Source organism: Scyliorhinus torazame, chromosome 7, assembly GCF_047496885.1.
Source record: "Scyliorhinus torazame isolate Kashiwa2021f chromosome 7, sScyTor2.1, whole genome shotgun sequence".
NCBI classification, from domain to species: domain Eukaryota; kingdom Metazoa; phylum Chordata; class Chondrichthyes; order Carcharhiniformes; family Scyliorhinidae; genus Scyliorhinus; species Scyliorhinus torazame.
This window is the reverse complement of record NC_092713.1, coordinates 293,438,914-293,511,002: the sequence shown is the minus strand read 5'-3', so window position 1 is coordinate 293,511,002 and position 72,089 is coordinate 293,438,914. Positions and strand designations below refer to the sequence as shown.

Here is a 72,089-nt window from a genome sequence, read left to right as displayed (position 1 = left end):
GTTCAGATTGGATGGTGTTAATTCCTGGATATCCTCTGGTATTTTATCCAACTGAATTGGTGAACCTTGACAGTGATGTCTGAGTGCAGGAGCCCTTATAGTTGAGCCTTATCCTGTCCTTAAACAATGGTCAGGCAAACACATGTCCAGCACAGGCCATTTGAGTGGAAAAGATTTTCATCAACACCAAATGCCAAAGTGCCTGACCAGAGGAACTCACTGCACCATCCCAGCTAACATCAGCTAACTTAGAAAGAGTTACATTTCTGTAGTGACGTTTGGGACCAAAGGACACCTCAACGAGCTTTACAGCCAATTAAGTAATTTTACACTGTTGTAAAATAAGACCTACAGCAGACAATTTAGCACAACAGGGTCCCGCATCATGATGATAAGGTGATGATCCACTCTGAGGTGTTAGGTTGAGAGATAAACATTGGTCAGGACACAATGAAGAACTTCCCAGCATTCTTTGAAATAGTGCCATGGATGTTTTAATGTGCACCTGAGAGAGCGGACAGAGATCTTGGGTTAACATGTCACCCGAAAGGCGCTAACTGGCAATGCAACACAGACAGGGGATTAAAGTGGGATCCTTCCTGGGCTGTGAATCTTAGTTACTCACTGGCTCTATCAGCCCGGCTTTTAGGAGAAGAACCACAAGAGCTTATTAATCATTGTTTAATATTTATAATTAAAGGGAAGATTATGAAAACCACTGATTCGTGTTTTGGTGTGTGGTTTTTTAAAAAAAATCTTTGAATCCTGACACTCGTCTTTTGAATTATATTTTAAAGATGCTTTTTCTTACTTTGCAGCATTACCCATCGGGAAAGGTATAGCCAGCTGGTAGTAGCGAACAGCACAGGAGCAGATACTGGTGAATATAGTTGCTGGGCGTTGTATTGTGACACTGAGACCTGCAGGAAGGATGATTCCAAGACTGGCAGCACCTACGTTTTCTTCACCGGTGAGGGCTGCATTCTGACGCTAGATTTAATGAGGGTGCCGGAACAGTCTGGCCAACTGAATACTGGAGTTTTGATGGAAGAATGGCTCAAATTTAACAAATATGGGAACAGTTTTTCCTTGTCTATCTTATCTAAAAATATAATAATCTTGTTGGGGTGGGGTGGCGGTGGGGGCGGTGGAGGGGTTGGCACAGTGTGATGCAGAGTGATGCCAACAGCAGGGGTTTAATCCCTGCACGAACCTGCTTCTTCCCTTTGCCCCACCTTTGATGTGGAGTGGTGCTCTTCATGCTAGATAACCACTTATTTTTCTCTCTGATGGGCAGATGCTTATGATCCTTTGTGCACTGCAGCTAATTACCTTACCATACAATAATCTTCACAGATCTCCAAAGAAAATAACCCGAGCTTCTCCGACCTTCCATGTAGCTATATTCCCTCATAGAACATAGAACATACAGTGCAGAAGGAGGCCATTCGGCCCATCGAGTCTGCACCAACCCACTTAAGCCGTCACGTCTACCCTATCCCCGTAACCCAATAACCCCGTCTAACCTTTTTTGGTCACTAAGGGCAATTTATCATGGCCAATCCACCTAACCTGCATGTCTTTAGACTGTGGGAGGAAGCCGGAGCACCCGGAGGAAACCCACGCAGACACGGGGAGAACGTGCAGACTCCGCACAGACAGTGACCCAGCGGGGAATCAAACCTGAGACCCATGCTTGGAACCATTCTGGGAAATTGCCTCTGCACCCTTGCAGCATGGACGATTGATCTTCAATATGATACAGTTATTTATATTATCTGTGACTGGTCAATGGCAGGTTGTTTCCTGATAAATAAATGTCACCAAAAACACCAATTAGTAGTTTTCATAATCTTCCCTTTAATTATAAATATTAAACAATGATTAATAAGCTCTTGTGGTTCTTCTCCTAAAAGCCGGGCTGATAGAGCCAGTGAGTAACTAAGATTCACAGCCCAGGAAGGATCCCACTTTAATCCCCTGTCTGTGTTGCATTGCCAGTTAGCGCCTTTCGGGTGACATGTTAACCCAAGATCTCTGTCGGCTCTCTCAGTTGCATTTAATTGTCAGATTTTGGTCCCACGAGGGAGTATTGGAATGTTAAGATGTACAGTATTCTTCCTCCTATGTGCAAGGCGTAGGCGCAACTACAAAAGGCACATTTTCAGTTCAAATTGGACAATACATGGAACTCCCTTTGAGGTGCACAGGATATTGTAGTTGATGCAGTCTTCAGCCTGAAGCGAATAATCCTTTTCAGTCTTTATTGAGTTCCACACCATTGGAGATTTCAGTTTTTGGCTGATTTGGTTAATGACACATGCCATTAGGAAGAGGCTGAATACACCAGAGCAAAAAATATAGTCCCAGATAACATCCTAGCTGTAGCGCTGAAGACCTGTTTACCAGAACAAGCTGTCTTTTGAGTTTTTCAAGTGCAATTGGTTGGTTACGGTCTGTATCTTGCCTATGCAAACAGCCAAAGGGACAAACTGTTTGATATGATCTGCCAGTCTTTGGAACATGTGGTCCACGTACTGAGCATCACGCTGACATTCATATATCACATTACTTACTTGTGTGATAGGCAATACTTATTTTTGGCTTGAAGGCAACCAACACCCTGTTGGCGAACACCACTTGTGTTGCGACTGTATAGTCGCACCATCACCTGGTGCTCAAACCTTATGAGATACCTTACCCCTCAGGGTGATCTGATGTAGACTGGGCACTTTTCAGGATGAAAGTGGTGGCATTGGTGGACTCATTGAGTGCACGATATGCAGCGAGCAATGATCTGATCAGGGTTATTATTCATTTGCAGGATGGCTTTGACATGCACTATTTCACCGTAGGGTGGCAGGAGAATTCTGCACATTGTTTTTTCAGCAAGTTGACGTGGTTGTCTAGGGCATGCTATCACTTCAGCCGCAGAGTTATATGGTAGGAGGTCCTCAAGGCAGCATCTTTGGTCTGATCACCTTGAACTTTTTTTAATGACAGCACTTGATAGCTGACTGACCTCTAGCACTGGGAATGATAAGCGGTAAGATCACCGGAAGCACCATCACTTGCACATTCCCTCAAAATCACACATCATCCAGATTTGAACATGCTGCCTCTCCACCATTGCTGGGTCGGAATCCTGGAATCCCCGACCTAACATCACCCTGGAAATATCATCATCAAAAAGATTTTAGTTCAACTGGAAGACCCAACCACTTCTTCAGGGCAACAAGAGATGGGCAATAAGTGACAGTGTTGCTCACATTTTGAGAAATATTTTTGAAGAAGAATGGAGGATAATAGAGCTGCGAAGCCAGATCTTTCCTTCGATGTGTTAGATGTGCTTCATGTGGGAAGCAATTGCACAACCGCCAAATCCTCCCTAATGTTTAAAATATTGAAAATTTAAAATGACGGATTTCGATGAAATCCAGTGTGTTTCCCTCCTTTTAAAATCAGAAAAATGCTGAGAAATCCTGATTTCTATGGGACATAAATAATTGAACGAGCATGAAAGTTGTGAGGGTTGTGGTTTTGATGCACAAAGCCAATAATTTGATTTCTCTCCGCAGATCCACGTGAGCTGTTTGTCCCGACAAATGATTACTACGAAGCCGTCCAGCTTCGCACCGACAGGCACACGAGGTTGCCGTGCCAAGTGACAAATCCTCTCGCCAAAGTATCTCTGCACCGGGAATTTCCACCAGAGGTGATTCCGGTGGATGGGAAATTAATCACATTTGATGTGAAGAAGGGGTTTGTTATCCACAAGGCCTTACCACTCTTTGCTGGCACAGTGTACTGTGTGGCAAGTTATCAGGGATTAAGGCAGAGCTCCACAAAATACCTCCTCATATTTACCAATTGTGAGTAAATTGTAAGCATGCAATGGTACAGTTTCATTAAGCAATTATATCTCATGCTATCTAACGTGCACAGACTAAGACATTAGAACAGACACTGCCAGCAATGTGGGTGTACCTGCACCACATGGACTGCAGTGATTGAAAAAGACACTAAAATTAGTGACAATATTTATAACTGAGCAGCGTCAGGGAATCATCATCCACAAATTATTTCACTATAGTTTAAGAACTATAGTGTTTATGGATCTCCCCTAATTATTACATGCACCCCCCCCCCACCCCCCCCAACCCCCGAAAAGAAATTAAAAAAATATATATATTCATTCACGGGGTGTGGGCATCGCTGGCTAGACCAGCATTTATTGCTCTTGTGAAGGTGGTGGTGAGCTGTCTTCTTGAACCGATGCAGTCCATGTGGTGTAGGTACACCCACAATGCTGTTAGGGAGGAAGTTCCAAAATTTTGACCCAGCAACAGTGAAGGAACGGCGATATATTTCTGAGTCAGGATGGTGTGTGACTTGGAGGGGGCTTGCAGACGGTGGTGTTCCCATGTATCTGCTTCCCTTGGTCTTCTAAATGGTAGGGTCATGGGTTTGGACGGTGCTGTCTAGGGAGCCTTTTTGAGTTCCCACAATGTATCTTATAGATGATAACACATTTCTGCCTCTGTGAGTTGGTGGTGGAGGAAGTGAATGTTTGTGAATGGGGCGCCACTCAAGCAGGCTGATTTGCCCTGGATAGTGTTGAGGTTCTTGAGTATCGTTGATGCTGCAGTCATCCAGACAAGTGGAAAGTATTCCATCACATTCCTGACTTGTGCCATGTAGATGGTGGACAGGCCTTTTGGGAGTCAGGAGGTGAGTTACTTGCAGCATAATTCCTAGCGTCTGACCTGCTGTTGTAGCCGCAGTACTAATATGGCTGGTCCAGTTCTGTTCTGGACAATGGTAACCCCCGCCAGGATGTTGGTGGTGAGGGATTTATGGATGGTGATGCCATTGAATGTCAAGGGGCGATGGCTAGATTCTCTCTTGTTCGAGATAACGATTGTCTGACACTTGCATTTATGGAGCACCTTTCATTACCAGAAGATGTTCCAAAGTGCCAATTATTATTTTTTGGAGTATTATCGCTCCTGTAATATAGGAAACGCAGTAGCCAATTTGAATCATGTCAGACTGTAACACTTTGGCAAGATGTTCGTAGGTCCACACAATTATGCCTGGTTCACCCAATGGAAGATGCATAGATAACAAGGTCAAACAGGTTGATCTTCAGCCTGTACATCTTTCCAATGTTTCTGATGGCAGGTTGTAACAGTGGGAGTGTTTCCTTGTTAGCCAAACTGCAGAAGGCAATGGCAAACCATTGTAGTACTTTGCCAAGCATAATCACGGACCAATCCAATGGAAGTCCATTGTTACTAGTGCCCTTTTATGGCATAGTAACTGGAGGAGGAGGATGTATGTGTTACCCTATTATTCACAAAGGTTTACCTTAATTGTATACAGAAGCAAGAGTTGATTCCTAAAGACGTGTGAATTGTAGACAGTAAGTAAACTCTGAAAGTAAACTATGCATTTTTCTCTCTCAGATCCATCTGCCCCTCCATCAGCTACAATCACAGCCTCATCCAGCTCAGTATCTTTAGGTGTAAACTTTAATGTAACATGCACAGCTCTTGGAGAAATTGACATAGAGGTGGACTTCACTTGGGAGTTCCCAGGCCAACAGGTAAGCGTGTCCTTCCATATAGAAATTCATGCTGGTTAGCTGGTCTAAACGTCAGGCAGGAAGTGACCACTGCACCCAACTGGATTGGCCCAAGGCATACCAATATTCAACTTGGCATCTCATTTGAATTAGATCTGGGGGCTGTGGGACACCTTTTGAGCATCCCCAGACAGCTTGCTGGAAAGGATGCTTCGAACCTTGTTGCATTGTATTTTTGGCAAAAATCCTCATTTAAGTGCTTAAAAGGAAAGATGATTGTGTGAGGATTGTGGCCAGCGGGGCAGGTGAACTGGTTGGGAGGATGCAATGGAGACATCAGGAGAGCTTGCTCGACAGTGGGATAGGGGAGGAGATTGAAATATTGATGGGGCGGGGTGGGGGATGGTGGTGTTGGGAGGTTGGCACAGTAGGATGGAGATCAAGGAAGATGTTGGGTGGGGTGAGGAGTTATTAACATCCAACAGTGCCATATCGATAAACGTGAAATAATAGGCATGCACAGCTCTCACCTGAACTAGCAATTAGCTCCTTTGCATTTGCAAATAAAGGGTCTAATGCTTAGTTAAGATCCCTAGAACTAAAATTGGGTTTTCAGACTGGACTGTGTTCAGACAAGCTAATCATTATTTTTTAAAGGAACCACTGCAGGCTGCCATCAGAAAGATAAATTTATAAAAAGGATCTGACTGAATATGGAGCCAGGAGGAGCAGCATTTCTCCTCCCAACCTCACCTGAAAACTAGTCTTATTTACTGGACTACGCCTCAATGAAATGATCTGGGACATTTCTCTATACAGTTCTTGTCATTCTTTAGCACCTTGATTCATATATTTTCCCAAACCAGCAGCTGGCTACACAGACTTGCTACAAATCTTGGCTTTCCATATTCTGAGAGTCAAGAAGCATTGTGCCTGAGAAAACTCATTAATTTCGATTACTGTTTTTCAAGATAAGTGTTTCAGATTGGTATCCAGAACTGAAAGTGTAGTTCTCCATATTAATACCAATTGGTGCTGCAACATACCCATTCCTACAAATTCATTGGTCCCTGCGGTCTCGGGAGACTGAGAACAAGCAGTATTTGTGGGAAGAAATTTGAAGCGTTTCTTTCAAGGTTAGTAGCTTTGCAAACACATTTCTTATTCACACTTGTAGAGTGCACTGTTTCATTGATACAGTAATGAAAAGTGCAAAGGGCAGCACGGTAGCACAAGTGGATAGCACTGTGGCTTGGCAGCACCAGGGTCCCAGGTTCGATTCCCCACTGGGTCACTGTCTGTGCGGAGTCTGCACGTTCTCCCCGTGTCTGCGTGGGTTTCCTCCAGGTGCTCCGGTGTCCTCCCACAGTCCAAAAATGTGCAGATTAGGTGGATTGGACATCCTAAATTGCCCTTAGTGACCAAAAAGGTTAGGAGGGGTTATTGGGTTACGGGGATAGGGTGGAAGTGAGGGCTTGAGTGGGACGGTGCAGACTCGATGGGCCGAATGGCCTCCTTCTGCACTGTACTATGAATAACGCTTGAAGCGACTCTGTTCATACAATCAAGAATCCCTACAGTGCAGAGGGAGGCCATTTGGCCCATCGAGTCAGCAACTGAACCCCCCTCAAAAGAGTACCCTACCTAGGCCCATTACGCCCCCCCCCCTCCCCTATTCCTGTAACACCACCTAACTTGAACATCTTTGGACACTAAGGGGCAATGTAGCATGGCCAGTGTACCTAACCTGCACATCTTTGGACTGTGGGTGGAATCTGGAGCACCCGGAGGAATCCAGGCAGATACGGAGAGAACGTGCAAGCTCCACACAGTCATCCAAGGCCGAAATCAAACCGGGGTCCATAGCGTTGTGCAAATGCAGTGCTAACCACTGTACCACCGTGCCGTCTGTGATCAAAGTGATTTTTAAAAATTCATAATTGACTCCTATTGTTATTTTCTTCTTTATTTCCTTATACTGTGACCAGCTGGGGAGACCGACCTATACCAGGGAAATCCAAGAACCTGTATACGTGGATAGTCAGATGCGGCAGTTGTCTCGAAGTGTTCTCCTGGTGGATGAGGCACGTCCTGTTGACGATGGGCTGTATAAGTGTGTCGCTCAGAACCTACAGGGGAAAACCACCGTATCCACTCATGTGAATGTTCTTCCACGTACAACCCCTGGCCAAAAGTAGCACAGGAGAAGGCCAGATGTATCTCTCAAGTTACTGATAATAACTCTGAAAAACAAAGAAATATTTTGTTCTTAAATCTGTGCGAAGTATAGAGTTGTATATTTGTCCTTTCTATTTTATTATTATTTCCTGTTTGAAGTCTCTTTTATATTTCACAGTGTAACTTTTACTCTTGCATCAGAAGCCCGGATCTTTTGTTAAATGTCCTGAGTGTTCAAATCTCAAAAGGTCAGTGATCGTTCAAGACACTTCAATTTATTTGGGCAGGGAGCTGTGATTGGCAAGACAGTGTATAATTTGTGTCCTCAACTACAATTCTGAGTTTACCTTTTTATTAAATTGGGAATATTTTTAAAAAGCTACATTTTAAGACTGTAGTGGTGGCTAATATGGCAGGATTGGCACTGAGTTTCAGTTTGATTTAGTTTGGTTGTGGCTCAGTTTGCAGCACTCTTGCCTGTGAGTCAGAAGGTTGCAGGTTTAAGCCCCACTCCAGAAATCTGGAGTGTGAAAATCTAAGCTTAATGCATTACTGAGGGAGTACTATGTGGTGACTGAATGTGACCAAGGTCATGCCTACTCTCAGTGGATGTAATGCATTGCTCTGAAGAAGGTTAGGGGAGCTTTGTCCAGCACCTTGGACCTTATTTATCCTTCAATCCACATCACAAAAACAGATCATTTGGTCCTAATCATAGCCCTGTTAGAGGGAGCTCTCGGTACACAAACTGGCTGCCACATTTCCTACATTACATCTGTGCCGATACTCCAGAAAGCTTTTCGGTGGCTGTGAAACATATCCTGAGATTGTGAAAGGTGCTGGAGAAATCGGAATCTTCCTGGCTTTCCTGATAAGCTTCCCGGGGAAACAGAAATGTCCTTTAAGAACATTTCCCAGTTTGATGCACTTAGGAGCATGAAGCCAAATCTGAATTCCATGCTCAGCAATGTATTTTACACATGATGCAGAGATGGGAGGCAGCATGTTGCCACATTGTTATGTTAGCTTTGAGGACATTGGGGGAGTTGTGTGGATTGAGTGCTGTGTAAAATAGATGACAGCAGAGGGAGCCAATAGACTGAGTTCTTTCATGCTATACATACATGCAGGTTGCTACATGATTTGAGCGTAGTTACTGCATGGATTGAGCTGCTTGCTATAACCAGGGAGCAGCAGAGGAAGCTGTTTATATCGAACATCTTACTATCGTGAGGCAACGATTGGATGGGTGAAGCTGTGCATGGATATTGCTGTTTTACATGGATGCACAACAGAACTATATACTTTGAGGATTGTATTTGTACAGGACAACAGAACAAACTATATATTAATTGAATTACATATTACTATATTTGGAAGCTGTATGGTCTAAGAGAGAGAGATGGAAAAAATGTGAAGTTCTAGAAATGGCAGGAAAATCAGGAGATATACAAACTCAAAGAACGTTAATGGTGAGGGGTTTTGAGAGAGGCCGGGGGGGTGGGGGTTATGAATGCGTGAATAGCTGAGGATGAATCGCACCTGGCTGAGGAGTTTTATTAATCACAACACAAAACATATCCCAACCAATTCTGGTTCCCATAGCTTAGAAATGATCATATTTTAAACTCAAAAAGCTGAATATAATTCCCTTCTGCTCTCCCAGGTGGGTGCTATACTGAACAGACTGATACATTGTTACTCGACACATGACTGCAGTGCGACAGTAAATGTGGTACCCCAGGATATATATTCACATAACAATTAATTCCTAGCTCTTTATGGATAACATACGTGTGAACATACGAATTAGGAGCAGAGGTAGGCCACTCGGCCCCTCGAGCCTGCTCCGCCAATCAATAAGATCATGGCTGTTCTGATGATAACCTCAACTCCATAATCCTGCCTAACCCCAATAACCTTTCACCCCCTTGTTGATCAAGAATCTATCTGGCTCTGCCTTAAAAATATTCAAAGACTCTGATTCCCCCGCTCTTTGAGTGAGTGAGTGCCAGAGACTCACGGCCCTCGGGGAGAAGAGATTTTCCCTCATCTCCTTCATAAATGAGTGACCCCTTATTTTTAAACAGTGACCCCTGGTTCTAGATTTTCCCACGAGGAAACACCCTCCCCACATCCCTGTCAATACCCCTCAGAATCGTAAAGGTTTGATCAAGTCCTCTTCAAACCTCCAGTAAATACAAGCCTAACTGTCCGACCTTTCCTCACAAGACAACCCCCCTCCCCCCATTCCTGTCTGCTAAACAGTCGCTGAACTGCTTCTAACACATTTACATGCTTCCTTAAATCAGGAGATCAATATTGTACTCCAGATGTTGTCTCACCAATGCTCCGTACATCTTAAGCACAACCTCCCTACTTTTGTAATCAGTTCCCCTCACAATAAATTATAACATTCTATTAGCTTTCCTAATTGTTGTGGGAAAATCAACCACTTCGGGAGTCAGACTTGCTGTATTCAATCAGTGCAGTTTATTGTTATACAAAGCTTCGGGAGAAAGCGTACGCACCCCGCGGTACGGTAGCCAACCTTTCTCGTGGTTTGAATGGCAGTCATTCATTTTATACTTTGGGTTCACAATGAGCCCAGATACAAAACAATTATCACCTTGTTATCTTTAAACAGCCACTTCGGGTTCACAATGAGCCCAGATACAAAACAATTATCACCATTTTCTAGATTGTACATCGCTATTTGTAAGCGTTTTGCCATTTACACATGGTTATAGTTAAAGAGGTTTTACAGGTTACAGGTAGCAGCAGGAAAGCAGTATCGATTGTCCCTTTGTTTTAGGAAATGGCCCAAGACATTCGTATTAGCATATCATTGTGTACACCTTGGCTGAAGTCAGCTTTATTCAAGTGATGTCCCGCATTTATGTATTTCTTAATCTTCTTGTCTGGCTCCCTTTGTCCTGGATCTGTTCCTATCATAATAAAGTTATGTCTGCTTTATTCTCTGTGTCTCCATCTTGTGTGTCAGGCAGCCCTCTTCTGTGCCAAGTGCCCTTCTGAACCATTTCCCACTTCACTAATTACTTGCTGTACCTGGGCACCAGACTTTTTAAATCATTCACTAGGACACACAGAACCCTCCACACCTCAGAGCTCTGCAATCTCTCACCATTTCGCAAATAAACTTTTTTATTCTTTCTGCCAGAATGGGCAGTTTCACATTTGCTCACGTTATACTCCACTTCTCACCTGACAGCCGGATAGCCTTCAATCTAGCTGGTAGGAAAAGGAATAACACAATTAAATTGATCCCCTCTGTCTTCCCAGTATTTCCAAGTTTCTGCAGGCACCTTGCTCCCTCCCCATCCTTGTAATATCAGGGCCAAATTATCTCAGAGCCAACCTTACTGAGGTATATAAGATTGTTAAAGATATAGAAAAAGTTAATAACCATTTACATGAAACGGCAGGAGTAATAGTCAAGAGATGCAGATTCAAGGGGCTGGATTCTCTGCCCCGCCCCGCCACATTTCTGCCCCGACCCGCAGGCAGGATTCTCCGTTACACCGACTGGTCAATGGGGTTTCCCATTATGGGGCAGCCCCACGCCGTCGGGAAACCCCCGGGCTGCCGGCAAAACGGAGCATCCTGCCAGCGGAGAATCCCGCCCATGGTAGGGAAGGCACTTTTTGAACAACAACATCCTGCAATTAAACAGGGGGAAGATTTTCCACACGCACCCATCCAGAGACCGTACATTCCTGTCCAAGGTCAACGGATCTTTCAAATATCCGTCAAATGTTCTGTCCCTCCGACAATGATTCCTGCGGCGGGTGGACCTGGAAAATGTACCCCAGTATCCTTAATGCCGTAAAATGTCCTAAGGTTATTTGTAGGAAAGCTATTGCTCATTCGGAGCAAATACGATTGGCTGAACGGTCTGTGTTGTAACAATTCAGTGATTCGGGGTGTGATCAGATAATGAACCAAAAGTACATATCAGAGCTTGTGACAAAATGCTTGGTCAAGCTCGGAAAAAAACGTAAAACGGGGATCTAGGAATACTGGTCAAACTGGTCTTGTATACTTGAAACTGGAACACCAGTAAAACAGGGAAATAAGAATGATGGTCCGAACTGTTTTTTTTCTCTTGGAGTTAGATTTTAAGGAGTGTCTTAAAGGAGGGGAGAGAGCCATTAAATGTACGTGGGTGATGGATTTATGATACAATAGCAGGTTAACAGTTTTAGCTCACTTTAATGTGTCACCGTAATGCAAATTTACAATCAATGCCTTCCTTGCAGTTAAAAGAAAAATGTGCATTTATGTAATGCTTTATCATATCTCTTTTAGCAATGTCGGAAAGTGCATCAAGATTAGTTTGAAGTCCAGTGACTGTAATTGGATCAGCCATTTTGCACATACCAAGACTACAAGGAACATGTGATGAATGACCAGTTAATTTCTTTTTGGTGGTGTTGTTTAACAGAGACATGTTGATCAGGGCCCTGGGAGAACTCTTTTGCATTTCTTTCAACTGTGATATCCTTAAAGTCCGTCTGAACCAATACACATGAACTCGGTTAATGTGGGATTATAAGGATGGTATATGTGGCAATCCAGCTCTGCTTGGTGACTGCACTCATCTCAGCCCAGGTTATGTGCTCAGGTGGGGCTTGAATACATGACCTTCTAACTCACAGTTGAGGGATTTGTGCCAGGCACTGTGGTTAGTATGTTTCTAAAGGCAGAAGACGACTACAATTAGTTTTTTCATTACAACTATTGCCTTCATTGAATCAACTCCAGAATCAGAAATGCATAATTAGAGATCAGGGGCGAAATTCTCCGTTATCGGCTGAAAGTCCGCCGATCGGCGCAACAAACGGCGCAAATCCCACTTGCGTCACGTCATAAAAATGGGCCGATAGTCTCCGGCCCGAAATGGGCTAGCAGCGACGTGACGGGATCCGCGCTTGCGCAATGGTTCACGCCGTGCAGCGTCATACGCGCTGCACGGCGTGACGGCTCATAAGGCCGCGCAGCTCTCCCCCACCCGACCGGAACACCCGACCGCAACACCCGACTGGATGGCTAGCCGTCGCTCAGCCCCGAGGTTCGAGTCACGCGATGTGGAGGCGCTCCTGGACGCGGTGGAGCAGAGGAGGGACGCCCTGTATCCCGGGCACGGCCGCAGAGTTGCCCCACGCCACAGCCGGCGTCTGTGGAGGGAAGTGGCAGAGGCCGTCACCGCTGTGGCCCTAACACCACGGACAGGCACCCAGTGCCACAAGAAGGTGAACGACCTCGTCAGAGCAGGCAGGGTGAGCCTCCCCATATCCCCCCCTCCCCATATCCCCCCTCCCCATATCCCCCATTTCCCCCCTACCCCATATCCCCCCTCCCCCATATCCCCCATATCTCCCCCTCCCCCATATCCCCCCTCCCCCATATCCCCCATATCCCCCCTCCCCCATATCCCCCCTCCCCCATATCCCCCCTCCCCCATACCCCCCCTCCCCCATATCCCCCCTCCCCCATATCCTCCCTCCCCCATATCCCCCCTCCCCCATACCCCCCTCCCCCATATCCCCCCTCCCCCATACCCCCCTCCCCCATATCCCCCCTCCCCCATATCCCCCCTCCCCCATATCCCCCCTCCCCCATATCCCCCCTCCCCCATATCCCCCCTCCCCCATATCCCCCTCCCCCATATCCCGCCTCCCCCATATCCCCCCTCACCCATATCCCCCCCTCCCCCATATCCCCCATATCCCCCCTCCCCCATATCCCCCCTCCCCCATATCCCCCCTCCCCCATACCCCCCTCCCCCATATCCCCCCTCCCCATATCCCCCATATCCCTCCTCCCCCATATCCCCCCTCCCCATATCCCCCCTCCCCCATACCCCCCCTCCCCATATCCCCCTCCCCATATCCCCCCTCCCCCATACCCCCCTCCCCCATATCCCGCATATCCCCCCTCCCCCATATCCCCCCCCATATCCCCCCCTCCCCCATATCCCCCTCCCCCATATCCCCCATATCCCCCCTCCCCCATATACCCCATATCCCCCCCTCCCCCATATCCCCAAGTGAATCCAGCCCTAACCTTAACCTCTGCAATGCACGCGCAACCGATGGCGTGCATTCATATACCTGCCTAACACTGTTGCCTTTTACCCCTGACACCACCCCCCCCCCCCACAGGAGAAGCGCGCACACAACAATAGGGAGCATGTGAGGACTGGAGGAGGGCCCGCTGATGAGAGGCCACTGACAGTACACGAGGAAAGGGCCCTGGAACTGGTTGGCGGACCTGAGGACCGGGAGGTTGCTGATGCAGAGGTCGGGGCCCCACGAGCAAGTGAGCCACCAACAGCCCGTCCCCATATCCCCCCTCCCCTATATCCCCCTCCCCCGTATCACCTGATCACTGCCTGATGTCTAACCATGCATGCTTCATTGTGTATCGCAGGACCAAACGTCCAGGCACCCATCCCCGCAGATGCAGACCGCCCGCAGGATTCCCCTCGGAGACCACAGGAGACGGAGAGACCCGCACCCTCCAGCATGCGACGCCCGCAGGATGCCCCTCGGAGACCAGAGGAGACGGAGAGACCCGCACCCTCCAGCATGCGACGCCCGCAGGATGCCCCTCGGAGACCACGGGAGACGGAGAGACCCGGACCCTCCAGCATGCGACGCCCGCAGGATGCCCCTCGGAGACCACGGGAGACGGAGAGACCCGGACCCTCCAGCATGCGGCGCCCGCAGGATGCCCCTCGGAGACCACGGGAGACGGAGAGACCCGGACCCTCCAGCATGCGACGCCCGCAGGATGCCCCTCGCACACCACGGGAGACGGAGAGACCCGGACCCTCCAGCATGCGACGCCCGCAGGATGCCCCTCGCACACCACGGGAGACGGAGAGACCTGGAGCAACAGGGAGACGACACCCCCGTCACGTGCGGGAGCGACCACCCAGCGATGAGGGGGGCAGCCACAGGCCCCCGTCACATCCGAGCCAGGACACCACTACCCAGGACACCACTATCCAGGACACCCCTACTCGGGACACCACTACCCAGGACACCCCTACCCGGGACACCACTACCCAGGACACCCCTACCCGGGACACCACTACCCAGGACACCCCTACCCGGGACAGCACTACCCGGGACAGCACTACCCGGGACAGCACTACCCAGGACACCCCTACCCGGAAAGACGAAATACCGGACAGTGACTCAGAGTGGATGGGTGGAGACGAACCCCCACCCCAAAGTGCCATGGACTCAGAGTGGGACGAAGAGCACGACACAACGCCACTGCTGTCACCAACACCCTCCACCATCGCAGAAACACTCACCACGGTTGGGCACTTTAGTGATAAGGCGTCTGGTACACTCACTGGTGCGCACAACACAGCCGTCCCGGTACAGCAGGTGGAGGTAGGAGCAGCAGAGGGACCGGGCGGTCGGAGGGCAGCCCAGGCCAAGCGAACATCTGTAGCCCAGATGGATCCCGGGTTCCTGCAGTTACCACACCCACACATAGATCCGATGCAACCACCGACACGGAGACGAGCGAATAGGGTGACGGGTGGCTTGCGGCGGCTGCGGTCGCAGGTGGAAGAGTCCACCCGCGTCCAGGAGCTGGGAGTGGTCCCGGTCATGCGTGCCACCCAGGCTGACACCGCACGGGTGGCGTCCGCGGTGGAGGCAATGGGTGCGACGGTGTCAGACATGGGGAACGGTTTGCGAGGCATGGGGCCTTCCGTGCAGGCGGCGTCTGTGGCCCAGGAAATGGCTGCCCTCTCACAGGAGGCCATGAGCCAGTGCCAGCGCCAGATGGCAGAGGCGCTCAACGCCATAGCCCAGTCTCAGCAGGCCATGGCCCAGTCTCAGCAGGCCATTGCCCAGTCTCAGCAGGCCATGGCCCAGTCTCTGCAGGCCATGGCCCAGTCTCAGCAGGCCATCGCTGAGGGCATCGGCGCCAGTGGCCATGTGCGAGCCGGCGTCGCACTGTCACAGACGGGGTTCGACAACCCCCTGGGCTCCATGGCTGCAAACCTGCAGACCCCTGTCGATACCAGCACGGGCCTCCAGGACTGGCAGCGCCAGATGTCGGGGGCGCGTCGGATGGCCAGTCCGTTCGCATCCCCCACCCATGTAGAGGCCTGGGGGCCATCGGGCACCCCGAGGGAGGAGGAGGTGGTGTGGTCCGTCCCGGCTCCCTCTGTAGGGGAGGTCCCGGTACACCGCGACTCCTCAGACTCCCCCCCTTCCGTCCCAGGTGCATCGGGTGGGCAACGGGCAGGACAGGCTGGCAGCTCGCCATCCCAGTCGCCCGGGCCGCAGCCTGGCCCATCTAGGCCAGGACGCCCCAGGAAACGGCCGCCAAAGGGATCCAGTGTCAGAGGGCAGGAATCACAGGAGTCCACCTCCAGTTCTGCTGTACCGTCTGGGGAACCACGTAGACGTAGTCAAAGGGCCCGTAAGGCCAAACAATTAGACACTGAGTAAGTTGGCACGGGTGCAGGGCACAGATGAGTTTTAGGGGCTAGGGCACGTGCATGAACTCCTTTGGTTATTAAAGTCAATGTTACACCTACCGAAGCTGCCTTTGTGCTCTGTCCAAAGTGTGCGGGCGTGTCATGTACGTTGAGCGCAAGTGTGTGTGTGACGGGTGGTCTTACCTCAGCCCCAGGTGAGTCTGCCCCCTTCCCCCTGGGCCGCCATCAACATCCCCCGGGCAGAGGACGGGACCGTGCGCTGCAGTGTCACAGCCGCATGCAGGGATGGTCCGGGTGGATGGTGGTACTGTGGCCATGGGTCAGACATAGTCCAACGATGTAGAGCCAGGAGCTCATCGGAGGCGGGTTGTCATCATCCTCCATGGCCTGCGATAGACACGCGTCCACCCGCAACTGGGTGAGCCCGGCCCGTTGTGCCGCCGGTGGATCGCAATTGGGGGGGGGGGGGTGGTGTGCATGCGGGTGGGGTGTGTGGGGTTGGGGAGGGGGGTGAGGGTGCTGGGTGGGTGGATGGGTGGGGGGTGTGGGTGGTCGGCTGTTGTCATGGTGTGCGGTCTGTGGCCATACTACCCGATTCCCACGCCCATCTAGTCAGTGAAGCGGGCGTCTATCAGTCTGTCCCGTGCCCGCTGGGCCAGCCGGTAACGGTGGACAGCCACCCGCCTGTGTCTACCCCGTCTGCCCTGACCATTGCCCCCATCCCCCTCATCTGGGGAGGACTGGGCCTCTTCCTGCTGCTCCTCCACTCCGCCCTCCTCTGCCTGCGGCACATCGCCCCTCTGCTGGGCTATGTTGTGCAGGACGCAGCACACCACAATGATGCGGCCGACCCTATCTGACCGATACGCCCCCAGAGAGGTCCAGGCACCTGAAACGCATCTTCAGCACGCCAAAGCACCTCTCGATCACTCCCCTTGTCGCTACATGGGCATCATTGTAGCGGTTCTCCGCCTCATTGCGTGGCCTCCGTATAGGCGTCATCAGCCACGATCGCAATGGGTAGCCCCTGTCGCCCAGCAACCAGCCCCTCAGCCGGGGATGGCGTCCCTCGTACATGCCGGGGATGGATGACCGCGACAACATGAATGAGTCGTGTACACTGCCTGGGTGACGGGCGCAGACGTGCAGGATCATCATGCGGTGGTCGCAGACCACCTGTACGTTCATTGAATAGGTCCCCTTCCTATTAGTGAACACGGCCCTGTTCTCTGCAGGTGGCCGCACGGCGACGTGCATCCCATCGATCGCGCCCTGGACCATGGGGAACCCGGCAACGGCAGAGAAGCCCACGGCCCGGGCATCTTGGCTGGCCCGGTCCACGGGGAAGCGGATGTAGCGGTGCGCCATGGCATAAAGGGCATCTGTCACTGCCCCGATGCACCGATGTCTGCGATATGCCGGACAGGTCCCCACTCGGTGCCTGGAATGACCCCGTTGCATAAAAGTTCAGGGCCACCGTAACCTTGACGGACACGGGGAGAGGGTGTCCCCCGCCAGTGCCACGCGGTGACAGGTGTGCCAGCAGGTGGCAGATGTGTGCCACGGTTTCCCGGCTCATCCGGAGTCTCCTCCTGCATTTCCGGTCCGTGAGGTCCTGGTATGACTGCCGGGGCCGGTACACACGGGGCGCCCTCGGGTGCCTCCGTTGCCGTGGGGCCGCGACGTCCTCCTCCCCCTCCTCGTCCTGTCGGTCAGGTGTCCCTCCAGCCTGGGCGGCTGCCGCCTGGCCCTCTGCGGCAGCCTGCGCCGCCTCTCTGGCACGCTCCTCCTCATCCAGGGCAACATAGACATGAGCGGCTGCCACCACGTCGGCCAACATCGCTGGATGGTCTGAAAACATGACGGCCTGGTGGGGGGGAGGGGAACGACGACATGTCATCATTGCCCATATCCCCTCCTCCCCCCAGCCAGGTGGCATGGACCGCATGGGTCCAACTGTTGGAGGCTGGCACCTGGCCAGGTGGACCAACTCATTTGCCCTCCCATCACCCACCCCGGCACGGACCCCCTCCCCAACCTCCACCCCAGCACGGACCCCCCCCAACCTCCACCCCGGCACGGACCCCCCCCCCCAACCTCCACCCCGGCACGGACCCCCTCCCCAACCTCCACCCCAGCACGGACCCCCCCCAACCCCCAACCTCCACCCCAGCACGGACCCCCTCCCCAACCTCCACCCCAGCACGGACACCCCCCAACCCCCAACCTCCACCCCAGCACGGACCCCCCCCCCCCAACCTCCACCCCGGCACGGACCCCCTCCCCAACCCCCAACCTCCACCCCGGCACGGACCCCCCCCAACCTCCACCCCAGCACGGACCCCCTACGGCACTCCCCCGGAGCCCAGCCTACTCTAACCACCCCCCACCCCCGCCGCACACACACAAGCCGACACACCTCTCCTCACGCAATCAGTCTGCGGCCACGCCATTTCCTGCCCAGAGCCAACCCCCCAGGCCGTCACTCACCTCCTCGCTGGTCGGCGTGAGCCTGGAGCACCGGGTCACGCCGATGAAAAGGAGATTTGATTCACGTCGACGTGAACGGTCATTACGTCGACGGGACTTCGGCCCATCCGGAAGGGAGAATATCGGCAGGCCGAAAATCGGCTGCCTTGCGCAGACCCGTGACATTCTCCACGGCAGCGGCGCCATTAACGCCCCGCCGACTTTTCTCCCTTCGGAGACTTCGGCGGGAGCGGGGGCGGGATTCACGGCGGCCAACGGCCATTCTCCGACCCGGCGGGGGGTCGGAGAATGACGCCCCATAGATCCATAATTAGGAACATGGAAGTGGAGGCCTTTCATCCCCTAAAACCTGTTCCAAAATTCAGTTCGATCATGGCTGACCAAGGGTGGCACAGTGGTTAGCATTGTTGCCTCACAACACCAGGGACCTGGGTTCAATTCTGACTTCAGGTGACTGTGTGGAGTTTGCATATTCTTCCGTGTCTGCGTTAACTGAATTCTCATCAAGAAATTGCCTGATAATGAAGACGCCCTCACCCCCCACCCTACCTCCTTCCTGTCCTGTCCCAATCTTCTCACCCGCCCTCTTTCATTCTCAGTGAATTCTACAACTTTCAGAAAAGTAGCTGTCAAACTTTAATCCTCTTCTGTAGAACTTAGGTAACAAAAGCAAGTGGGAGAATTTTTTTTTAAACCGGGTGCTCCGTTTTCGTCCCACAATCCAAAGGTGACCTGATGAAGGAGCTGCGCTCCAAAAGCTAGTGATTCAAAACAAACCTGTTGGTCTTTAATCTGGTATTGTAAGGCTTCTTACTGAGTCCAGAGATTCGCAGGTTAGGTGGATTGGCTATGCCAACATTGCCCAAAGGTAGGTGGGGTCACGCGGATAGGGGCGGGGACTGGGCCGAGGTAGGGTGCTCTATCGGAGCAAGAACCGGTGTAGACTCAATGGACCGAATGGCCTCCTTCTGCACTGCAGGGATTCTATGATTCAATGATCTGTATCGTCCTTCCAACTACTCTTCTTAGAAAATAGGAATTGATGGATGAAAAATGTCCATCTAATTTGTCTTCTACCATCCTACTAATTGCATGACACAATGATAAAGAAGCAATAAATGTCTAGTCTACAACAAACACAAATATTTTTTTCTTTCGAGACCTGTATGAGTCAGTTAAAGTTCACCATTGAAAACTGGAAGCATGCTCATTTGTTCTGACACTACTCCCTTTTTCCATTTCTGGTCATCATTCGATTTCTAGCTTCAAGAATTTTAATGTATAACCTTTAAAGTGCCTGAGAAAATGAGACGCAACAACTTTTAAAATAAACAGTTTTTATTTGCGTACTGTTATCAAAACACAGATCAATTAATATTCTTACCTGTCGTATATGCTCAGTATATTCGATGGGGATGATGCTGATTGCAGCACTGATGCTGTGGGGTTGAAGGAGGAGGCTTCGATACAAAACATATACTGAATGTATTTCCCTCTTTCTGCTACTCTGCCAAGTAAACTGATCTCAGTCTCAACACCCTGAGCTTCCACAAGTAACTGCTTTGACAAGAGTGGCATTACCCATAGCTAGAAACATCAGGGTTTAAGTGTTTATGTGCTGCACAACCTAAAGGAAATACAACTGCAGCAGCCAATTCATCATTGGAGCTTTATCATTGAATCTTTTGGCTTGCATTTATTTTAAATACAAATTGCTGGCAATCAAAATCCGACACATCATTCTCTTTAAGGTAATAAAGTGCTTAATTTTATATAGTTTCCTGCATCATATAACCTTTACTAATTCCAGCTCTATATTTTTCTGATTGCCTGCCTTTTTTAACATATTGCTGTTAATTTATTTTACTGAACGATACTATCACGTTCATCATAATTCAGGGGACTGCCTGTTCTTATTCAAATCCTGTTCGAGTATTGTGTGTGTAATTTATTCAAATCCTGTTCAAGTATTGTGTGTGTAATTTATATACTATTTGCACTACCCTGAGTTTGTTTACTGTAAAACTCTTTGGAAGGTTTTATGCTACATTGTGCGACAGCCAATGGAAATTTGGACATGGAGATTACAGGCTGTTTCTATGGGGATTGGACGCTTCCCTCTAAAGTTCCCACAGAGACTGTGAGGATTTTTGTCACTTCCATGAATATCACAGGCTGTCTTCTATAGTTTCCAACGATAACACAGGCTGTCTAAAATGTTTGGGACTGTGGGCAAACTGTAACACCCATGCACAATGCAGGCTGTTTACACTTATCACGAATCTTACAAACTCCCAACAGTTTCGTTGAAGATGCTTTCCGTGAAGGCAGCATGGTGGCACAGTGGTTCGTACTGCTGCCTCACGGCGCCGAGGTCCCAGGTTCAACCCCGGCTCTGGGTCACTGTCCATGTGGAGTTTGCACATTCTCCCTGTGTTTGTGTGGGTTTCGCTCCCACAACCCAAAGAGGTGCAGGGTAAGTGGATTGGCCACGCTAAATTGCCCCATTAAAAAATGAATTGGGTACTCTACATTTAAAAAGAAGATGCTCTTCGTGGAAAATCCGAAGAATACAGATGGCATTTTGCAGTAGCAATTGGAAGCTTCTTAAGATTCTAACATGTCAAACTGTTCATGGTAAACATGAGTGTGTTGCTACAGAATGCATGTAATTGTGTTTTGAGATATAAGTAGAAGTTATAATTTGCAGCTAATGCATCTGGCTTTGTCCAGTGGCTTACTCTGTATTTTATAAGCCATGATATACTTGCAAATAAAATCTCCAGATGAACTCCTATTTTTATTTGTGCATAATGTCAGTTTCCAATTTATCATATTTAAGAATTTCCAAGTAGGGCTATCATTCTTCTGACCTTCTAGATAATTATATAACCTTCGTCCTATTAAACCAACCTGGTTTTCTAATGAGCACCATTACTTTCAGATGCTACTTGAATGAAATGCTTAACTATGGCCATGACGACTTGTTGTTGCAGGGCTCAGCTGTAACATACTTAAAGTAAACTCAGGTTTGGCTTTCCTTAAATTAAAGAAAGTTTGTGTCGAGGAAGACTAATTTCCATAAAGCCAAGAACACTTTTTACGTATCTTGAAATTGTGAAGACACAAAACAAACAGCAAATGCCCTTTAATAAAGTGTTTAAGAGCTAAACTCCGCAACTCTTTCACTTCATGATCACAGTTTCATAAATGTACAGGATGGACCATATAAAACCAAGTTCAATTATCCTTTCATCCAAATCGTTGTCAGTTCTACTGATGTTTTCATGGCAACAATGCAGCAATGCACCCTTTAAAAATGCAATACAGTTTTACTATTTTAAATCAGCTGATGTCTCGAATCAGCTCAGGACCCAAATCCACTGAGACAACCAAAACCAAGCATGCTGAGGTAGACGCTTCCAACTTGTCTTGGAGGAGGACAATGTCAAGGTTGTTGAGTTCTGACGTGAAATTCCAGTTTTTCCAATACTTTACTGTCACCTTAATGATAATTCCAATGACTCTGAGTGAAGTGGTTTCCATGACGTCTCTACAGTAGGTGACACATTGCCATTTTGCAGTTTCCAAGCAAGTTCATCTTTCTCCTGACAAAGTTTTTCTTTGACCATAGCTTCTTTCTCTAAAGTCTGTTGCAGGACATCGTGCTCCATGGATAATTGCCTGTAATAAAACGATTGGGAATAAAATTAGCACTGATACATAGTTTTAAATAATGTTTCAAATATTTAATGTGTCTGTATTTTCACAAATGAACCATTTATCTTCAGTTTATCCTCTTTTCTCCTTATCTTTCCTGAGTGTCAGCAGTTGTCCAGTACCTCAAATAACCATTCTTTACATTTGATCCTGGACACTGAGTATTGACAGACTATCAATCGAGAAGGGAAGTAAATCACAAGAAAGTTCCATCCTATCCTTATCTGATGTCTACATATTAATGGGCTCAGTTTGAACTCACTCAATACTCATTAAAACAAGTCTAATATTCACTTTGCAGCCGGAGTCAATGGAATGCAATTAAGAGACAGGAATTATTTTCCCATGTATCAATGACCTAGACTGGTGTGCAGGGCATGTTTTCAAAATTTGTAGATAATATGAAGAAAAGTTGTCAACTGTGATGCGAGTAGTCTTGAGCTTCAAAGGGACATAGACACTTGGTGGATTGGGCAGACAAAGTTCAATGCGGATAATTGTGAGATGATTCATTTTGGCAGGAGGAATATGGAGAGACGGTATAAAATAAAGTGAGAAACATTGTACGAGGTGCAAGGACAGAGGAAGCCCAATGTACATAAGTCATTGAAGATGACAGAGCATGTTGAGAGAACAGTTAATGAAGCATTATTAATAGGGTGTTGAGTACAGGAGTAAGGAGGTCACATTGAACTTATATAAGACACTAGTTAGGCATCACCTAGAATACTACATCCAGTTCTGGGCAGCATACCTGAGGAAGGAGAGAGTACAGAAGAGATTCACAAGAATGATTCCAAGGATGAAGAACTGTGGCTTTGAGGATGGACTTGGAGGTATCCAAGATCCTGAGGGATATGGACACGGTAAATAGTGAGGAAATGTCCCACTCAAGAGAGCATCAAAAACTAAACGGCACAGATACAAAATAATTGGCAAAAGGAGTAAAAGTGGTGTGAGGAAAACATTTTTCACCCAGAGGATGGATGGAGGCTGGAATGAACTTCGTGAAATGGTGGTGGAGGTAGGTCCAATTGAGGTATTCAAAAGGGAATTGGATTGGTATCTGAAAAGAAAGAATGTTCAAGGAAATGGGGATAAGGCAGGGAGTGGGACTACGTGGAATGTTCTTTCAGAGAGCCAGTCAGACTCAATGGACTGAGTGGCCTCCTTTTGTACTGTAAACATTTCTAGGATTCTGTGATATTTTTCTATTCCATTCCCCCTTACGTGCACATCCAGCTTTCTCTTAAATGCATTTATTCTAATCATCTCTCCCACTCCATGTTGGCATGTGTTCCACATTCTCACCACTCATTATATCTCCTGGGTTTCTTCTTAGATGTTTTGTGATTTCATTGGCCCAAATCATCTGGAGCTTCGGAGGCGGGATCAATCATCCAAGATGTATGTCGGGACCCCACGCTGACCTTTATGGCAATTGTTCGGGAAGTTTGAACTTCTGAATGGCAATTAATTCCCTGCTTCGAGGGATCATCTAATAAAGTCTCTATCTGAGCTAGAATCAGAGACTTCAGGCAGTTCCGATGTACCTATCTGGATAGTTACCAAGGAACGGTAAGACATAAAAAGCCTAACTGTTGGGTAACTCCATAATTGACCCTCTCATCACTCACACTGACCCCCCGACAACCCCCTTGAACCCCTGACTACTCCTCCTGATGGCCTGACTACCTCCCTGAACCCCAACAACCCTCCTGATCCCCCGACTATCTCACTGACCCCCCCCCCCCCCCCGACTACCCATCCTGAGGACCTGACAACCTCCCTGAACCCCAACTACCCTCCTGATCCCCCGACTACCTCACTGACTCCCGTGACTACCCACCCTGAGGACCTGACTACCTCTCTGACACCCTGACTAACACTCTAACCATTTCTCTTGATGGCCAGACAGCCCAGACCGCCTGTCTAATGCCACTGCCCTCCTGATTATACCTCTTAACCACCACCCCCTACCACTCCTCTTGACCATCTGACTACCCCTCTGACATACCGATCACCCACCCAATGCAACCACACTACCCCCATGACCACCCTACCACCCACTTGATCCAACCTGACTGATCCTTTATTAAAAACTTTTCCAATTAAGGGGCAATTTAGCGTGGCCAATCCACCTACCCTGCACATCTTTTGGGCTGTCGGGGTGAGACCCGCGCAGACAAAAGGAGAATGTGCAAACTCCACACGGTGACCTGGGACCGGGATTGAACCTGGGTCCTTGGCACCATGAGGCAGCAATGCTAACCACTGCGCCACCATTCAACCTAACTGACCCTGAATCGACCCAAAAATCCCTGACCCACCTACTACCCTATCCGCCTACCATCTTACCAACCTGCCATTCTACTGATCTACCACCTCATCCACTTGCAATCTTACCGACCTGCTATCTTCATCTACCTGCCACCTCACCCACCTACCCAATCTATCATCCTACTGATTCGCTCATTCACCCACTCACTGACATTAACACTGAACCGTTAAACTACTGTATGGCAGCCATTGCTGTAAAAATGGGTATGTCCTGTCCTCCCCCAACTCTACAGAGCTTCAATGGAGTTCTCCGTGGACTGCTTTGCTCCACATTTCTGGGAAAGCCAGACTCGGAAGACCTGGCAAGAAATGTGGAGCTGCATCAAGTCAGGGAAAAGCTCGAGCGGAGTGGCAATCCAAAGATGACTGTCACTCTTTAGAATATCCAGACCATTATCTTTATGACATCTAGTTTTGGATTTTGGACAAGTGTAAATAAATTCTCAATGTCTATCAAACAAAATCCTTCATGGTTTCAAAGACCCCCATCAGGTCACCTCTCAATCCTTTTTCAAGAGTAATTCTCACAACACCAGGTAAAGTCCAACAGGTTCATTTGAAATCACAAACATTTGGAGCGTTATCCTTCATCATCAGCGCTCTGAAAGCTGTTGATTTGAAATAAGCCTGTTGGACTTTAACCTGGTGTTGTAAGACTTCTTACCGTGCCCACTCCAGTCCAACACCGGCATCTCCACTTCTTTTTCCAAGAGAAAAGAGCCCCAGTTTGTTTAATCATTTCTGATAGTTGCACTCTCACAGTACTGGGATCATACTTCTAAATCCTTTTTGCATTTTTTTTGCACAATTCTAGCAACATTTTGCTGAATCTTTCTTTGTTCTTTTCTGGGATGTGTGGCAAGGCCAGCAATTGGTGCCCATGCCCTTGAGAAGGAGGTGGCGAGCTGCCTTTAACCGCTGCAATCCATGTGTTGTTGGAACACCCGCAGTGCTGTTCGGGAGGGAGTTCCAGGATGTTGGCCCTGCAACAATGGAGAAATGACAATAAAGTTCCAAGTCAGGATGATATGTGACTTGGAGAGGAACTTGCAGGTCGAGGTGTTTTCATGCAATTCCGGCTTTTCTTGTAGGTTTGGCAGATGCTGTCGAGAGATTTGACAAATTGCTGAAATGCATTTGTAGATGGCATACACAGCTGCTACTGTGTGACTGTGGCGGAGGGAGTGAATGTTTAAAGTGCAGGGTGGGGTGTTGACCATACAAGCAATTGAGTATTGGTGAGCAGTTTATTGCTCAATAAGTGCCTCTAAGAGCATTGTCAGTGGCACTTTGCTGATGATTGAGGATAAACTGATGAGTGGATTGGGATTTGTCCTGCTTTTTTGGGCGGGACGTACCCGGGCAGTTTTCCATATTGTCGGGTAGATGCCAGTGTTGTAGCTTCTTTCCTAGTTTCCAAGCAGAATCAAACGTGAATCCAAACATATTCTTTGCCTGTGCAAATGTATCAATGTCCTGAATTATGTCAACTGCATCAAGGTGCTCATTCCTGGATACCATCTGAGAATTCACAGACCAACTAAATCTAGAACATTACAACACCACTGGATTTATGAAAATACCTTGCAAAGGCCTGTTGATTTGTCAAACGAACCTTCACATCCTCATTTTCTTGTTGAAGGAGTTTAATTTTCTCCTCGAGCAAGTTATTTATTTCAATCTGATGACAATAAAATATTTGTGTTAATCAGAATATGAAACCATGGGCTACTGCAAAAATCGCTACTTATCTCAAACTGTAGCTCGCTTTGAACTGACAAACAAATCAATGTACCAGATTCTTCGTCCGTAACACTTCCTTATCCAACTGATGGATTCGCTCATTCTTCATCTCCACCACAAAGTGTAAACTCTCCAGTTCCTGTTCCCAGAATAGGTTTGGTGGACGCGAGTCCTGCAATTTAAAGTACAGCGTTCTAAAGTGTTAGGTTGCCATTTTGAGGTTATAAGGAAACCTATATAGACTTTTTACCTATTTTAATCTATTCTGAGAAAATCGCAAAGAGGAATTGTTTCTTGGATCTGTATATTTTAATGAGGTGTAAAAGATCTTAACTGCTCTTATCTGCCCAGGTCCACCTACGCCTGCAGTTCTGAGCCTCTGATCATTTGGCAATCTGTGTATGACAATAGGCGCAAATTCACTTGGACTATTGCAGACTTATCGCCAAAACTGGGCTTCCTTAGAGTGGGACACCTGAGGGTCATCATTAAACTGACAAACTTACTAATGTATTTGCAACAGTGATAGGAACATAATGACACAGCAATGGCTAGATTGAAAAGGAACAAAATCCATCTGGTTCTCCTTCTATCATCCTGATAGTCACATAATGCAATGATAATGACTAACCATGGCTATTGGACTCTTATCATTTGGTCCACGATGGACCCAGACAAGAAGGAAAACCTGTGAGGTGAGATATTTTTGGCCTGTAGTTACCTGCTTCTCCTAAGCATGCTATGTTTAGCAATTGCCACATTCCAAATTACTGATATACTGCATGAGAGAAAATCTATCGAGTTTGCATTTGAATGAATCATTAACAATGGTTGTCACTGTCCTCTGAGGAACATACAAATACAAGAACAAAGAGCAGGAGTAGGCCAATCAGTCCCTCGAGCCTGTTCCACCATTTAATATGATCATGGCTGACCTGACAGGAACCTTAAGCATCCCACCCACCCCCTTGCTTACCAAGATTCTACCCACCTCTGCCTTACAACTGTCATTTCAGAGAGTTCCAATGACTCACAAATTTTGCCTCATTTCTGTTTTAAATTATTTTTAATCAGTGAGCCCTAGTTCTAGATTCTGTTCTATGGAATGAACATTTGCTTCCTGAAATATTGCTTTGGCAGATTAGTTTTAAATTCAGCACTTCCCCCATGCCTTTCATTCTACGGTTCAGGGAAATAAACTGTAATTGTCAACTTTAATCCTTTTGGACTTCTAAAAAACAGTGATCAACTTTCGCTTTTCTATTGAGAACATGCTTTGGAGGGACTCTCAAAGTGTGGCAGTCATACAATTAAAATAAACCGACTAATGCCAGTCAAAATTACTACACAAAGGAAGATAATGTATTGTTAAGCTTTCGCATAAGATGTTTTAACATCTTGTTATATTTGTTGAATTCACATGACTAAAACCCCAAATACCTGATTGTCTTTGCTGAGATCTCTTCTTAATATTGCATCCTCAATTTTCTTTGTCTTCTTTTGAAATGAGTTGATTTGGGCAGTAAGTTCTTCAATTCTTTCCTTTATTGGAACATCAATAGTGAACTGGATCAGAATTATGTCATCATTGAGACCAAATAATTAGCATAAGATTATTCAAGATGTTCAGGCTGGAATTAATAGAATACTTTTTGTGGAATTTTCTGAGATTTATTTCAAAGTGTCGGTCCCGGCGAGATAACTGGGGAGAATCCCGTAGGAGTCCTGCCTGCAGACAATTAACGTTCCTTGGCATGTGAAGTCACTGCACGTCAGACAGTGTCGGCAGAAACACTCCAGATGACATCACGGGAAATGGCACCATCCTGAAAATATTGGCCATTATCTTCTGGCACTTGCTCTCGAAGTTTACATATGAATTATGAAAATATGGACAAAGTACAGGTGGGCATCCTGAACTCATGGAATGGTAACTTAGCAGGAAATCAGCTTCTCCAGGAGAGGAGGGCAGGACCGAAAAATGGAAAGAAAATAGATAAATAAAATAAAAACTAACCTGAAGGCACTTGTTAGTTTTCGTAAAGGACTCGGTCAATGACTTCTGCTCCTGTTGATGTAGTTTGATGAGCCCTAGTAAAAGCAAGGGTAGCATTTTATAGGTCAGTAGCATTGTAAATAAAATATTGAATTTTGAACATAATGATTCAATCTATTAAACTATTGACTCATATAACCTTTACACTTTTGATCAAGATCTGAATTAAACAATTTGTAGACGGGACTATAAGTTACAATGCTGGGTTAATGGTTCAATCCTCGTGTACACAGGAGACTGCCAGCTAGTTCTCCTTTCTATTCTATACGGCTCAAAATGGAACCCACATGATCCAGAATAAGAAGGTCAGTGTTGAGTTCACTTTATTTTCCAATCTCCCAAAAGTGGATGCAGAACTTTTGTCTAATTTTGGTTCAATATGTTCTGATTCAGAGCTGGCAGGTTAATAGCGAGGACAGTGTGCTGCCTGGGTTCCATTACAGGGAAGGGATGTTCATCACTACCATCTGGAATTAATTGTCATCCATGTGCAAGAGAGAGCTGAAAGATAAGAATCATGTTCTTTTGAATCTTATCCAGATCACCTGCAGAAGGTTTTGTCAAACACCACATTGATATCTTTAAATTGGCACAAGTGTTTAATGGCACACCAGCCTCTTGTTGAGAAAGGAACTCAATAACCATCAGATGCTAGGATGCAGAGGTCACTGTGCTGCTAAGAGGCTCTAATTGAACAGAAGGCGCTGTCTCCAATGTTGGAAGTTTCATCTGTTGAGTTCAACTCTGCATTTAGGGTTCAAATGATCCTTAGCTGCTTACTTACATTAAATTGCTCGAGAAACAAGCTAGCAAATTGTAAAACTGACATAACAGATGTTCACTTCCATTACTGGGCAGTTTCTATGACAAGTAGCCAAGATCACATAACAATCACAAAAAAAGTGTAAGATCACAGACGCACGTTGTTGTCTGTAGAAATAGGGTTGGGGTGTCAGTACAATATGCTGGCTATCTACTGCTTTGAGGCATAGTGCACGATCAGTGATCACCTTTTAGAAAGGGGAAAATAATCACCAAAATAGTATGACTTAGTTCTTTACATAACAGTTTTTGAAGTATTGGAATCAATGATCATAAAGTGAAACACTGCATTTGGTTCAAATTAGTTCAAATCAAGTCTAATACACCATAATTTCTAGACTCAAACTTCTTCAGTTATGAAGACAGACTTGGAAAGCAAATTATATTTACGTTAAAGGAACGGCTAACAGGGAAGATTAATGACAGTAGATTACAAAATGGGTTGATAATGTTGAGAGGTAGATTCCTCGACTAGAAACATGAAAGAATGTCAGAATATTTAAAAGTAATGCAGGGCCAGGGACTCCCTTGTACCTCAGCCATGGTAGTGGACTGAATTCAAGTCTGTGGCAAGGAATCAGGATGAAAGATAGTGAGCAAAGGACCAACAGTGAGTCCAATTGGTGCAGGCAATCAAAGCAGTAAATATGAAAGTGGCCAATTTAGTCTAGGGCAATAAGCTTCCTTAAAGAAAAACTACAGAGAGGTGTGACCCTGTTTTCAGGTAAGCATAGAGTTAACATATTGTGGATCAACTGATTACTATTGCTATGGAAACTGTTGCTAAAGCAGCTTTCATTAGTCAGGATTACATAAATAGGCTTTTCTCTTTCCAAAGGTAGTTTACAGATTGCTTTTGAGTTTATTCCACAAGCAATATGCATTTTGTATAAAACAGTGATTAGGTATATTTTTCTTGCCGTTTATGATTTCTTTTTCATTTGTATTGTTTGGAATGAAAAGTATAAATAGTTAACTTGAATTACAATGTGTTCTTTTTGAATTAATGGAAAGCAACGAAGAGCATCATTCGTATCGAAAAGAAACCTCACCTTGCCCTCATTCAGAGAAGCATGAATGCATTTGATAAAACCATTACCTGCAATTGCAGCCTCACATTCCTCCCGGAGGACCTTGACATATTCAGAATGACTGGTTTCTAGTTCCACTATTCTGGAGTCTGACTGCGTGGCTTCTTTCTAAAGAATATACAAAACAAGTTGTTAATCATTTACTTTTGAACAAACACAGCCCTGTTGCCAAGGTACAAATATGACATAAAGTGCTAGCCAAATAACCGGTTGACAGATCAGAACTTGGGTGTCTCAAAAGAGACGAGCTTTGGACATTTGTTGTTTAAATCCTTGAACAACAGGAGATCAACTTGAAATGGTAATTGTTTTCTCCCCAAGAATCTTTGCATTAGTGAAACTCTTCCAAAACAAAGTTTGATTAAAGGATTTACACCCAACGTATTTTTTCATGGATCTGATCACTTCCAGCATTTACAATTTCAAGTTCCTGCTGCGCAGATTTTTTCATTCATTCATGCGATACGGGCATTGCTGTTAAAGCCAGTATTTGTTGTCCATCCTTAATTGTCCTTGAGAAGGTGGCGATTAGTCCAACAGATCAGTCAGGCTCAACATTTGTAGATGCATTGAGAATTCATATAGTTGCTGATGGAAGTATTAGCGTAACTTTGACCAGAGCACATTACTCTTCCTTGATCCCCCTCAAATTAATTGCAGCCTTTGTCAACTATATGATCATAGTACGAAGTCTTACAACACCAGGTTAAAGTCCAACAGGTTTGTTTCGATGTCACTAGCTTTCGGAGCGATGCTCCTTCCTCAGGTGAATGAAGAGGTCTGTTCCAGAAACACATATATAGACAAATTCAAAGATGCCAAACAATGCTAGGAATGTGAGCATTAGCAGGTGATTAAATCTTTACAGATCCAGAGATGGGGTAACCCCAGGTTAAAGAGGTGTGAATTGTCTCAAGCCAGGACAGTTGGTAGGATTTCGCAGGCCAGATGGTGGGGGATGAATGTAATGTGACATGAATCCCAGGTCCCGGTTGAGGCCGCACTCATGTGTGCGGAACTTGGCTATAAGTTTCTGCTCGGCGATTCTGCGTTGTCGCGGGTCCTGAAGGCCGCCTTGGAGAATGCTTACCCGGAGATCAGAGGCTGAATGCCCTTGACTGCTGAAGTGTTCCCCAACTGGAAGGGAACATTCCTGCCTGGTGATTGTTGCGCGATGTCCGTTCATTCGTTGTCGCAGCGTCTGCATGGTCTCGCCAATGTACCACGCTTCGGGACATCCTTTCCTGCAGCGTATGAGGTAGACAACGTTGGCCGAGTCGCACGAGTATGTACCGCGTACCTGATGGGTGGTGTTCTCACGTGTAATAGTGGTAACCATGTCGATGATCTGGCACGTCTTGCAGAGATTACCATGACAGGGTTGTGTGGTGTCGTGATCACTGTTCTGAAGACTGGGTAGTTTGCTGCAAACAATGGTTCGTTTGAGATTGCGCGGTTGTTTGAAGGCAAGTAGTGGGGGTGTGGGGATGACCTTGGCAAGATGTTCATCGTCATCAATGATGTGTTGAAGGCTGTGAAGAAGATGACGTAGTTTCTCCGCTCCGGGGAAGTACTGGACGACGAAGGGTATTCTGTCGGTTGTGTCCCATGTTTGTCTTCTGAGGAGGTCGGTCCGGTTTTTCGCTGTGGCGCGTTGGAACTGTCGATCGATGAGTCGAGTGCCATATCCCATTCGTACGAGGGCATCTTTCAACGTCTGTAGATGTCTGTTACGCTCCTCCTCGTCTGAGCAGATCCTGTGTATACGGAGCGCTTGTCCATAGGGGATGGCTTCTTTAATGTGTTTAGGGTGGAAGCTGGAGAAGTGGAGTATCATGAGGTTATCCGTGGGTTTGCGGTAAAGCGAAGTGCTGAGGTGACCGTCCTTGATGGAGACGAGTGTGTCCAAGAATGCAACTGATTTTGGAGAGTAGTCCATGGTGAGTCTGATGGTTGGATGGAACTTATTAATGTCATTGTGTAATCGTTTCAGTGATTCTTCGCCGTGGGTCCAAAGGAAAAAAATGTCATCGATGTATCTGGTGTATAACATCGGTTGAAGGTCCTGTGCGGTGAGTAGGTCCTGTTCAAACTTGTGCATGAAGATGTTGGCGTATTGGGGTGCGAATTTGGTCCCCATGGCTGTTCCGTGCGTCTGAATGAAGAACTTGTTGTCGAAGGTGAAGACGTTGTGATCCAGAATGAAGCGGATGAGTTGCAGAATTGCGTCTGGAGATTGGCAGTTGTCGGTGTTGAGTACTGAGGCTGTTGCAGCAATGCCGTCGTCATGGGGGATGCTGGTGTAGAGTGCCGAGACGTCCATTGTGACGAGGAATGTTCCTGGTTCAACTGGTCCATGGGTGCTGAGTTTCTGTAGGAAGTCCGTCGTGTCGCGACAGAAGCTGGGTGTACCTTGTACGATGGGTTTCAAGATGCCCTCGATGTAGCCAGAGAGGTTCTCACACAGGGTCCCATTGCCTGAAACGATAGGGCGGCCTGGTGTGTTGGCCTTATGTATTTTTGGGAGGCAGTAGAGATCTCCAATGCGGGGAGTACGTGGGATGAGAGCACGTAGGGTGCTCTGAAGATCTGGATCCAAGGTCTTGATCAGTCTGTTAAGTTGGCGGATGTGTTCCTTGGTCGGATCTGCGGGTAACTGTCTGTAGTGTTCTTGGTTGTTCAGTTGTCGGTATACTTCTTTGCAGTAGTCCGTTCTGTTCAGTACAGGCAATTACAGTACAGTACAGTACAATACAGGGAAATCTATTGTCAACTTGTCAGACTACACCCTTCAACCAGACGAAATCGAAGTCCTCAGCAGAGGGCTCAATTTCTGCACCACCACCAAAATGGACCCCATCAGTCTCACGGCAGACACGGAGGAATTCATCAGGCGAATGAGGCTCCGGGAATTCTTCCACAGACCCCAAGAGGCCAACAGCGAACCCAAGCAGACTACCAATGAACCGGAACAGCAGACCGAGAGATCTGCGGTGCGGCAACCGAAGAGGAAAGAGTCGAATTGGACCCCTCCGGAAGGCCGCTGCCTTAGACTCGACATGTATGCTCAAGCCGTCAGGAGTCGCGTCAATGCCAGATTCATCAGTCGCATTCACAAGACAACCCCGAACGTCACCCAAGCACAACGCAATGCCATCCGCGCTCTCAAGACCAACCACAGCATCGTCATCAAACCAGCAGACAAAGGGGGGCCACTGTCGTACTGAACAGAACGGACTACTGCAAAGAAGTATACCGACAACTGAACAACCAAGAACACTACAGACAGTTACCCGCAGATCCGACCAAGGAACACATCCGCCAACTTAACAGACTGATCAAGACCTTGGATCCAGATCTTCAGAGCACCCTACGTGCTCTCATCCCACGTACTCCCCGCATTGGAGATCTCTACTGCCTCCCAAAAATACATAAGGCCAACACACCAGGCCACCCTATCATTTCAGGCAATGGGACCCTGTGTGAGAACCTCTCTGGCTACATCGAGGGCATCTTGAAACCCATCGTACAAGGAACGCCCAGCTTCTGTCGCGACACGACGGACTTCCTACAGAAACTCAGCACCCATGGACCAGTTGAACCAGGAACATTCCTCGTCACAATGGACGTCTCGGCACTCTACACCAGCATCCCCCATGACGACGGCATTGCTGCAACAGCCTCAGTGCTCAACACCGACCTGCCAATCTCCAGACGCAATTCTGCAACTCATCCGCTTCATTCTGGATCACAACGTCTTCACCTTCGACAACAAGTTCTTCATTCAGACGCACGGAACAGCCATGGGGACCAAATTCGCACCCCAATACGCCAACATCTTCATGCACAAGTTTGAACAGGACCTACTCACCGCACAGGACCTTCAACCAATGTTATAGACCTGATACATCGATGACATTTTTTTCCTTTGGACCCACGGCGAAGAATCACTGAAACGACTACACAATGACATTAATAAGTTCCATCCAACCATCAGACTCACCATGGACTACTCTCCAAAATCAGTTGCATTCTTGGACACACTCGTCTCCATCAAGGACGGTCACCTCAGCACTTCGCTTTACCGCAAACCCACGGATAACCTCATGATGCTCCACTTCTCCAGCTTCCACCCTAAACACATTAAAGAAGCCATCCCCTATGGACAAGCGCTCCGTATACACAGGACCTGCTCAGACGAGGAAGAGCGTAACAGACATCTACAGACGTTGAAAGATGCCCTCGTACGAATGGGATATGGCACTCGACTCATCGATCGACAGTTCCAACGCGCCACAGCGAAAACCGGACCGACCTCCTCAGAAGACAAACATGGGACACAACCGACAGAATACCCTTCGTCGTCCAGTACTTCCCCGGAGCGGAGAAACTACGTCATCTTCTTCACAGCCTTCAACACGTCATTGATGACGATGAACATCTTGCCAAGGTCATCCCCACACCCCCACTACTTGCCTTCAAACAACCGCGCAACCTCAAACGAACCATTGTTTGCAGCAAACTACCCAGTCTTCAGAACAGTGACCACGACACCACACAACCCTGTCATGGTAATCTCTGCAAGACATGCCAGATCATCGACATGGATACCACTATTACACGTGAGAACACCACCCATCAGGTACGCGGTACATACTCGTGCGACTCGGCCAACGTTGTCTACCTCATACGCTGCAGGAAAGGATGTCCCGAAGCGTGGTACATTGGCGAGACCATGCAGACGCTGCGACAACGAATGAACGGACATCGCGCAACAATCACCAGGCAGGAATGTTCCCTTCCAGTCGGGGAACACTTCAGCAGTCAAGGGCATTCAGCCTCTGATCTCCGGGTAAGTGTTCTCCAAGGCGGCCTTCAGGACCCGCGACAACACAGAATCGCCGAGCAGAAACTTATAGCCAAGTTCCGCACACATGAGTGCGGCCTCAACTGGGACCTGGGATTCATGTCACATTACATTCATCCCCCACCATCTGGCCTGCGAAATCCTACCAACTGTCCTGGCTTGAGACAATTCACACCTCTTTAACCAGGGGTTACCCCATCTCTGGATCTGTAAAGATTTAATCACCTGCTAATGCTCGCATTCCTAGCATTGTTTGGCATCTTTGAATTTGTCTATATATGTGTTTCTGGAACAGACCTCTTCATTCACCTGAGGAAGGAGCAGCGCTCCGAAAGCTAGTGACATCGAAACAAACCTGTTGGACTTTAACCTGGTGTTGTAAGACTTCGTACTGTGCTCACCCCAGTCCAACGCCGGCATCTCCACATCATAACTATATGATCCTCCTCCAACGCTTTGCTTCTGATGTCCAGGTTACTGTAATATTGGCCTCTCTTTCTTCCTCCCTGAGCTATCTGATCATCGCAAATTGCATCTCCAAATCTTCATTGGACCTGAACCACTGATCTGATTTACTGCAATGTGAACATGTCTGCCTTCTTAGTTGGATGCGAAAGATCCCATGGCATTATTTTGAAGAATCAGGGAGATCGTCCTGATGTCCTGGACAAATGCAAGTTTTATTTTTGCCTGGTGGTACAGCTTTCACATGTATCCTGTCCACACCCAGTTCTACCCCTAAACCTCTCTCCATCTCTGTATTACCAAATCACTTGCCTGACATCCAGTTTTGGATAAGCCACAAGTTCTCCCAGCTAAACATTTAGGAAAATGGAGTATAGAAGTCAACAAGCTCAACTTGGATGGGCACCCAATTTCCTGCCCATTATAAAACAATAGCAATAACTTACCTTTAGATAGCGCCTTTCAAGTAATAAAATGACCAAAGGTGCTTCACAGGAACATTATAAACAAAGTATGACACCTAGCCACATAGGTGGGCAGCACGGTAGCATTGTGGATAGCACAATTGCTTCACAGCTCCAGGGTCCCAGTTTTGATTCCGGCTTGGGTCACTGTCTGTGCGGAGTCTGCACACCCTCCCCGTGTGTGCGTGGGTTTCCTCCGGGTGCTCCGGTTTCCTCTCACAGTCCAAAGATGTGCAGGTTAGCTGGATTGGCCATGATAAATTGCCCTTAGTGTCCAAAATTGCCCTTAGTGTTGGGTGGGGTTACTGGGTTATGAGGATAGGGTGGAGGTGTGGACCTTGGGTAGGGTGCTCTTTCCAAGAGCCGGTGCAGACTCGATGGGCCGAATGGCCTCCTTATGCACTGTATTATGCACTGTAAATTCTATGATAATCTATGATAAGGAGACATTGGCCGCAATCTACCGGCCTCATTGCATCTCAAGTTATATCTCGCGAGAGGCCTCTAGTGGAATTTACTGGCCTTGTTACGCCTCGCGAGATCTAACGAGATCTTGTGAGGCACTGCGATCTGGATCCTGCCTACAATGGGCATCTAGAATTGTATATTCAAATGTGCAGTCATATTCCCTTGAATATGTTCGTGCCGGAGTTACCCAGGTCGTGGGATCTAAAGCCCGTGCCTTGGAGATCCCGAGCGAGCGCCACCAGTGTGGACCAGGTGTCCTGGCACTTGAGGGGGGGGGGATTTCCCAGGCGATCGGGGGACCATGGGTGCTTGGGCTCTGGGCAGGATGGTACCCTGGCATCCCCCGATGCCACCCAGTACCCATGGCACTGCCAGCCTGGTACCCTGGCAGAGCCACCCGGGCACCCTGGCAGAGCCACCTGGGTGTCACCCTGGCAATTCCAGTGTTCCAAGGGGGCACTGCCAGGGTGCTAGGCTAGCAGTGCAAATGTGCCCGGGAGGTATCTTACCCACACTGGGGATAGGGTACTTATGAGGAGGGGTGCGGGGGACTAGAGAATCCCCTCATTGGTAAGTTGGGGCATTGGAGGGGGTCTGGAGGCCATGGCGGGGGTGTTCAGAGATTAATGGTGCCCCAATCTCTTCTTGCACTGGCAAGTGGAGCTTGTTAGTGCAGGAAATGGGACTAAATGCAGCCTCGGCGTGGCATTCCTCGCTTAGGACCCGATATGAAGCACGGACCCTTTTAATAGCACCGGGAAACACCCGGATAAATGCACTCGATACAGGATTCTGGTTCAAATCCATTAAATCTCACCCATTAGATGAGATATAATGGGAGGGTAATCCAGAGTTCGGGCCTAGACCATTGAAAGCACAGTCCCCAATGATGGATCAGTTAAAATTGGGGATACACAGAAGGCCAGAACTGGAGGAACACGGGTGAATTAATTAAAATTTACCTGATAAAAGATACACAATTGGGCAGAGGCTACAAACTTGCATGTCCCCATCTGCCATTTTTTGTCATCAATAACCTAATGGTTGAATTAACTGGAACTATTCACCAGTCTTCAGCTTTTATTTATAACTCAAACCTTTTGCAGTTCCTGTTTCAGTTTTTGGATATCTTCTACGTGTATTTGCTGAAGTTGTTTTTTCTCTGCGCTATGAGTGGAACTTAGATCCTCCCTCACTCGTGTAAGCTCCCTCTTGTGCTCCTCTTTAATCCCTTGTAGTTCTTTCTCGTGTCTCCCGGGAAAGGCAGCTTCAGTCTTCTGTAGCTGAACAGAAACATTTCCGAGTACATCTGAAGGGGAGAAAAATAAAGCAAGGTGATTACTGAATGCTAAAAGCTGTTAGTGAAGAGATTTTAATGAACAACAAGGCGTGAGCTATGTGTGTGTCATTTCACAATATTACGGTGGCACAGTGGTTAACATTGCAGTCTCACAGCTTCAGGGACCCAGGTTCAATTTCGATCTTGGGTCATTGTCTGTGCGGAGTCTGCACGTTCTCCCCGTGCCGTCGTGGGTTTCCTCCGGGTGCTCCGGTTTCCTCCCACAGTCCAAAGACATGCAGGTTAGGTGTATTGGCCGTGCTAAACTGTCCGCTAGTGTCCAAAGATTGGGTGGGGTTGCGGGGTAGGGCGGAGCACTAGGTACAGTGCTCTTTCAGAGGGTCAGTGCAGACTCAATGGGCCAAATGGCCTCCTTCTGCACTGTAATGATTCTATGATTCCATTTCCTCTTGCATCTTAAGTGATAGGTAAATGCTGCCGCAGTCTCAGAGGCTGCTCTCCCCTTTGAGAGCTGAGTGGCGGTTGTGGTGATGTGCATCACCAGAGGGAGCACCAGAAACATCACACACACACACACTCAACCAATAGATCAGTTAGATAGGGCATGACCAATGGACATTCACGATACACACAGAGGTGACACCACCACAGGAGGGCATTACACCAACCCATATATAAAGGACACCACACACATGATCTGCCTCTTTCCGGTGGAGACAGTCAGTGAGTACAGACACAGGGTTGATTCAATATTACACCCACCACGTGGATTGCAGCAACTGGTTAGTCAGTCTGGGTAGCTAGTAGGATTAGCAATAGTGTCGAACCAGAGTAATAGAGGTGTAAATAGTTTAATAAACGTGTTGAAGTTATCTCCACGTCTGAACCTTCCTTTGTCAAGTGCACCACAAGGAAGCCGCTTATGTTACACCTACAACATAACAAATCAGTGGTGATTTGACCTGAGGGGCATGGTTGAGAACGTGGGGCCTTCATGAATATCTCAGCTGGTATAGGAATTGGACCCATGCTGTTCGGTGTTGCTCCGCATCACAAACCAGCCGACCCCCAACAATAAGGCTGCAGACCTTGCGCTTGGATGGGAGCAGATAGAAACTGAATCAATAACCATAATCATTTGCTAAATATTCAGCAACATTTATCTGACAACAGTCTGACCCAAACGGTTGAGGTCATCTGGATTATGTGGTCACTAAATTCATTACTGTGAGGAAATTCTTAATGTCGGTCATTTCCTTCTTTCTGTGGGAATAAGAAGGAGTGATTGTAACCAACTCCTCATGAAGAAACTGATGCCTTGCCTATTTTTACTCTTTGTTGAAGTCAACATGGCATTCCATTCAAATGAGCTTGGTTAAAATGGTCTGAGATCGCAGTGACCGGTGAACCGTAATTGCTCCTATTTAGATCAGGCTTCTTGAAGCATTTCCATCAGGTCACCTTTTCTGTTCAGCATGGAGTGGCTAATACTCTTCCTCGGACTGGGACATAGAATCATGAATGCAAATGGGAAGTTTGAGCCTCCACTCCAGATGATGAGACAGTTGCACTGAATTAGTGGTGTTCAATGCAGCAGAGCTTCACTATAAAGTCAGAGAGAGATTTCTACATCTTGGGCGCAGTTCAAATAAATGGGAACAAAGTTCCATAGCGAGCGCCTTTAGCCACATGATTCCCAGTGCTCGCAGGGGCGAGAAGCACATGGTTATAAAACGTCACTAGAAACACGCAGCCAAGGCCGCCCAAAGCCCCATTTTCTACATTGAGGGGCTCTGCTCACTGGAACTCTTAAAGTTCCAGTGAGCAGAGCAGTACAAGCCCGGATCCCTCCCAAGCCCCACCGCACTATGGGAAGTTCCTTGGCCCCACTCTCCCTCCAACACCCCGGCCCGATCGGCAGCACAAACAGAATGCCAGTTTGGTACCTTGGCAGTGCCAACCTGGCACCCTGGCAGTGCCCATGCCAGATGGCAGTGCCAGGCTGGTACTGTCAGGGTACCCAGATGGCACCAGGAGTGCCAGGGTGCCACCCTGCCCAAATGGTGGTACGGTAGCACAGTGGTTATGAGTGGCATGGTAGTACAGTGGTTATGGGCGGCAGGGTAACACAGTGATTATGGGCGGAACAGTAGCATAGCGGGTAGCACGGTTGTTACTCAGCTCCAGGGTCCCAGATTCGATTCCCAGCTTGGGTCACTGCCTATGCGGAGTCTGCACATTCTTCCCGTGTCTGCATGGGTTTCCTCCGGGTGCTCCGGCTTCCTCCCACCGTCTAAAGATGTGCAGGTTAGGTGGATTGGCCATGCTAAATTGCCCTTAGTGTCCAAAAAGGTTAGGTGGGGTTATTGGGTTACAGGGATAGGGTGGAGGTGCCTGCTTCAGTAGGTTGTTCTTTCCAAGGGCTGGTGCAGACCCGATGGGCCGAATGGCCTCCTTCTGCACTGTAAATGCTATGAATACCTGGGGGCCTCCAATCGCCTGAGAGACCCCCAAGAGTGCCGTTTTGTCTGGTGTCCGTGTGTGGCGATAGATCCCAACGCCTCGGGTACCTCGAGAAACTGCATTTTAAAGTGAGACGAGCTGTCTCGCTCTAATCTGCAGATATGGTAAAAGTGATCCCGCCCACAATAGGCGGGATTTACATCGCAACGTCTCACGAGGCATTGCGAGCCGGGTAGATCCCGGGAGTGAGGTGTCCTGACTTCTATCGGGCACGCTATGCGAGCTGCTTTTCGGGCACAGCCTGGCCATTCGATCGCACTCATGTTTACTTATGCCTTTACTAGCAGGATTGTTAATTCTCTGTAGTCTCAATGTGGTTTAACATCATTTTAGTTAGATGGTTGCACACCATTCAGCAGTAAGTGGTGTAGTTCCAGCCTGTCCTTTCAAAACATATCAATAATCTAAGTAGAGAACAGGAGTTCAGATGCTGATTGATAACTGCGCCTGTTAGCAACTGAGCAATAAGCTCAAAACATGTTGATTGCTGCATTTGTAATAATTAAATTGGCATCAGTATTGTGCCAATATGTCGAGGATTGATTGTTACACATGTCCTCAAACATTTCCAGCAATGACCGTGCTCACAATCAACACTGACATTGCAAAGGATGCCGAAAATGTACGTGTCAATGCTCAACACTTCAGGGGCGGGATTCTCCCCTACCCGGCGGGGCGGGGGGTCCCGGCGGGATGGAGTGGCGTGAAACACTCCGGCGTCGGGCCGCCCATAGGTGCGGATTTCTCCGCATCTTTAGGGGCCAAGCCCTCACCTTTAGGGGCTAGGCCCGCGCCGGAGTGGTTGCCGTTCCGCCGGCTGGCGTGGAAGGCCTTTGGCGCCACGCCAGCCGGGGCCGAAGGGACTCTGCGTCGACCATGGCGGAGGTTGATGGCCAAGGCTGAGGGGAAAGAGTGCCCCATGGCACAGGCCCGCCGCGGATCGGTGGGCCCGATCGCGGGCCAAGCCACCGTGGGTGCACCTCCCGCGGCCAGATTGCCCCACGTCCCACCCCCCCTCCCCAGGACCCCAGAGCCCGCTTGCGCTGCCTGGTCCCGCCGGTAAGGGAGGTGGTTTAATTCACGCCGGCGGGACCGGCATTACAGCAGCGGGACTTCGGCCCATCGCGGGCCAGAGAATCGCCGGGGGCGGCCCACCAACCAGCGCAACGCGATTCCCGCCCCCGCCGAATCTCCGGTGCCGGAGAATTTGGCGGGCGGCAGGGGCAGGATTCACGCCGCCCCCCCCGGCGATTCTCCGACCTGGCTGGGGTTGGAGAATCTCGCCCCAGATGCCTTCATTCTTGAACTCTTGTACTCCCAAACTATGGTTATATTTTTTTATCCCATTTGTATTGGTTCTCACTGCACTGCTCCACAAAGAACTGCATTTTGTAACTGCTTTCCTCACTTTTGTTAGCAGTCCCTATCAGTGTGGCGAGAGGCCTGATAAATGTTTGTGGATTAGCAAGGCACAAAAAGAGAACTGATTCTCCAGTTGTTGTGATAAAGGCAGTCTAAATGTAAACATGTGACAGCTGGCCCAGAAAGCAGGCTGCACATGACCTCTGTACACATTTTCAGCCTTTTGGCATTGTTCCAATTTTAATGCTTTTCAAAACGACGCAATCTAAAAATGGAATATCAAGTAGAATAGAAGCAAATTGTGCAAAATGGACAGATTGCTTATTTCTCAAGGGCGCAATCCTGTGGAGGCAATGGGGTCTCAGCTGCCAGAGGACATGACCCCTGCATCGCCCCATTAGAGGAAGGCCTGCCGCATCCTCCGTCACTCTGACACGACAGTTCAGCCGCAGGCATCCTCCTGGGATGAAGGACCTGGGGGAAAAGGTCCTGCAAATCAAAAGGTGCCAGCCAAGCAGAGGCAGGCAGCACTTTTGCATCAGCGCCACTGGGGAGGCAATGGTTACTGCCAGTATTACATTTGGCCTGGGTTTCAGATTGAAGAGGGACTCAAGCCTAGCTGACTGATGGTGGGAGGGTGTGAGCGGGATGGGTCATGGACAGGGTGACCAATAATCCTGGACTTTCTGAGGCCGTCCTGTAAACTGGCCTTTCATCATATGTTTTGTCCTGGATTTCTGTTGTCTTGATAGGCAGTACTGCGGCAGATTGTACAATGCGCACACTCCTCCCAACACCCCATCCACCCCATCACTCTCACAGGACTCACAGAATTTCAGGCCTCACCCCTGATCTCACAGGCTTGCCACCAACCCACGTGGGCAGCACGGTAGCGCAGTGGGTAGCACTGTTGCTTCACAGCGCCAGGGTCCCAGGTTCGATTCCCGGCTTGTGTCACTGTCTGTGCGGAGTCTGCACATTCTCCCCGTGTCTGCGTGGGTTTCCTCCGGGGGCTCCAGTTTCCTTACACAAATCACAAAAGACGTGCTGTTAGGTGAATTGGACATTCTGAATTCTCCCTCTGTATCTGAACAGGCGCCGGAATGTGGCGACTCGGGGATTTTTCACAGTGACTTCATCGCAGTGTTAATGCAAGCCTACTTGTGACAATAAAGACTTAGAAAACCTCCCCCTCAACAGAGCTAATACCAGCAGCGATGCGATGAGGATCTTAAGTGGGCAATAATTGCTCACTTGAGGACCTTTCTTGGTGGCAGGACGAGAAGGCCATCCTCGGGCCTTCAAGCATCTGGCCTAATCATAACCAGGAAGCTGGTGGAATTACGACCCCCCACTGCCCTGTCCAATTGAATGCCCCCTCACCATCAAAATTACCACAGGGGAGGGCATTGAATACCGGCCTAATCCTGACAGCAGTAGAGTTGAAGTGAGAGGCTAGGCCCGCGCAGGAGGCTGAGGAAGTGAAGGGCAGCCTTCAGCGAGCGAAGGAGAAAGAAACAGAAAAAGGACAATAAGGAACTGGAAAGAAGCTTTAGCAGTGAAATACCAACAAACAAATAACTCGTGAGATGCAAAATGAGTGAATGCTAATATGAAATAGGAACTTAATGCAGCACTTCAACAAGAAAAGCAAACTTTGCTCTCAGAAAGTAAGTAAATTTGCTGATACAGGATAATAAAGGAACAGTCTGTTACAAGCGCAATCGTTAAAACTTTAGTTATTTGATACTTTTATTGAACAATGTATGCTAAAAATGTCTGATTTGCAGTGCTTTTACTTTATTAACCGTTCTGGAATTTCGGGATTCCACCCAACTAGATTGACTGGTCATTCATTTAATACAGATCGACAGAATCTAAAAAACTAAGTTGCTTTATATAATAGGGTCAGCATTCACATGGCTCAAATAAGAACCACAGCTGGGTCAGGAGAGGTCATGAAATGAAATGAAATGAAAATCGCTTATTGTCACAAGTAGGCTTCAAATGAAGTTACTGTGAAAAGCCCCTAGTCGCCACATTCCGGCGCCTGTTCGGGGAGGCTGGTACGGGTACATATGACACAGTGTTCGCATCCCTACCTACAGACCAGAAATTCTGGGTTCAAGCCCCACTCGATGGCCATCAAAGGTATGTTATTAACAGGTTGATTATTAATCTGTAAATTCTTCTAATACACTTGAAGGCGGGGGGATGGGGGGGGGGGCTCCATATAGTCGCCAGCAGGCTCTTAAGGTATGATACCTGAAGGAGATGGGTCAAAACCAAAGCTTATGCTTTCTTGAACCTCTAAACAATTTTACCTAGACTAGTGTGGAAGGAGACAAAATCAGGGCAGTAGATAGAGAAAAGAATATGCTGAAGCAAGCTGATAGTTAAAGGAATAATCTATTCACCTCAAAGATAATGGCAGGAGGATCAGATTCCGGGGGGGTCTCTACGACGGCCAGGCCCGTGATCGGAGGCTACCAATCAGCGGGCGCGGGCGATCCGGAGGGGCCTACCTTCTTCCGAGCCAGGCCGCTGTGTCGCTACACCATGTTGCACGGCGCCGTTGCGGAAACGGCCACCACGCACATGTGCCGGCGAGGAAAGGGCCGCCGCGCGCATGTGCGGAAATGCGCCGGCAGTGCAGGGCAGCGTATCTGGCCACCTGTGGGCCACTGAATCGCTGGGCCAAGAGGCCAATTGACGCCGGCGTGAAACACTCCGGTGTTTACGCTGGCATCAACACTTTGCCGGAATTTTGGAGAATCCCGGCCAATGAGTGCGAACACTGAAAACTGGAGGCTATCCTTTGTGGCTACTGAAGCCAATTTAGTGAACTGTTCTTCCAGCAATGTTGGAACACTCTATTGTTTGTATATACTCTTGTCAATGTGAACAAGCCAAATCAAATAGTGAGAATGACGAGTGCCTAAGGTGCCAATAACGAATTGAGTCAGTTTAAGTTTAATTTTGCATGTTTATATACTTTATTGGTGCAAAGATTGTAAGAAACACGAGCTGATCACAAGTGAAAGCATCTGGGAGCACACACTTTGAATGCAGCATCTTGGAGCACCATTCCCTTCCAACTGTCACAAGGAGGCTCTCGAGAGCTGGCACACATAACATCAACGGTCAGTCCAAATGAGTGTGTTGCCAATGTCCAACATCTCATCAGCGATATATTAGAATCATGGAATCCCTACGGTGCCGAAGGAGGCCATTCGGCCCGTTCGTGTCTGCACCAGCCCTTGGAAAGAGCACCCTACTTAAGCCCATGCCTCCACCCTATCCCCGTATTCCAGTAACCCCACCTAACCTTTTGGACACTAAGGGGCAATTCAGCATAGCCAATCCACCGAACCTGTGCATCTTTGGGCTGTGGGAGGAAACCCGGGCGAAAACAATGCAGACTCGTGGAGAAAGTGCAAACTCCACACAGACGGTCACAGACTGGAATTGAACCTGGGTCCCTGGAACTGTGAGGCAGCAGTGCTAACCACTGTGCCACCGTGCGTGCCCACACTTGACACTTTCTTCAGGCGTTTGTGAGAGGGAGATATCAATCTACCTAATTGACTGTTGCTTTAAAGCACTGGGCAGAACTAATAAATGAATTTGCTTCGCCATTTAATAATAACAATAATAACCGCTTATTGTCACAAGTAGGCTTCAATGAAGTTACTGTGAAAAGCCCCTAGTCGCCACATTCCAGCGCCTGTTCGGGGAGGCTAGTATGGGAATTTAACCCGCGCTGCTGTCATTGTTCTGCATTACAAGCCAGCTGTTTAACCCACTGTGCTGAACCAGCCCAATTTAGCTATTCAAAGGCAGTAAGGGGGTGAGGGTGAGGGGGTGGGAAGCTGCTCTGGTCACCATCTGGGCTCATTTTGTATGGATTAATGATTTTTCTACTTGTGGTGGTATGAGTAATTTTTGTATTAAATGTCAATTCCTGTACAAGTATTGGCTGATTTACATTGAATTGGCCATAGAGCAATTTAATCCCTATAACCTCTGTACTTAATTCAAAGTACTCTAGGTGCAGTGTTGATACCTTTCTTACACACTAAATATTGAGTATTGCTGGAAAAAGAGACATGCGGCGAAACCTTTTCGCCTTGCATTCATCAGGATAGACAGAAATCTCAAATGGAGCAGCAATTTATGTGCATGAGAAGAGAGTGTTGATTGGTTGGCAACTAGGCTCTGATTGGTGGAGATAATGGCATGGAAAATGCACCAGGGAACAGTTAACTGACAAGCCCTTGTTTAAATTCAAACCTGGCAAGCTGACTCTGATTGGTCAAGGCATTGCTGACAGGGTATGGCTGTCCCCCAAGTTTTTGTTTAGTTGCAAAAGTAGCAATGGTGGACATGTTCTTGCTGTTTGCAAAAATCTGGGCCCTGACTGTAAGTATAACCTGCTTTGAGCACGCTTAAGTGAACCACACTGCAAGTTACAAATGATGATCATAAATTGGTTGTTAGTGTCATTCTTAGCACAATCCAGATTGTTTAATAAATGTTGTCCAATCACAGAATCACATCTAATGTTGGACACTATGTTCTGAGTTTTGCAAGCCCAGTTGGTTGAGTACGATCAGTACTTTTCCTGGTGGGAACAGCTGAAGGGATGTGCTATTTGATACGATTCACCAGTCGGGACATATAGCCTACACACCTGGATCTCCACCGGCACTGGATGTGATTTGAGAACTCTCTAAACATTCACTACTTGAAGAAAAGAGACTCCAATGGCCAGGAGTCTTCTGGAGAATTTCTCATAGGTGGGAGAGCTGGTAAAATGGAGGGCACTTGGAGGGAAGCCTGATGTGCTCTCAACTCAATGGCATGTTACCAAAGGCAGGAATGGCAATGCTAGGGGGAGACAGATGGCCATTTTATGACATTGCCTGGATTTTAACAACAATGGAACAGACCCCTACTGGGTGGTGAGTCTGTTAACTTCATTGAGTCGGCCTCCCAAAGGTTTTCTGGGCTTGGTCTTCCATCCCAAGGCTCCATGGCCCATGGAGGGACCCACCAATGGCAATGGAGACCACTGTGGCCCCAGTACTGCCGCTGGTGGGTTCACCCCTCTAATTGCGAGGGCCCACCTGCCTGGCCCGGAAATGGACTACTTTTCTGATGATTCTTCAAGAACGCCTTAGACAGAGGAGAAATTTCCTTCACCAGAGGCATCAGCCTCTGACTTTATCACGGCTGTAGAGCTGCCAACCCTCTGATTTAATTGTGGTAGTCGGTATTAGGGGTATTACGGTACCGTGAATAATGCTGTAAGACCATTGATGTGGGAGGTACCTGAGACTGCATTGGTGAAGCCTGCCTGCTGGTTCCGCCCAGTAAGGCGGAGTATAAGGGCCTGAGTCTCCCCAGCAGCTGCATTCTGTACCTGCGCTGCTGGGGGAAACATCTAGTGCAATAAAGCCTTCAATTGTCTCCAATCGCGTCTCAGGAGTTATTGATCGAGCATCAATTTATTGCACTAGATTTTAAAGAATGGAGCTCCGAAACAAGCCGGAGTGTCTGCAACTCAGCCCCCACGCGGCAAACTCAGCGGCAACCTTCAAACACTGGCTGGCGTGCTTCAAAGGGTACCTCAGGAAGGCCACGACTGAACCTACGGAGGACCAGAAAATGCAAGTTCTCCACTCGAGGGTGAGCCCAGAAATCTACACCCTCATCGAGCATGCGGACGATTTCGAGGCCGCAATGACCCTGCTGAAAGGACACTATATTCGCCCTGTAAACCAGGTCAACACCCGACATCTGCTAGCGACGAGGCGACAAATCCCCGGGGAATCGCTGGAGGAGTTCGACCGTGCGCTCCTGGTGTTAGGGAGGAACTGTGACTGACAAGTTTCGGCCAGCGACCACACAGAACTTTTGATCCGGGACGCTTTTGTTGCAGGTATGCTGTCCTCCCAAATCCGCCAGCGGTTGCTGAAGAAAGAGACACTAGGCCTCAAGGAGGCACGGGCCCTAGCTAGCTCCCTGGATGTGGCCTCCCAAAACGCCTGCGCTTACGTCCCTGACCGCGGGGCAGCCCCCTGGACAGCGTGGAACGCCCCCGCGACCGACTCCGATGCATCCCCCAACCCACCACAAGCTTGCGCTGCGAGACTGCCAGGCAACCCTGGGGGGCCCCGCTGCTATTTTTGCAGGCAAGTCAAGCACCCCCGGCAGCGCTGCCCGGCCCGCTCATCCATCTGCGAAGGGTGCGGCAAAAAGGACCATTTCATGACAGTATGTCAGGCAAGGGCGGTCGCCGCGGTCTCCGGGGGTGAACCGGGACCGCCACCACAACTCTCTCCACGAGCCGTGTGCGGCCAGCGGGCGCCGCCATCTTCCTTCTCCAGGGCCGCGTGCGGCCTCCGGGCATTTCCATCTTGCCCCCCGGGGACCACGTGCGACGGATGGATGCCGCCATCTTGTACACCTCCAGCCATGTGCGACCAGTGGGCGCCGCCATCTTGGCTGGACTCTCAGGACCCCGACTCGGATGACCAAACACCGCCCGAGGAAAACATCCAAATTTTGCCACGACTTGCCTCGGTGACCCTGGACCAGCCTCGGCCCCGAACACGCTCGACTGCGACGATGACCGTGCTCATCAACGGGCATAAAACATCCTGCCTGATCGACTCTGGGAGCACAGAGAGCTTCATACACCCCAATACGGTAAGGCGCTGTTCTCTTCCCATCCACCCAGTCAACCAAAAAATCTCCCTGGCCTCCAGGTCTCACTTGATAGAGATCAAAGGGTTCTGCATAGCGAACCTCACGGTCCAGGGAAGGGAGTTTAAAAATTACTGGCTCTACATCCTTCCTCACCTCTGCGCTGCCAATCTCCTAGGGTTAGACTTCCAATGTAACCTCCAGAGTTTAACTTTTAAATTCGGCGGCCCTATACCCCCCCTCACTGTCTGCAGCCTCGCGACCCTCAAAGTCGATCCGCCTTCCCTGTTTGCGAACCTCACCCCGGATTGCAAACCTGTCGCCACCAGGAGCAGACGGTACAGTGCCCAGGACCGGACCTTCATTAGGTCGGATGTCCAGCGGTTACTGAAGGAAGGTATTATTGAGACTAGCAACAGTCCCTGGAGAGTTCAAGTACTGGTTGTAAAGACCGGGGAGAAGCATAGGATGGTCATCGAATATAGTCAGACCATCAACAGGTACACGCAGCTCGATGCGTACCCTCTCCCCGCATATCTGATCTGGTCAATCAGATTGCACAATACAAGGTCTTTTCCACGGTGGATCTATAATCCGCCTACCACCAGCTCCCCATCCGCCCTAGCGACCGCAAATACACTGCATTCGAAGCAGATGGACGGCTCTACCACTTCCTAAGGGGTCCCTTCGGTGACACAAATGGAGTCTCGGTCTTCCAGCGGGAGATGGACCGAATGGTTGACCGGTACGGTTTGCGGGCCACGTTTCCGTACCTCGATAACGTCACCATCTGCGGCCACGACCAGCAGGACCATGACACCAACCTCCGAAAATTCCTTCATACCGCAAAAATCCTTAATCTGACATATAACAAGGACAAATGCGTGTTCAGCACCTACCGCCTAGCCATCCTCGGCTACGTAGTGCATGATGGAGTTATAGGCCCACATTCCGAATGCATGCGCCCCCTCATTGAGTTCCCCCTCCCCCACTGTTCCAAGGCCCTGAAACACTGCCTGGGATTTTTTTCATATTATGCCCAGTGGGTTCCCAACTATGTATACAAAATTATGAGGGGCATAGACAGAGTGGATAGTCAGAGGCTTTTCCCCAGGGTAGAGGGGTCAATTACTAGGGGGCATAGGTTTAAGGTGAGAGGGGCAAAGTTTAGAGTAGATGTACGAGGCAAGTTTTTTACGCAGAGGGTAGTGGGTGCCTGGAACTCACTACCGGAGGAGGTAGTGGAGGCAGGGACGATAGGGACATTTAAGGGGCATCTTGACAAATATATGAATAGGATGGGAATAGAAGGATACGGACCCAGGAAGTGTAGAAGATTGTAGTTTAGTCGGGCAGTATGGTCGGCACGGGCTTGGAGGGCCGAAGGGCCTGTTCCTGTGCTGTACATTTCTTTGTTCTTTGTTCTTTGTTCTTTGTATGCGGACAAGGCCCGCCCACTAATTCAATCCACAGTTTTTCCCCTGTCGGCAGAGGCTCGCCAGGCCTTCAGCCGCATCAAAGCGGACATCCCAAAGGCCACGATGCACGCAATCGACGAATCCCTCCCCTTCCAAGTCGAGAGCGATGCGTCCGATGTATCCCTGGTGGCTACCCTCAACCAAGCAGGCAGACCCATGGCCTTCTTCTCACGTACCCTCCACGCTTCAGAAATCCACCCCTCCTCAGTTGAAAAGGAGGCCCAGGCCATATTAGAAGCTGTGCGGCACTGGAGGCATTACCGGGCCGGCAGGAGATTCACTCTCCTCACTGACCAACGGTCGGTTGCTTTCATGCTCGATAATGCACAGCGGGGCAAGATAAAGAAAGATAAAATCTTACCGTAGAGGATCGAGCTCTCCACCTACAACGATGAGATATTGTATCGTCCCAGGAAGCTAAACGAGCTTCCTGATGCCCTATCTAGCGGCACATGTGCCAACGCACAAGTGGACCGCCTCCGGGCCCGCCACGAGGACCTCTGCCACCCGGGGGCCACTCGCTTTTTCCATTTCATTAAGACCCGAAACCTGCCCTACTCCATCGAGGAGGTCAGGGCCACCGCCAGGATTTGCCATATCTGCGCGGAGTGCAAGCCGCACTTCTACAGGCCAGAGAAAGTGCACCTGATAAAGGCTTCCCGTCCCTTTGAACGTCTCAGTATGGACCTCAAAGGGCCCCTCCCCTCCACCGACCGCAACACGTTCTTCCTGAACGTGATTGACGAGTATTGCCGGTTCCCATTCGCCATCCCCTGCCCTGACATGACCGCAGCCACCGTCATAAAATCCCTCCACAGTATCTTCACGCTGTTTGGTTTCCCCGCCTACATACACAGCGATAGGGGGTCCTCCTTCATGAGCGACGAACTGCATCAATTCCTGCTCAGCAAGGGCATTGCCTCGAGCAGGACGACCAGTTACAACCCCCGGGGAAACGGGCAGATGGAGAGGGAGAACGGAATGGCCTGGAAGACCGTCCTACTGGCCCTACGGTCCAGGAATCTCCCAGTCTCCCGCTGGCAGGAGGTCCACCCGGATGCTCGCCACTCCATCCGATCACTACTGTGTACCACGACCAACCAAACCCCTCATGAACGTCTCCTTGTCTTCCCTAGGAAGTCCTCCTCCGGGACCTCGCTCCCAACCTGGCTGGCAGCTCCTGGACCCATCCTGCTCCGCAAACACGTGCGGGCGCACAAGTCGGACCCATTGGTCGAGAGGGTCCACCTCCTGCACGCTAACCCTCAATGCGCCTACGTGGCGTACCCCAACGGCCGACGGGATACGGTCTCCCAATGGGACCTGGCGCCCACTGGATCGCCTCCCACACCTCCACTACCGACCCCATCCTCCCTCCCACTGGCGCACCCCACAGCCGCCCCCTTCCTGGGTGGATCGGTCCTTCCACTGATGCCATCTAGGGGTGATGAAGCTGCTGAAGAAGCCGAAGCCACGCTTCCGGAGCCACGGATGCCCGAGCCGCCGCCTGCATCACCGCCGAAGCTACGACAATCGCAGAGGACGACCAGGGCCCCCGATCGATTAATTGTTTCACTGTGACTGTAAATAGTTATTGTAAATAGTTGCGACATGTAACGAGGCAAAACACTGTGCTAATGTATACCGGGTACCACCATAACCTACACCTCTACGACTGTATCACGCAAGACTACAACCCTCGCCAGACTCCTTTTTTTAAACAGAGGGTGAATGTGGTAGTCGGTATTAGGGGTATTACGGTACCCTGAATAATGCTGTAAGACCATTGGTGTGGGAAGTACCTGAGACTGCTATTTTCATTGGTGAAGCCTGCCTACTGGTTCCGCCCAGTAAGGTGGAGTATAAGAGCCTGAGTCTCCCCAGCAGCTGCATTCTGTACCTGCGCTGCTGGGGGAAACATCTAGTGCAATAAATCCTTCAATTGTCTCCAATCTCGTCTCAGGAGTTATTGATCGAGCATCACCATTTGTTTAGAGAAGTGGACTGCCACCCTTAATGTGACATTGGTCTCAGTGGCAGCGGCTTCTGAAATGGCTGCCTGGTCACATGGGCTTAGTATCTGCATTTGATCCTGACAGTGCTACAATATTTCGGCCTGGTTTCGAACCGAGGCCCTTACCCACAGCAGTCTGGTAACATTCCAGCCTACACTTTTAATTGTTCAATACCTGGGCCGTAGCACTTATTTAGCAGTAATTAACAATGCTGTGAAAAGGATAATCACATTATTAATTAATAATAGTCTTCATTTTCTGTGGTGAGTTTATGAGTAGTTATGATTCTACTTGACAATTGGTATAACAGCAGCCAATCAATGGAATGAGCCCAAAGATGCACGCACACAATTTGCACTCGGCCACACAATAGTACAGACTACTTAAATCCTGAAGCAGTTTTACCACAAAGCATAGCCATATAATTTCAAAAACATATGCTGGGTTTGACAAACAAGTACCTTCCTGAGATGATAGTTCCGTCAGAGTTGATTATCTTTCCCTGCTGGCGCACACCTCGTCTACATTTTCTCACCTTGCTGGTATCCATGCACTTACTGAGTCTTGGCGAGAGTGACCTACACCACAGCGACCACCAACGCCATCCTGGCTGACAGGCCGAGTGGTGTGGTGAACATTTTCCATCCCAACCTGCTATGCTTCACTCTCCTCTCACTATCAAAACCTGTCAAGATTACCTTCAGTATCACTTTCAAATATTCAAACTGGTGTCCATCCATTTATTCTACTTGATACCACTTACTATCAAATCTCTGAACATTCATTCCTGTGATGAATCTCACACCATTTCATGTCACGCCATGCCTCATGTCATGACAGCCATGTTTTTTTTCTGATGTTCATTCAGGTGCACATTTAAAAGTACCCGCAAGCTGGTCGCCCCAGATCATTCCATGGCCATTTTGCCAATTTGTTGAAAATGGCCGCTATAGGAGGTAATAACTGAAAACATTAAATTAGTGTAATTTACACCTCCTATGAATTTAGTGAGGTTTACCTGTCCTCTGTGGTAGGAAGGAAAAAATAAATAAATTACAATGCTACATGAAATATGAAATTTCTCTTTGCATGTGTGTGACTACAGGCTCAGTGTTATCCTCCTGTATCGAAGAATCACTTGTTTCTGCAGTCGTTTAACCATTAAACATTTCAGTTCAACTAGGTCAGTGAATGACTCACCGTCAAGCTCACCCGCTTGGTTTATCTGTCAATAATTATTCCACTGAAAATATCAGATGTTCTTTTTTCTATGCTATCGCTTTATTTGTCATTTTGTACAAATAGATAATCCATCTTCACAAAATGATTGAATTACAGCTGCCACATTGTACTCCTGTACTGTAACAATGGTTGATCAGGGCTCTTAGACTGTAAGATGGAATGGCCAGAGCCCCTGTTACTAGAACAAGGAATACCTAGGGCGGGATTCTGTGATCCTGAGGCTAAGTGTTGACGCCGTCGTAAACTCCGTTGTGTTTCTCAACGGCGTCAACATAACCTCAGGATCAGCAATTCTGGCCACTACAGGGGGTCAGCACGGCACTGGAATGACCCACACTGCTCCAGCTGCCGATCCCGGCGTCTGATGGGCGCCGCAGTGCAGTGGCTCCCTTCTCCGTGCCGGCCCCAACGCAACATGGGGTAGGGTTACAGGGGCTGGTGCGGAACAAAAGAGGCCCCCAGCCTGAGAGGCCAGCCCGCCGATTGGTAGGCCCCCATCGTGGGCCAGGCCACAAGGGAGGTCCCCCGGGGTCAGACCCCCCCCCCCCCCCACCAGGCCACCCCCGGATGCATCCACGCCGAGATGCCGCCAAATAGGATCAGGTGTGAACGGCGCCGGCGGGACTCGGTTGTTTTTGTGTGGCCGCTCGGCCCATCCGGGCCGCGAATCGCCGGGGGGAGGGTGGGGGGGGGGGCACGTTCATAAAATGAGAGCATTTTTGACATAGTTGCCCATGCCTAATTGCGTTTGAGAAGGTGGTGGGGCGAGGCATTGTTGAACCGCTGCAGTCCATCCGGTGTAGGAACACCCAAAGTATGGAAGGGAGTTGAGAATGGAGTTCCATGTTTTTGTCCCAGCGACAGTGAGGGAACAGTGATATAGTTCTAAGTCAGGATTGCGTGTGAATTGGATGGAACTTACAGGTGGTGGTGTTCCCATGCATTTGCTGCCCTTGTTCTTCTCGGTGGCAGAGGTCGCAGGTTTGAAAGGTGCTTTCAAGGGAACATTTGTGAGTTGCTGCAGTACATCTTCCATATGGTACACACTGCTGCCACTGGACACTGGTGTGGAGCAAAGGAATGTTTAAGGTGGTGGATAGGCCAATCAAATGGACTGCTTTATCCTGGATGGTGTCAAGCTTCTTGAGTGTTATTGGAACTGCACTCATCCAGGCAAATGGAGAGTATTCCATTAGACTCCTGACTTATGCCTTGTAGATAGTTGACAGGCTTAAGGGAGTCAGGACGTGAGTTATTCACCACAGAATTCCCAGTCTCTGACCTGCTCATATGGCTAGTCCAGTTCTGGTTAATGGTAACCCGCAGGATATTAATAGTGCGGCATTCAGTGATGCGAATGCTATTAAATGTCAAGATGGTTAGATTATTTCTTATTGGACAAGGTTGTTGCCTAGCATTTGTGTGATGTAAATGTCCTACGCCGTGCAATCCATAATTACAGAGAAAACATTTGTAATCCAAGACTATGGGTGAATGCGGAGAGGCACGAGTGGATGAAGTTTGTAGGATGGAGTGCTGCCAGTTTTGTATCATCCATGAGTGTGGGAGGTAACCTAATTCAAAATAATTTGGAGGGGACAAATCCATTATGATATAATATGTCGTAGTTAAATCGTAAACCAACAGTACTGGGATGAGCAAATGAAATGCAACAATTGAAAGCCAGTTCCATCCAATGCGGACCAGCCCCATTCCATCTCCGCAGGTAATATTTTTACAATATACAACATCAAAATCTCTTGGAAATACTATAATTGAATCAATTTTAAGCAGAAATTGGAAGGTGGAACAAAGCACAAGGTTATTATCAGAAAACCATTTGAAAGAATCTCAGCAAATTACCCTCAAATCTACATAAATTACTGGTGGTGCCTTATCAATAAATTTTAAAACATAGATTTTTCATGATCAGAAGGCGGCAACACAGCCCATCTGTTATATTCAATTATATTCAGGACAGATGTTGTTAGATTTTTGGGTACTAAAGGAATTAAGGGACATGCAAAGAGTACTGGGTGGCAAAGTTGAAGTAGGAAATCGCCCATGATCTTGCTGAAGGCAGAGCATACTTAAACAGCCAAATGGCCTACCCCAGCTCTATTTCTTACGCTCTTACGTTTAAAATTATCCCTCCATATTACAGCAATGCAGACCCAAGTTAAATTACTGGCAGTTTCTTACCACCATCTCCGTGAAGTGCTGCTAATTCTTGAGAAAATTCCTTGTGTTGTTTTGATGGAGTTTCTTTCTGTTTAAATCAAAAATATGAGTTATTTACTCATCCCATCTACTTTGCAATCTATAAGCAGAATATTGAGTGCAATTCATTCAGAATTATTCAGAATGGGCTGCGAAGTTCAGCAATCAAATATTGTTATCCGTCCTTGAAATCACTAACTTCCTATTCTAACTTGCCATTTTTTAATGTATAACACACTTTCAATGTCTTCTCGTTTAATAAATAAATAATAAATCATCTTTATTATTGTCACAAGTAGGCTTACATTAACACTGCAATGAAGTTACTGTGAGAACCCCATAGTCGCCACACTATGGCGCCTGTTCGGGTACACGGAGGGAGAATTCAGAATGTCCAATTCACCTAACATGCACGCCTTTCGGGACTTGTGGGAGGAAACCAGAGCACCCGGAGGAAACCCACGCAGACACAGGAGGAAGGTGCAGACACCGCACGTCTAATATGCACCATCCCCCTACCTACCTGCCTACCTGGGCAGAATTTTTAAAATGGGCAGCACAGTAGCATAGTGGTTAGTGCACAGCTCCAGGGTCCCAGGTTCGATTCCCGGCTTGGGTCACTGTCTGTGCGGAGTCTGCACATTCTCCTCGTGTGTGCGTGGGTTTCCTCCGGGTGCTCTGGTTTCCTCCCACAGTCGAAAGATGTGCAGGTTAGGTGGATTGGCTATGCTAAATTGCCCTTAGTGTCCAAAATTGCCCTTAGTGTTGGGTAGGGTTACTGGGTTATGGGGCTGGAGTGGAGGCGTGGGCTTGGGTAGGGTGCTCTTTCCAAGAGCCGGTGCAGACTTGATGGGCCAAACGGCCTCCTTCTGCACTGTAAATTCTATGATTCTATGAATTCAGGGTCACAGAGGTTTTAGTAGAGTGGGTATAATCCTCCATATTTACTGGCCTTGCCAAAACTATCCCTACTAACGGAAGATACGGCATGACAGTCAAAATACACATCAGCTGTCATACTGAACATCATCTCCTGAGTCTTTCCCATGGATACAAATTAGACATTTCCAATGATTGAGTGAAACGCTCTGAAATCTGAACCTGTTTCTTGGTGGGCTGCCAAAGGACTGCAGCTCCTACGTACAATAGGACTGCAACATGCTTCATCTAACTCGACCAGAATAACTGCCAAACTCAGGTACGGACACTGTGATCAAGTCTAATATTGCCCTGACTGACAATTGGCTCTCGTAATTATCTACAAACCCAGTCACTCGGCAAAATTCGCAGTATTGAGTTCAACTTTAACTCCTACCAACCCAGCAAAAGCCAAGAAAGAGGGAGCAATTAAAAATGAGCAGTTTTCTTGCCATTTGGAACTTGAACCTTTCCCATCTTTTCAATATTCACCAGCCGGGTACTCCAGATGGATGAGGCACCACCCACCACCTATAGCTGGATACAGACCTATTTATGTACCTCAGGGTCTTATTACACCAACAATGGCATTTTCAGCAAGGCCGAAGGGGTCAGCAGCTGTGGTCTTCCGTCAGGCTAAAAACTGATGGACAATTTGAAGTGGCCCTCCGTGCAAGTCCGATACAAAGAAAAGACTTTATTGGACCAGGAAGAGTGAATGGATCCCACAAGGAAAGCTCAGGCATCCTTTGTTATTCATTAGACCCCATCACCCCCAACCACCACCCCCCCCCCCCCCCCCCCTGCCATTTTGTTCTTTGATTCCTCACCCTTCTCCCATCCATTCAGTCTGTTTTTGACAATGTTGGTTGAGGAATAAATGCTGGTCAGGGCACCCAGGAAAACTTCCCCTACACCATTTTTGAATATTGCTGTGAAATCTTTTACATTCACCTGAGAGGGCAGACATCTGAAAGAACCACCTCTGACACTGCAACATTCTCTCAGTACTGCACTAAAGTGTTAGCTGGACTAGGTGCTCCAGTTCCTCAAGTAGTAATTCAACCAACCGCCTTCTGACCCAAAGAAAAACCTGATATACCCAAATCTGTCCTATAAATTCTTTGATATATGATATATATCACGGTAGCACAGTAGCATTGTGGATAGCACAACTGCTTCACAGCTCCAGGGTCCCAGGTTCGATTCCGGCTTAGTTCACTGTCTGTGTGGAGTCTGCACGTTCTCCCCGTGTGTGCGTGGGTTTCCTCCGGGTGCTCCGGTTTCCTCCCACAGTCCAAAGATGTGCAGGTTAGGTGGATTGGCCATGATAAATTGCCTTAGTGTCCAAAATTGCCCTTAGTGTTGGGTGGGGTTACTGGGTTATGGGGATAGGGTGGAGGTGTGGATCTTGGGTAGGGTGCTCTTTCCAAGAGCTGGTGCAGACTTGATGGGCCGAATGGCCTCCTTCTACACTGTAAATTCTATGATATGGAAATAATAATGACTTGTATTCATGTAGCACCTTTAACATTATAAAATGTGCCAAGGCACTTCTCAGGGCACCATTAAACAAAATATGATACTAAGCCACTTGTGGGAACGTTAAGTTGGATGACCGATCAAAGAGGTAGATACTGTTACGAGGATGTGCTTTTTAAAAAAAGATAACCCATTTCCAAGTTCTCTCTTTCTGGCTGCATTTTAAAAATAAACTTAAATGCTTTTAAGACAGTAGAGGATTGCCAGACGGTTATAATATACAAGTTTGCATTCCACCAGATGGGATGAAACAAAACAGACACTTAATCTACTGGGCAGAGCGAACGATCAAGGGCGGGGTTCTCCGTCGGCGTGATTCTCCGTTCTGCCGGTAGCGCACCCATGCCCGCAGGTTTCCCGGCGGCATGAGGTGCCACAATGGGAAATCCCATTGTCAGGTGGCTGGAACGGAAAATCCCGCAGATGGTGAGGACGTGCCACCGAGGAACACATGGCTGGCAGACTGGCGAATCCCGCAGCACATCTCCTGTTGATTTTACATTATCCTCAAACTTCTCAAAAGTTTCTGAGATGAGACAGCAATAATTTTCTAAAAAAAAAAACAACCACAGCAGCAGAAATTCATTGATCAAATGGGACATGCAGCCTGCGGGGTATTTTAAGGGATTGTGTTACCACGCAGGTGAGATGAGAGACCAGACTGGCATACTAAAACAAGTGGCAAAGAACTGTTTTCTCTCGCTCTTGAGAGTATTGTGTGCTGATTTGCAAAATAATCATTCTGAGAATAGAAATGTACTAAACTGTGATATTTCTGAATTAAATGTGCAAATCTGCTCCATGCAGCTATGTCCAGGAAGATAACTGAACAAAATGGTCACAATGTGGAATCATCAAGTTAAGACCACAAAAATCAGCTATCCATATACTCCTTTGTTTTATCTTCTTCATGAAGTGTAGAACTCCCTAAACTATCTTCTTATTCCACCATCTTTAGTAGTGTGTGTGTACCCGGAGAATGTGTGTGACGTATGAATAGTCACTGTAATTTAACTTATTTTAAATTTGGGAAGTGGTTTCAATAAACGTATCTTGTTCTTTGTTCAACCGAAGAAAACCTTATTATGGCCGGGTCTGGAATGGTAGACTGGGGTAGTCATTTTACCCCTCCTCACGAGCTCGTAACAGAAACTTTGAGGCTAATCCTGGATAGATCCCACAGACTTACAAGAGAATTGGAATGGGGAATATAAATTCTTCCCGAGGGACAATTTTCAAAAACTATTAACAAACTTTCTAGGGGCTTACAACATTAAAGTGCAAAAATGTCCACATTCAAAGTCAGTACCTTTCTAGAACAGATGGAAATTACTTCTGAGTATTTAAAGTTCCTGTTCCTTGAGGAGTTAAAGAGTTGAAGTTAGAGTTTCACCCAGAAACCAGGAAACCTGACCTTTTAAAATTCACCACCAGAGCAGTGGATTGCGAATCTGGAGATTTTGCAAATGTCAGCTGACCTTTAGCAAAATTGCAGCTAGGATAGAAAAGGTTACAGCTAGAATTCCAAAGAGAGAGAGAAAGGGAGAGAGAGAGAATGCTTTCCAAAGGGAGATGAGAATGCTCGAATTGCATAGGGACAAGTCCTCTGTGACCACTGAAGGCACCCCTAGCTCAAATCTAAGTGCTGGTTATTTACATTAGCCTATTTAATACACAAGTTTGATGAGAAAGTACTCTGAGAGAGTAGCTCAGCAAGAAAAGTGGCCAGTATAAACCTGGACTCTTCTATTGTGGGGCGTGCCATCATGCAAGGCTCACAAAATTTACTCCCTGTTGCCTAATGAGAGTGCAGCGGATTATGAAGTAGCAAAGAAGGCCATTTTAAGTATGTATAAACTGGCGCAGGAGGCATGCCATCAGAAATTCTGTGCCCTCTGAAAATGGCAAGACCGGACGTACATTGAATCTGAAAGGCTTAAGCAGCTCGCATTTGATTGGTGGATATGAGGCTTAAGGACACGGCCACATATGAAAATCTTTGGGAAATAATGGGCGGAATTCAACCAAAACATTTCTGTATCATTTTGGATGAGTTTGGCGAGGTGTTTCCCGCTGGCTTTTTGGGTGAGATCCACACCGCTATATAACCTTGGAGAGCTTCTCCCCGGTCCATCCCACACTTATAGGGTGCAATCCAATGGCCACGCTGCACCCAAAAAGCAGCTCGTCACGGAGCAGCATGGCCGATAAAAAGCAGGAGACCCTGTTCCCGGGCTCATAGTGTCTTGCAGGATCCAACGTGTCTGTGGTCAAACAAGCCCCATCAGAGGAGGCCAAACTGGCGCAGCAGATAGATCACCTGGTCATTTGTGTATCCAAGACCGTTTTTAGAAGTTTAGAAGACCTTCAGAATGTGATGAACTGACCTCCCCCCTTGGTTGCATTTCAGCAAGACGACCAGGTGCTACAAGAAGGTAGCAGACTGCTTAAAACGAAGCTGAAGCAAAGGGTGTCGCGCAGGGAGTGCTGTTATTTTAAAGATGAGGTGCTGACGAGGCAGAGGAGACCTCCTCCCAGATCTGCAGATGAGGAGTGGACAGTGATCCACCAGATAGTGGCGCTGCTGTGGTGATGAGGGAAAATATTGAGGCTGGCCCACAAAGTCCCGATGGCTGGTCATGTCAGTGTGTGAAAAACCCAAGCCTGCCGCACCTGTATTTCTACTGGCCTCGCCTCCATAAAGGTGTGGTGAGGTTCTGCATAACCTGCCACACCTGACAAGACTGTGGGAAAACTGCAGCCTGCAAGGAAACCAGCACCTATGATTCCCATAGCTGCCTTTGGGGTACCCTTCAGCTAAGTTCCAGTGAATTGTGTGGGACCCTGTCAAAAACAAAAGGAGGTGACCAGTATATTCTTACTACAATGCACATGGCTGCCTAATTCCTAGGGCCGTGGCCCTGAGAACTCTTTGCCAAGGTAATAAATGGAGGGATTAACACAATTCTTCACCTGGTATGGGCTGCCCACAGAGATGCAGTCAGATCAGGGCACAAATTTAATTTCCAGAATATTCCAGGAAGTCTTGGCTCACCTGGATGGAACCCAGCTAAAGTACTCAACGTGCCACCCATGGTTGCAACGAGCTTTAGAATGGTACCACCAGACCCTAATAACAATGATCAGGGCATATTGGGTTGGATTCTCCTCTGCCCGATGCCAAAAGATCCGCAATTGGGCAGACAATCCAGCGTCATCAAAAAAACGGTCCCACACTGGCGGCAGCATTGAGGTTCTGGTTGGGGTCTCTGTTATGGGAAAGGGGGGTCTCTCTTGTGGGGGTTCAGTGGGGGAAATGGTGTACTCTGTTGCGGGGGCGGGGGGGGGGGTGATCCAGCAAATTTTGTGATGGCTGGGGGGTGGAATAGCATTGCAGGGGGCAGGGGGGGGGGGGAAGGGGCCAGCTGCGCGATAGCGGGATTTGTGAGGGAACGCCTTGCAATCCCCACCATGCATAAATTTGCATGGCAAGGAATAGTGAACCGCCTCGGAGCGCCGGCTCTGGCACGAGCGCAAACCGGAGATCGTAGTCTTCCAAATGGAAAATCTGGCCCATTGTCACGAGTGCCGCCTGGCGTAAAGGACTGGGTTTTCTGCTGTTCTCTACAAGGGATTCACCCAGTGCACCCACTGTGTTTAGCTCTTTTGAATTTGTTTACGAACACCAAGTGAGGGGTCCCCTGAATTTAATCAGGGAGAGGTTTTTACAACAGAAGAAAGCGGTCTCCTTTTCTCTGTGTTTCCGGAATGACTCAAGTTTCTGATGTGGCTCAGGAGCATTTAATAACCTCTCAATTGGTATTAAAAGGAAAACAGAAAATGTGCCAAAGCACCTTCAGCCAGGAGACTATGACCAGGTGCCCCTACTGATACAGGGTGAATCCTTCAAAGCCCTGTTCAGTGTCCCGTACAAGGTAGCAAAGAGACACCCAGACCCTAGGAAAAAACAGAGGCTGTGTCATGTCAACGTGTTAAAGTAGTAACACAGTCAGGAAGGGGACAAGCGGGTGGTGGCCTGTCAGATAGCTGAGGAACTGAAGGACGAAAGGGAAAGTTAGGACAAATTAGAGGAAAGCCTAGTCCAGGCCCAAATTGAAAATGCAACAGCCCTGTCAGTGAAATGCTAGAAACATGGGACACCATATTCACCCATTTAAATATGGAACAAAGACCTGGCATGGCTGCCCACTGCATTTAACAGCACCTGTAGAGAGACGTCTAGAAACAAGGGCAGCATGGCGACACAGTGGTTAGCACTGCTGCCTCACAGCGCCAGGGACCTGGGTTCAATTCTGGGTTGGGTCACTGTCTGTGTGAAATTTGTACTTTCTCCCCATGTCTGCGTGGGCTTCCTCCGGTTTCAACCCACAGTCCAAAGATGTGCAGGTTAGGTGGATTAGCCATGATAAATTCCCCCCAGGTGTTCCAAGATGTGCAGGTTAGGTTATGGGGTTACGGGGATAGGGCGGGATGGATGGGTGAGTGGACATGAGTAGAATGTTCTTTTGAAGGGTCGGTGCCGAGTGCCCTCCTTCTGCACTGCAGGCATTCTACGATTCTAAGTCAGGCTGCACTACTTCTACATAATGTGGACGTGGGAGACAACCGCCCGTTAAACAATCCCTACTGTCTAGGTCCAGAAAAACTGACCCAGGTCTGGGAGTGTGTCCAATATGTGCTGGAGCCCAAACTAATCAAGAACCTAACAGCAGCTAGAGTTCCCCACTTGTGCTTGTGCCCAAGCCGAATGGCTCCACAGGGCTCTGTATTGATTACCTGGGGGGCTTCGAGACAGGGGTCTCTCTTCTGGGACGTCTGTGGCGGTCTCCTTATTTAGGGGGTCTCTGGGGAGGTCTCTTTATTTAGTGGGTCTCTGTGGGGGTATCTTTATTTATAGGATGTGGGGGGTGGATCTTAATTTAGGGGATCTCTGTGGGGGTCTCTTTATTTTGGGGGTCTCTGGTTGGGGGGTCACCCCTGTACTGGGAGGGGAGGGGTTGTGACCCAGGAAATCCTTAGTGGGGGGTGATGAATTGCACTGCGGGGGGCGGGTGAGTAGGGCCCAGGTGCGAGACCTCACTATTGGGCCACCCACTTAAAGTGGTGACCCAATCGCTGGATTCCGTAGGGAATCTCACTTCCTGCTAAATCAGGTGAAATTCAGCTGCGGCGGTAGAACAGACTCTCCCAAACAGAGAATCCTGCTTGGGGGTCACCCATTTTCGATACAGATGAGGATCTCTCAGATGGTAACGAGTCTTTAGAACTTTCTTCCTGAAAAGGCAGTGAAAGAAGAGTCTTTGAACATTTTTAAGGCAGAGGCAGAAATGCTCCTGTTAATCAAAGTGGTGAACGGTTATCGGGAGTAGGTGGAAATTTGGAGCTGAGGTTACAATCAGACCATCCATGATCGTATTGAATGGCGGAGCAGACCCGAGGGGCCGAGTGGCCTACTCCTGCTCCTCATATCTATGGAATGAGAGTGAATCTCATTTCATTCGGTGGTGCGGAAGATTTACAAGGATGTGCTTTCAAAAAAAAAGGACAAAGGCGCGATTTACAGACTGGGTCCCGCTGAAATCGAGACGGGATGTGGCCGGTAAATGCCGGGAGAGTCTCTTCCGTGATCCCGGTGGCCGTGACAACTCATGAAATCTAACAAGGTCTCGCAAGAGCGTCATGAGCTTAAGTGCTCACTTCACTGTGCCGATGCTGCATGTAACCGGTGATGTGTTGGGTGTTCTGGATCACAAACAGATCACCAACACTTGAAGTGGTGCAACTCTATTTTATTATAACATTAACTATATTAACATACTTGAACTGTGGGTAAATGCAATACCAGCTTTAACTGTTGACCCTTGCCTAGTCCTAACCACTCAGCACATGGTGAATGTCTGTGTTGCAGGCTGTGAGCTCTGTGCTCCGAGCTGGCTGCTACTAGAATGAGCGGGAACTCTCCTGTCCCCGGTCTTTATAGTGCGTGTGCTCTCACTGGTGATTGGCTGCGGTGTTGTGTATGCTGATTGGTCCCACAGTGTGTCCATCAGTGTGTGTGTGTCTGCACCATGATATACTGGTGTATATTATGACATCCCCCCTTTTATATAAAGAATATGTGCCTGCGTGACAATAAATATCGTGTAGTGAATGTACCTGACTATGTGTGTGCATGTTATTTACATGACTATGTACATGAGGCTAATATATTTACACGGGAAGGTGCCTGGTGCAGAGAAATAGGGTGTCACACCAACAACAAAATGAACATTATATACAAACTACTGGAACAATGAAACAGGATAACAGAACAGATCAAAGAGTCCAACATCGTAAAACTCATAAGTCAAGTCTCTGAGGTGGGCGACGAATTCTGGTTGACCGCCTCAAGGGTGGGTCAGGAGCCACCGGCTGAGGAACGGGCTGGGCCACGGCAGAGTGAGGAGGATGCAGAGTATTCGGAATCTCCACATAGTCCAGGTTGGGGACAACAGGAGGGCGTGGCACCGGTGGAGGATCACGTAGCGAGCGTGGAACGAGACGAAGGGCACGCCGATTGCGGCGGCGAATGGAACCATCTGGCAGACGAACCAGGAATGAGCGGGGAGCCACCTGCCGAAGAACCACAGCAGTTGCAGACCAGCCACCCTCCGGAAGATGGATGCGGACGTTGTCATCTGGAGCCAGAGCAGGGAGATCAGCTGCCCGAGCGTCATGAGCCGCCTTGTGTTGTGCACGAGACTGTTGCATCCGCTGAAGGATCTGAACGTGGTCGAGGTGTGGGACGTGAATGGACAGCACCGTGGTCCTGAGGTGCGACCCATGAGCAGCTGGGCTGGCGACAGGCCCGTGGAGAGTGGGGCCGAACGATAGGCCAGCAAGGCGAGGTAGAAGTCGGATCCTGCATCGGCAGCCTTGCAGAGGAGCCGTTTGATGATGTGGACGCCCTTTTCCGCTTTGCCATTGGATTGGGGGTGCAGGGGACTGGATGTCACATGCACAAAGTTGTACCTGCTGGCAAAGTTGGACCATTCCTGGCTCGCGAAGCAGGGGCCATTGTCCGACATCACAGTGAGTGGGATGCCGTGATGAGCAAAGGTCTCCTTGCAGGCACGGATGACCGCCGATGATGTGATGTCGTGCAAGCGTACGACCTCCAGGTAGTTAGAAAAATAGTTTACAATCAGAACATAGTCCCTGCCGAGGGCATGGAACAGGTCAACGCCTACCTTAGACCAAGGGGACACGACCAACTCATGGGGCTGTAGGGTCTCACGTGGTTGGGCCGGCTGGAACCGCTGACAGGTGGGGCAGTTGAGCACTGTGTTGGCGATGTCCTCATTGATGCCGGGCCAGTACACAGCCTCTCGGGCCCTCCGTCGGCACTTCTCCACGCCAAGATGGCCTTCATGTAGCTGTTCCAAAACGAGCTGGAGCATGCGGTGTGGGATCACGATGCGGTCCAGCTTCAGGAGGACACCATCGACTACTGCCAGATCATCTCTGATATTGTAGAACTGCGGGCATTGGCCCTTGAGTCACCCGTCCGTCAGGTGGCGCATGACACGCTGTAGTAGGGGGTCAGCCGCATTCTTGCGGCGAATGTGGATAAGGCGTTCATCCGTGACCGGCAGATTGGAGGCCGTGAAGGCCACATGGGCGTCAACCTGGCAGATGAATCCCTCTGGGTCACACGGGGTGTTGACTGCCCTGGACAGAGCGTCGGCTATGATCAGGTCCTTGCCCGGGCAGTATAGGAGCTGGAAATCGAATCGCCGGAGTTTAAGCAGAATGCGCTGGAGGCGAGGGGTCATATAATTCAGGTCCTTTTGTATAATGTTGACCAGCGGGCAATGGTCGGTCTCGACAGTGAATTGGGGGAGGCCGTACACGAATTCATGAAATTTGTCGACCCCAGTCAACAGGCCCAGGCACTCCTTTTCGATCTGCGCATAGCGCTGTTCCGTGGGGGTTATGGCACGTGACGCATATGCAATGGGGGCCCATGATGAGGCCTCATCACGTTGCAGGAGCACCGCCCCAATGCCGGATTGGCTGGCATCCGTTGAAATTTTTGTTTCCTTCGTGGGATAAAAAAATGCCAATACCGGGGCCATGATAAGCTTGGTCTTAAGCTCCTCCCATTCACGCCAGTGGGCGGGAAGCCATTGGAAGTCTGTCGTCTTCCTGACCAGGTTCCGGAGAGCTGTGGTATGGGAGGCGAGGTTGGGGATGAACTTCCCCAGGAAGTTGACCATGCCCAAAAACCGGAGGACCGCCTTCTTATCCGCTGGCATCTGCATGGCCGTGATGGCTGCCACCTTGTCCGCATCCGGCCGCACCCCCAAACGGGAGATGTGGTCCCCTAGGAACTTGAGATCCGTCTGGACGAAGGAACATTTGGCTCTGTTGAGGTGAAGGCCTTGGTCCCGTATTCGTTTGAAACGCGCTGGAGGCGACTGATATGTTCCTGCGGGGTGGTGGACCAAATGATGATGTCGTCAACATAGATGTGCACACCCTCAATGCCCTCCATCATTTGCTCCATGATCCGGTGGAATACGTCTGATGCCGATATAATCCCGAACGGCATCCTGTTGTAGCAGTAGCTGCCAAACGGGTATTAAAGGTAAACAGCTTTCTGCTGGACCTGTCTAGTTGAATTTGCCAGAATCCTTTCGAGGCGTCAAGTTTGGTGAAGATGTTGGCCCGAGCCATCTCACACATGATCTCCTCGTGCTTGGGGATAGGGTAATGCTCCCTCATTATGTTGCGATTCAGATCCTTTGGGTCAATGCAGATACTGAGCTCGCCGGAAGGCTTCTTTACGCACACCATTGAACTGACCCAGTCGGTTGGTTCCGTCACTCTGGAGAGCACTCCTTGGTCCTGGAGGCCCTCCAGCTGCTGCTTGAGGGAGTCCTTGAGGGGTGCTGGAACTCTGCGAGGTTCATGAACCACAGGCATGGCATCTTGTTTGAGCAGGATTTTGTAAGTGTATGGAAGTGTGCCCATGCCTTGAAAAACGTTGTGGTGCTAGTCGATGATGGCATTGAGTTGCGCCCTGAAGTCCGCATCCTGGAAGGCAGACATGTCCTCTGGAGAGAGAGTGTACTCGTTGAACGAGGTTTAGGAGTTTGCATGCCTGTGCACCTAGCAGAGAGTCCTTCGAGGAGCCCACGATCTCAAAGGGAAGGATAGCTTTTCGCGAGTTGTGCGTCACTTCGAATTAGGCATGAACCGGTAGCAGGAATGACGTTGTCATTGTAGTCCACTAGTTGGCAGGTCGATGGAAAAATGGTTGGTTTAACCCCAAGGGTCTGAAAGGTTGACCACGCTAGGAGATTAGCGGAAGCACCAGTGTCCAGACGGAATCGTATCTGGTATCGGTTGACCGTCAGGGTGGCACACCACTCGTCGTCTGGATCAATGCTGTGCACCGACAGCGGCTGATGGTTTTGATTCGGGGACAGCCTGTTCTCGGTTATAACAATGGCTCGAAAAGGCTCCCTCGGGTCTTCGGTGTCACTGGTCTGCGGGAAGTCGGAATCGGACTCGGTTTGGGGGTAGGTAACTGCTTGTTGCAAGGTTCTTCGAAGGTTTATTTCATTTCCTGGTTCAATTTGAGGCATTGTGCTGTCATTCCAGGTGAAGGAAGGTTGGTTTACAGCTTTAAAAGATTTTTTCTTTGATTTGGGATGTTTCCCCTTTAAATGGGCGTGGTCCGGAGACTTTGACACCATTACGCGCGTGACGTAGCACGTAGGAGGCATTTGCACATGCGCAGATTACTGATGGCCGTTTGTGATTGCGCATGCGCGGCGTCGCGCAACTGTGCAAGTGCAGTCCCTTTAGAAAGATGGCCGCTGACCAAAATCATTCTCTGCTCCGGGATTTCGGCCTCGAGGTGAGTACTGGCGCTTCTCTTACCTTTCCTTGCTGGTTGGAGTGTGTTTTCCTCACAGTATTTGCCGAATTTGTCCAGGACAACCTGGAAGTCGCTCCTGTTTTGCCCCTTGGAGAACTTGAATTTTTTAAAGATTTTGTCTGCTCTGGCACCACCGATGGTGAGGAGAATCTCTGTTTATTCAGGATCGGCCAGGTCTTCTAGTTCAGCTGCCAGCAGGAAGATTTCAAACTTTTGCCGGAATGCCCGCCAGTTTTCGCGGAGGTCGCCGTGGCACTGGAGCTGCTGCGGAACCCGGATCTCGAACATCTTGCCTGGGTATCGTTGCTGGTTGTCACTGTACGTTGAGGTATGGCTATCTGGACTGAACCAGTTCACTCCTGGTATCATGATGTGTTGGGTGTTCTGGATCACTAGACAGGTCACCAACACTTGAAGTGGTGCAACCTATTTTATTATAAGGTTAACTATATTGACATACTTGAACTGTGGGTAAATGCAATACCAGCTTTAACTGTTGACCCTTGCCTCGTCCTAACCAGGTGATGCACTCAGCACATGGTGAATGTCTGTGTTGCAGGCTGTGAGCTCTGTGCTCCGAGCTGGCTGCTACTAGAATGAGCGGGAACTCTCCTGTCCCCGGTCTTTATAGTGCGTGTGCTCTCACTGGTGATTGGCTGCGGTGTTGTGTGTGCTGATTGGTCTTGCTGTGTGTCCATCAGTGTGTGTGTGTTTGCACCATAATATACTGGTGTATATTATGACAACCGGCTCCCGGGATCTATCAGACCCGCCGAGGAGACCCAGCCAGGCACCCATTAGTACTGGTCCACACAAAACGGCACTCATCAGGGTTTCCCCAGTGGCAGTGCCAGGGTGCCTGGGTGCCAGGGTGGTAATGCCAAGGGTCAGGGCCTGAGGGGGGCCATGCCTATGAAAGGGGGGGGGGATGAGAAAGTATGAAGGGCGGGTATGAAGGGGCCTCCAAAATGTTTGGGGGGGGGGGGGGGTTGAAGAGTGGGGCTCATGAAAGGGTGCACCCGAAAGGGGGTGTGGGGAGGCCCGAAAAGGGAGGCCCTCACTGGGGAGATGTGGGGTAATGTCCATGTGTGCAGGGGTGGCATTGCCATTGTGTGGGGGGTGGAGAGGACCCTCAAACCCATTTAGAGATTGGGGCACCCTTTCAAAATGACGGCCAGATCTCTGAGAAGTCAGTCTGTCCGGCGTGTTCAGCTCCCAGTGATGAATATATATTCAAGGGCAGAATTTACCGGCTGTACACGCTGGTGGGATATTCTGGTCCCACCAATGGAGCACGTATTTCCTGGCGACGAGGGGCGCAGTGAACGGGAAATCCCGTTGACAACGGTGGGACCAGAAAATCCCACTGTTGTGTCAGCCACCACTGTCGAAAAACGACCGGGCATATTGGTCGGTAAATCCTGCTCCGGGTGAGGGCTACGCTGTTGCTCTTTTTAACCTTAGTTTAATTGCTCTTATTCTGTCCCCTTTTGCTCTTGAGTCGCCAGGTATCTTTTTGATACCGCCACGTGGTTCAAGTCCGAGTAATGATTAATAATCCAACACACCGCTTAGTAAGAGTTACATCAATGCTCATTTACTATATACAGCAATCAATACTTATACATTAATTCTACCTCTAAGCTAGTTCCTACAACTAACAGACCAATACTTAACTTTGGAAATGGCCCACCCAGGTCAGGGAAACGAATGGCCTTTCGAATGGGTTCTGAGCCTGCGGGATTCAAAAGCTGGTACCGGTCGATAGTCAGGAGTGTCTATCTGGTAGCGATCGTTGGAGTAAAACTTACGTTCTCTTGCAGAAGGGTCTCGAAGGGTGCGGAGAGGAGAAGAAGGGTCGAGTTGAACTTGGCCCCTATTCTTATAGTCCCCAGGGGCTTCCCGCCTCTCTGGGAGGACCTTGTACCTGGTTCCAAGTGATTGGACTTGGTCCCAATCACTTGGTTCGATATGCTCCAATACTGGAGCAATTCCTTGATCGGGGGATGGTTGTTTACCTTTCTTTGTGTCAGCCCCTGCTGACGCCGAAAGGTCTGGGTCGGCTTTGTGTTGCTAATATGTAGCAATTGTTCCCGGGGATGGCTGCTTAGTATGCAGATGGCTGGTGTGTTGTGATGTTGATGGCTGCAGGTACCGGTTTGGTCTGGCTTTTTCCAGAGGCGAATACACGGTTTTACCTGCAGCTGTCTGTTTGAGTCCTGTTGGCTGATTTTCCCATCAGCCTCTTCCGTTCGCCATTTTAGATCGGGTTTTGGCCATTCTAATTGGGAGTCAGCCATTTTACATGGCTACACCCCTCCTGGTGATCCTAATGCGAAGCGTGAAGGATCACATCAATTTGTTACTTTCCATTCCCTGACCGGGGGGGCGGGGGGGGGGGGGGGGCACCTCCTACATGGCCTCTGCACTGACCATTGCTATGCACAAAACATTTTAACTAACAATTCTAAGGGCGCTATGTCAGACAGGGACATGCATTTACAAAATAACAAACTTGGAACCTCTAACTTATCCTTAGTACACTACACTCGCTAAACATTTAATTATCCTACCTTCCTCAAGCATACAACAAGATCACATCATTCCATAATCTTTCCTGGCTTGGCAGTCAAGCTCAGGATCATACAATGTTTCTCATGAAAAGTTTTGTACATCTCTTTATTTACAGTAATAAACGCAAGTGAATGCACTTTATTATTTTGTTATAGATCGCGGGGGTCGGGGGTCTGGTCGTAACCGAATATAGGGGATCTGATCCGATATACCGGGGTTCGAGCGCGGTAGGCTCTCCTTCTCCATTTACGTAGCGCATAGTCTGCACTACACAGCAGAGTATCGCCAACGCTAACAGTGCTTCGATCACGTAGGACAGGGAGTACCAGGTTATGAACCTGGCAGACCAGGATGATGCAGTGTCGCTGGTGACTGGGCTCTGGGTACTGCGGGGCAGTGAAACATTAACGGCTGGGAGGTTTGAAGTCATGGGGTTCACGTTCACGCGCAACCAAATGTCCAAAAATAAAATGTTGATCACGATGAAGGAAGTCCTCATGGCTGTCCTCTTTCCTTTTCTTTCTTTGTGTTCTCTTTATTTTCTCCGGTCCTGGAGCTCCTGGAGTTCTGTAGAAACAAGCATAGTATCTGTAACTATCTTTGTTTAATATCCGGTATGCTAGTGTGTCTGTCCTTCAGTGCCAATTATTCTCTTATATTTGGTCACTATGTGTGACTCCATCATTTTTTTTTTCAAAAACAAATTTTAGGACACGGCACACTTCCCAATCATGAACCAGTGCTGATTTATCATCTAAATGTTCCAGGATGTAAATAGCAGCAACCTAAAGGTTACCTAAACAAACAAAAACTTTTTGAAATGAAAAATGTCAAATGAGGCGCGTATGGGCCGCGACGGGTAAGGTTTGGATGGAGTCCCCGGGTAGGACGGCTACCAATGCCGTATCTCCCCTACCCGAGCATGATTGACCAGCGGGGGGGTCCCCAGGCAGGGCGGGTCTCACGCCGTTTCTCCACTACCTGAGCAACCGACAAGAACGGGCAAACATGTAGTCATCGTGGTGGGGCTGCCATAGTGGTTCTACCCTTCGAACCAGAAGGGCAGTTACGATCGGGCGTCTGATACCCAAACAAGTATCAGCTGAAAAGCTCGTTCCACTGAACAAGGGTGTGGTCTGTTGACCAGATATCTGCAGATAAGTTAGTTCCGCTGAACAAGCGGCTGGAAAAAAATTCTCCTGTCGGACAAACAACATTAAACAAACCTACTAACAACATAAAACATTCTGCAGGTTCCATCAGGAAGGACAACACTTTTCCCAAGCGTTTCCTTTAAAACATCATGTGGACACCTCAGTTCTCGGTTGTGAACAGGGTCGCAAAGGGGTTGGCGGTTTGGGAGTCAGGCCCGAGGTCGTCACCTTCTCCCGGGTGCCAAACTCTGGAGTGGATTAGGGCTGAAAGGGCTGCATGGTGTGAGTTGGGGTCGCTCTCGTCGTTGCGGACGAG

General features: G+C 48.6%; 2 protein-coding genes across 2 annotated transcripts in view; one reads left to right on the top strand and one right to left on the bottom strand.

Moving 5' to 3' along the window:
- Positions 1–10,741, top strand: part of LOC140427098 (platelet-derived growth factor receptor-like protein) — a 22,462-nt gene extending 11,721 nt beyond the window's left edge. Inside the window, exons 3-6 of the mRNA XM_072512613.1 lie at positions 819–970; positions 3,579–3,872; positions 5,469–5,608; positions 7,576–10,741. Coding sequence (XP_072368714.1) covers positions 819–970; positions 3,579–3,872; positions 5,469–5,608; positions 7,576–7,785 — 796 coding nt within the window. The 3' untranslated portion in view covers positions 7,786–10,741. The remainder of the gene's footprint in view (positions 1–818; positions 971–3,578; positions 3,873–5,468; positions 5,609–7,575) is intronic.
- An 11,141-nt stretch (positions 10,742–21,882) lies between these two features.
- Positions 21,883–56,821, bottom strand: LOC140427097 (microtubule-associated tumor suppressor 1 homolog). The gene is made up of 9 exons (XM_072512612.1): positions 56,738–56,821; positions 55,619–55,685; positions 37,883–38,094; positions 30,530–30,629; positions 28,570–28,643; positions 27,993–28,094; positions 26,605–26,724; positions 26,393–26,490; positions 21,883–22,433 (listed from the first exon to the last, which is right to left on the bottom strand). Exons 1-9 carry the CDS (start codon positions 56,801–56,803, stop codon positions 22,250–22,252), a joined length of 1,023 nt encoding a protein of 340 aa, XP_072368713.1. The 5' UTR covers positions 56,804–56,821; the 3' UTR covers positions 21,883–22,249.
- Between the last annotated feature and the right edge of the window lie 15,268 nt (positions 56,822–72,089).

Excerpts from the sequence above, each read along its gene's own strand:
- LOC140427097 (XM_072512612.1), bottom strand. The coding sequence starts at position 56,803 with ATGAAGCATGTTGCAGTCCTATTGTACGTAGGAGCTGCAGTCCTTTGG. Across the intron at positions 55,686-56,737 it reads GGCAGCCCACCAAGAAACAG|AAAGAAACTCCATCAAAACA; the intron begins GTTCAGATTTCA and ends TGATTTAAACAG. Across the intron at positions 26,491-26,604 it reads TGTTACGGACGAAGAATCTG|ATTGAAATAAATAACTTGCT; the intron begins GTACATTGATTT and ends TATTGTCATCAG.